Source organism: Strix uralensis, chromosome 1 (genome assembly GCF_047716275.1).
Source record: "Strix uralensis isolate ZFMK-TIS-50842 chromosome 1, bStrUra1, whole genome shotgun sequence".
NCBI classification, from domain to species: Eukaryota; Metazoa; Chordata; class Aves; order Strigiformes; family Strigidae; genus Strix; species Strix uralensis.
In genome coordinates, this window is record NC_133972.1 from 123,074,488 (window position 1) to 123,135,435 (window position 60,948).

Genomic DNA, 60,948 nt, shown 5'->3' on the forward strand with positions numbered 1-60,948 from the left:
GTATAGGATATAAAAGCCAAGCTATATTATCCCCGTATTTTACTGGTGACACCACAAATAAACAAAAGCAGAAGGTCACATCATGATGCCCCTAAGTGTCTTCAGTAACAAGACTTTGCACTACAGTCTGCATGGGTATGGACACCACGATGGTTAATTCTAGACTGCATTTCAAAGCTTGGGTCCCAGCCCATGCTTAAGCTCAAATTCATTTCATGTCCAAATAATTTGAATATTGACACCCAAAATGCAGGAGCTTCCAACAAGCAGATTTGGAGCCACACTATTCCTTAGCCCAGATTCAAGCATGTGCCAACCCATAGGCTGTGTTAACTTATGTTAAATTATGCTTTTATCACCATGCAGCAAAATTACATGGTCAATACCACGGAGACAAGTCAGCCTAGGAGCCTTCTAAAAAGGCTGGTGTCTGCAGCAAGACGCTATAGGATATGAAGGCTGCTGAACTGTACTTTAGAGCCAGAACTGCAAACACACAGATGAGAAAGGACATTTCATTTCAGGCAGCTTTCTGGCTTGTGCTCCACCAAGTAAGGGAGATGCAGCCTATCTGGCCCAGAATTTCCTGGTTCTTCTTAGAGCAAATGCAATCTCTGTCTTAAGTTACACATAGTAAAAAAGTAGTTCCATCAGAAAATGAACATGTAAACATTTCTGATTGTGGCACGGGGAGCAGATTTGTTAAACAAGTTCCATTTTTACCCAATGGCTAATTCCACCTCTGAAAGTTCCCATTCTCAGATCATACTTTTCATAAGATGGAAAAGATAGTCAGGATATCAGAAGGGCTTTCCAGCCTGCTTTTGTTCATTATATCTTTGCAGTTCTTGAAGATGCTGAGCAAAATGGCAACACTTGTTCTGAGAACGGAGAGTGCATCAACAACAGACAGACAGTGTGAACGCCTCTTCCTCCCAATCAGTACTCACAATCTGTGTTGTACCATCTTGCAGTTATATTGTTCAGACATTTTACTGTTACCAAGGGTTTGGGGTTGTTTTCATCTAATTATCTTCAAGGCTTTCTGTATAGAACAACTTCATATAGAGCAACTTCATGATCCACCCAGCTGGGAGAGGTGTACAAGTAAAATTGGCACCGCACTGTAGATTAGAAAAATGAAGGGAAAAGTTAGAGGTCAGACCTCATCTACCCATACTGTAGAGCTCTTATTCATGTAGGTAAGGCCACTGATGTAGACTGGGCTTTAAATGACTTGCTAAGAAGAAAATTAATATCAGAAAAGTAAACAGAATTACAAAGTTCTTGATTCTCCAGCTTTGTGGAGAGTCACAACCTCTGTCTTATGCCCTCCTCCAAATATAAAAGGCACCTTAACTTTCTCTGGCATGCAGAAATTCTCATCTGTATGAGACTCCAGTGACTTGCCTCACTGGTCTTTTAGGGCGTAAATAACTCTTCTTAAGAGAAGAAAAAGGTCAGATTCGTTAAAGTCTTCACAACTCTACTCATGACTACCAGGCTGTTGCAATGTAATGACTCCAGGAGATAGGTCTACAGTCCTAGTGTTAAGGAATGCAATTTGAGCCTTTGCCGGCACAGACATGTCACTGATGCTACTAAAACAAAACTTGAGCTAAAATTTGTTTCAAGTCTTTACTTGCTTGCAATGGAAAGTTTGCTGGCAGCTGTTGTCATCATTAGCCTTGTGGCGATGTTTTTTTCTGAAGTGTCTTGTGTCTTATTGAAGCTTAACGCTTGTTAAGTTGGGAGGGGACTTTGGGTGATCTGCCAACAGCAGACAATAAAGTGTTCTTTTCTCCTGTTGTAACAGAGTCGTAAGTTTTGGTTTATGCATAATGGCAGCTACACACAGTAAATTAAAACACACACAAAAAAGAGGAAAACATGAGGGCTTTTCTCTAAGTAGTCCATTTAGCCCATTACAGGCTCCCCTAGGGTTTTAAATGCAATTGTAAAAACACCCTAATTTTTCACCATTAACTATTTTATTTTCCTAGCAGGCTAAGAGTGGGCATTTTTATAGCAACATCCCTCTCCAGGGAACCTAGTTTTATAAGGTTTGAGCTGGATTCCTACCACCCCACTTTGCCGTGGGTCCCCAGCCCAGCAGGGAAAGTTGTGATCTGGAAAATACCCCTTCGTCCCTGGTTGGCTCTCTGGGAATGAGCTGAAATTCATCACCTATTTGTATACTGTCCTATGGTTTTGCCTACTCACTATGGATTTCTGGGATGGATGGTGGTCTAACTATTAAATATGGGTCAGATAAATCATCTTTATCCTGTAAACTGCCAGAGAGCAGTATCTCAAAGCATGCCAGGAAGCCCAGGAAAGAGCCACTGAAGCAAACTGTGCAGCCCAAAGCAGATTCAAGTACATTGGCCCCATGCTGTGAAGCCTGCACACGTAGCTTAGGGAGCTCTGTCAGGGCTGTAGGACCCACCACAGGACACCTGGTAATTTGTTGGCATAAACACCATAACCACTTAAATCCACAGGCTTCGGTACAGAGGCCCTGTAATATGTCCTGCAAGCAGATTGAGAGGTACTATACCACCCTACAGAGTCACACAGCAGCCTCAGATTGTTAGGTTTAAGTTTAGGTTCATTATCATACAACGGGTCCAGTGAAGGCTGATCAGATTAAGATAATTAAAAAGCAACCAGGCACCTTCAGCAAAAAAACCCAAAAGACTAGAACTCCAAGCAAGGAGTAGCATGTTTTGCCCTTTGATTGTGGTTTTCCTTGTTTGCTAAAGTTGCCAGAGCCCTTGAAGTTACATGGAGCAAGCACGGCTAGGGACTGGCATTGTTTTAGCAGCATGAGGAAATTAAACCATAAAAGAAATCTGTAACATTTGTTTGAATTAACATGCTGCTCTGTGGGTAGGTCCTGGGATGAAGATGTAGGTTAAATGGGGGACTCAGTTCCCTACAGTGACTCCAGCTCCTCAGGGCAACCTTGGGCCTGCCACTTCATCTCTCTCCATCTTTTCTTTTCCTCCATATAACAGCCATGATGATGATGATACACTGGTGCCTTACCCTTTTCTGCATCATCTCCTGGAATGGGAACTCCTCAGGCAATGAGTTGCTGGCAGCTGGGTGCACACACGCAGCCCAGCACCACAGGGCCACTGGCACGGCTTGTCATGGCTCTAACAGCAGGAGGAAGGCACATGGCACTTCTGTGTCACTGCACAAGGAAACACACAGCAAGGTTCACTGCCTCTGCCACAGCGCAGGTAGAAAGACAGCAGGCAATAACCACTTTCTGCACGCTTAACAGTTTAAAGGAGATAATTGCCATACATAACTTAAACCTTATGGGTAATTCAGGAAAGTGGAATTAATTAACTATCTTGGCACTCAGCCTTGATTCTACTGCTAGCATGTATTATAAAACATATAAACATCATGGAAGTGTTGTTCTATTTGTCATGCTGTGTAACACATCAGGGAAAGTACTACAGAATAGGAAGCCAACGTCTCATGTGTGCTCTGCCTTAAGCAGTCATCTCCTCCCACAGGTATCTGAGGCGACAGCATTCCGGCTATTAGCTGTCTTCCAGTTACAGGCGGACAAGAAGCACAGAAACAAAATTCCACTTGTTGTGTATCTGCCTTTCCTAAGTGACCAGCGTAAGTAGCTCACTCGATTTAACCTTGGAATCTCAGACCCAGCCAAAAGTCAGCTCAGCCTCCCTGAGGTTGCTCACCTGGTAGTCTTTTGCCAAGTTCTCTGCACTAGCATATTTTCCTAGCTTTCTTTCATGGTGCTTATATGTCTTTTGATCTTCCTGCATACCCTACTAATAAAAGATCTTCCTGCATACCCTACCCTAATAAAAAGAACTAAGAAAAGAAACAGAAAAGATAATTTAGCATTTGTAACAAGGTCACTGGAATTTCTTTGGAAGGCTTGTAGTCTGACCCTGCAGAGGCAAACTCTTCAGGCTACCAACAGAGTCCTTCCTCCTGTTCTGACTTAAACATTTACATAAGTATGGGTAGTTTTATCTCTTTTTTTCTCTTAACATCAGGATTTTTTTGAAAAGTATTTCACACATCAATTTGTATTTAGGTATTGAAATGGCTAGCCTCCTTGATGGAAGTGCAGGGGTCCCAGCTGAGCTGAGTGACCCCTCAAAATAAAGATAAGGTAATGGCTGCTCAAAATTAGGCAACTGCCATGTTCTCAGGGCCAAAACTTTACAAAAAGACCAGCCTAAATGGACATCCCAAGACACATATTATGTCCTTTTGCTTTTGAAGTGTCTCGAAAGCTCAGGTTGCTTTCCTCTAGTGCTAGAGCTCTGCACCCAGCAGTAGCATATGGATTTCAAACATCAGTCACTGCTGAAAGACAATGAACAAAGGGCCATGCAAAAGGGAGGAATGAACTCAGAGCCAAATTCTCTTGGGTCATATGCCAGGTGAGATGACACTAGTTCAGGCTGTTCACTTGTCCGGACGAGGCCCTACTGCCATCTGCCCACATATTTCTATCTTTCCGGTGTTGTTGTCACAGCAAGTCCTTCATTCTTTTGACAAAAAGCCACCTGAACTATTGTATGTGTATTGATTTGGTTGATTTGCTGCCTGTGTAACTCAGAGCATCATTAATCTGATACAGAGAGCACTGCTTGAAAGGCTTTGACTAAGTACAATATCAAGTGTCACCCTGAGCTTTAGAGTACAAAAAGTACAGATAGCACAAACAAAAGGGCCATATTCACCCTGGTTTAACTTTTCCAACCTTCCTAACAATTGCCATAAGGTGATTATTCTGGAGCTGAATCAGAGGAAAATCTGAACCAGAACAGAAACGGGAAAAAAGTTCCTTGGATAAAGATGTTTTCCTGATTTCTTAAGCATACTGCTTGATTGATACTGCTGAAAACGCTGATGATTGGAAACATTCATCCTACTGTTTTTCAGATGTTGGAATGATCTGGTTTCTCTAAGGATTGCAATATGCTTAGCAAAGGTGCTAATCACTTCCTACACAGAAACAAGATTAATTTCTCTTTAGAAAATTAATATGCAGGTTGCTTCTGACCAGTACTGGTGAACTGCTTCATAAGGAGTTGGATAAAAGTATAAATGCCCCTGAGAGTGAGTATATTTAGGTGCAGCAAGCATTTACTTTCACGAGAAGAAAACTTTCAAACTCAAATCCAATTGTCTGTGTTCTTGTCCCAATTCCTCTCCCCTTCCTGCACCCCGCTTCATACTTCAGCTGCTGTGATAGCTGCCATCCCTTCTGTTTCCATGCCCTCCTTCCTATTCACACACCCTGAATGCTACCACTGGTGTCAGCTGCTGCCTTCTCCAACCCTGGACTCAACAGCACTTGTCAACAGCTACGCACACGGTGCTCCTCTACAGGCTGCAGCTCATCAGCCAAGTGCTTTGGAGTGTGCTCTGTGATCCCCAGTGGGATTTTCAGCACTGTCTATGCTCCCTCTGTTCCTACAACACATACATATGCATCCAGAAGAAGAGGTGGCCTATTTCATTAGGCCCGATGAAAAAGAGAGAATGCCAAGCCTCCAAGCAGCAATGCAATAGGGCTGTCATCAGCCTGAAGCAAAACAAAAGGTAGTGCCCTGTCCAGCTTTCCTGCCCTTATCACTCCTGATATCCCTCACCCCCAAGGGCTCAGTATAACCCTTATGTCATGCTTGTGGCAGACAGAAACTCACACAGTTTTACTGAAGCTAAATATTATTTGAATTCTCAGTAATTCTGGTGTCCCTTAAAAGAAACTTTGCAAGGCAATTCAATGCACTAACTTTTGTCACCCAAATAAACTTCTTTTTATGTTAAAAAGGTATTTTGATCTAAATTACAAAGGCTGGGCTGGATCCTGCCTAGTTTTTAAGCCAACAAGGTGGTGGGGAGCCTGGACACGCTTGAGCTTTCACTTTCTTTCACAGCTCAGAAATGGGCCAAACATGGCCTAGAAACTTCCAAAAAGGAAGTAAAACCAAAGTGGCTGTTTTCAGTTTTTAAACCAATTCCAGTACAAGTTGAAATCAACCCCATTGTGCCATGAAATTTACCAAGACCAGAATGTCTTTTTTGGTGCTATTCCTCTGCCCTAGCATTGCAAAAATGCAAAAAAGAAAAAAAAATATTTTCTGAAGAGAATCCACCTGGTATTGCTGGTGACCCAGGTAGAATACCTATGACAAAAAAACCAACTTCTCTCTGTCACTGAATTATTATTTCTCGCTGACATTAAGAAAACAACCTGGAGATTAGCCATTGATAAATGGTTTATATTTCCTCAAAGGTAAGTTTCCCGTTTTACACTGCAATTCAGACAATCGAGCCTATGTCAGATTGTCAGTAACGCGTGACAATAATTTCCTGTAACAAACAGGCCATGTTCCAGTATGCACATTCCACTTGCATTAATCCTTGCATTGCTTTGTGTTTAAAATGTAAGAGGCAGACGTGATTGGAAAAACAACAAAGATATCATCCCAGCAGTAAGTATATAAGTGTGCAGAATTCTTAGAAACCAGCATTGCTGACACTGGGCTGTCCCAGGCTTCTCAGCATGTAGGGAGGACTGTATCTTGGCACCCTAAAAAAGAGGATAAAGTAACTCACATGTGTTGACACAACTCAAGAGGTGAGGGTTTAACCCCTGCTGCTGCAGTGAAGAAAGTGGAAGTAGTAGATTGCTCCTTCAAGGAGATATAACCCCTCCCTCTCCTCTGCTCTCACCCCAAAATAGCCACCATCCATCCATTTTGTTGGCCCTTTACTGAGGAGTAGCTAGGTATCTGGCTGCACAGGGGAGGCAGCAATTTTCTGCGTGGACAACAAGCACTCCTTGTCCCTTCCAGCACAGGCGTTTAGGCAGCAAGATCCTTGCTGGCTCAGTTTATAAAACAGGGGAACTCATTTTGTCCCTTAGTTCTGTGTGCCCTCATGGAAAAAATAGAGACAATTCTCTGAAGAATCCTAAACCACAAAATCTAAAGAGCAACAAATCAATGAAAGGAGAAAGCACAACACGACAAATTCTTCCCTCACACTGAGATCATTCATTTCAGTCTGGAAAATAATTTTATGCACTTCATTAGTGAAATATCTTGTACCTTAATGAGAAAGTCTGCTTAAATGGCAGCAGAGCCTAGATCAATACCTCAGATGTGGTTTAACACTTTATGCTTTTGTTTCGGTGCCTTTTAAAGCATAAGTCAAATATAAGTCCCTAATATTTGTTCTTAGAACTGATCATATTCCAGTATTTGCTTGAATATGAGCCAGGAGTGAACTACAGACATGAGTGTCAGAAAAAACATATGACTGGAGTTACATATACACTGTTTGTTTACTATTCCATATGTACTTCAAATTGCCTGGGGTGGGGGAAGGTGTTCTCTCAGATTTTCATTTAGCTCATTTACTGAATTCAAAAGAGGTTTGTTAGACAGTATTCTTTGCTGTCTTTTAGGTTCCGATTGGCTACCATTTTACAGAACATACTGTCTGGTCCTTGACTACGTATGAGTCAGCCCAGTTATAAGAAGGTAGGTGGAGAGTCTGTGTTTGTGCCCGGTAAGGACAGTGATGGTTACCCAGTTAGTTTTGGCTAGAAATAGATTGTCAAGGGTTTTGTTTTTAACTTATAAATGTGGTTTTATTAATTCTAGAGGGTGCATCAGGGTTATTTTTCTCAGTGTTGGGCCAAAGAAAGAATGGCTTCACCAGCATGTTCTGATTTTGCATTTCTAGATGCTTACATAAAAAGAAAACCATGTTGCTGATTTGCAAATAGAAACACTTAAGGCCTCCACACTGTACAAGCAGATCCATTTTTATTACCCTAGAATAAATTCCAATTATTTTGCTTTCAAAAAAGTATCTGTTAAAGTATGATTTATTTCCTAAAGAAGAAAATACTGGGAGAACTTGCACAAGGGATGATAGGAAAGTCCCTCTGAATTACATAGCACCCAATTCATTTACACACTTTATCTGTACAAGCACCAGTTTTAGAAGAGATGTGCCAGGTCAGGCTTGCTGACACTTCTGCCCACTTTGTGCTAACCACGGAAGAATACAAATGAATCTCACAAATGGGATATGAGCAGGTTTCAATAGATTAACTTAGGTCTCAGCTATACAAGGTAACCAATGCCAAGTGGACTAGGGAATGCCATCAGAGCGCACTAGTTAGTCCACTTTGGAATTAGGATACACTTACACTTATTACAAGTGTTAGTTCAGAATGGACTAAGGCAAAGTAGCTACAGCCCTGTAAATTCACGCCTTAGCTTACTTCTCTCTAGTCTTCCTATGTCAGACACACTTATGAAACGTGAGATTTTAAACTGCTTGCACTGAGCAAATCCAAAAAGTTGTCTGATCACTGAAGTTCACATTCAAACTAGACTTCCTGGCTTAGTTTAGCCTCTTAGGAATGGAAATCAACACAAGTGGCTGCAAATGAATTTGGTCTAGCTTAACTGAATCATTTAAAAAGCCCCTCTACACTGAAATCCTGTAGTATCTGTTTTTTCAGACAGAATGACTCAGAATCCTGATGAGTTATCAGCTGGATTCTGTCTTGCCTCTGTTGGAGGCTTGGATAAAGGCGACCTGAGCCGTCAGTCCTGACACAACTGCTTTCTGCCAGGATCTTATGGAAGTACCAGAAAAAACACGCTTTCCTTCAGGCAAATTCCCACATCCCTTGGAATTTTCAGAAGCTCATAAGTACTTATGGAAACAACAATACTTACATTGTGTCTGTATTGTACTTCTTTTTTTGATCACTAGAGCATTGAAAATACTGTGGTGTTATGCACAGCACAGTAATCACAGTGCAGAAAAAACTTGACCGGCATCATGTAATGAAGAATCACTTCAAAGTTTAAATTTTTCCTGTGCAGATGGAGAGTTTATGTTTTAGCTATACAGCTTTCCTGAGGGAGGAAAATAAATCTAACACAAAAGACATTGTTAAATCACAATTACCTTTTCAGTGTTAGGGTTTTTTTAGTTGATCCCATCTCTTTAGTGATAAACAAGTTGGGAATGAGGAAAATGCATTGTGTCATTTTGAGAATTAGTTCAGTAATGCACTTACATTGTAGCTGTAAGTTACATTATACAGTTTCCTCATGAAATTAAGGCCTGAACAGTATTCATATCATATTAAATAAGATTCTGGTTACTGTGCATGTGCTTGTTTCCCAAAAGTTTGATCCCTTTCATATATTGAAAAGGTCTAAGCATGTGTCCCCTCAGACATGCTACCACTGATGGCTTGGTTTTAAAATGACACATAGGTTTTGTTTAAAAAACAATCCTGTGGGACCATCGCTTTTGTCTGCCCTGCCAAGATTTGCCAGTACTTCAGCTACCCTAATACAGGGTTTGTGGGCTAAGCTATTATATTAATTTAATAATTTTGGTTTAAAAGTTGCTTTTGTTAAAGTATGGAATTTTTAACCAGATTATTTCACTGAAGCCCTTCACCAAGAAAACCCACAAACACTTTCATTGGCACAATTGGGAGGCAATGGCAAATTTGGCTACTGGGTAAATCAAGAAGGGGAGCGACAGCCTCTTTGCCATTCATGACAGTCAGGGCTCCAGCTGGGTGTCTCAGAGGAAGGTGGTCAGAAGCTCTGCAGAAAGCTGTGCTGGGGAAAGGCACTACCACACCTTCTACCACCTCCCACTGCTCTTTCCCTCCCTCTACCAGAAGCTACTTCATCCTGGGATTGCTCAGAAGGTAGTTAATCTATATTTTAAACAGGATAAAGAAGAAATATTGGATGAGGCATAAAAACAAGCTCCTCTGTTCATCCCATTTCAATAATGCTGCCACACTAATGTAAACTTTTTCCTTTTAAAGTCCTGGGAGAGATGACAGCAGGTTAAGCAATGAAGATACTACTCTGTTGTAGTTGCTGAATATACGAAACTGACCATGGATGACAGAATCTGAAGAAATGAGAGTGAGAGAGGAGATCAGATGAAACAAGTAGGCCCAATTCATATCCCTGTTAGTTACATTAATTGCAACAGAAATTAATTTAGTTCAGTGTGATTAAGCCAAGACATAAATAACTGCTCAGACACATAAGTGGGGACTGTTAGAGGTCACAAAATTGAATTTAATATAAGAAACAATGACAAATAAGACCAAAAAAAGGCCCTCAAAAGTCAGGGGTCCTTTTCTCTTCATACAAAGAGTAACTAAAAGGAATATGAGAAAAGAACCAATTTCTTTCAAATTATGGATATCCATAAGAAACACAGAACATTGTTAAGGAATCAGACATAAGAGCTATATGAACACCAGTTTCCCTGGGTTTTCTATAGGTTACTTGTTTGTTCTGAGAGTGACTGCTTTTGAAACAACAGCAGTTAACTTCAGATTCAGCATCCCTTCTCATAGCACCTTGTAATTTCAATACACGGTAGTTTGCAAAGCAGATAAAGAAGCTATTTTGGAGATAGACTGATGAAGCAAGACTGGTCTTATTCTATATATTCTAGATATACATTAGCAGCCCTTGAGAAATTACTGTCATTTAGCTTTAGCTGCCCCTAAGGATGCAAAAGAACTAAATATGATGAAGTGCATTTCATTAAAAATGTTCTTATGATTCCTATTTTCTGACATGCAACACAGTACTTCACCCCATTTCAAGACAAAAGGACATATCTGACACATGGTGCTACTTGGCAGGCAAGAGGCCTGATGGAAAAACCCTACAGTGCAGCTGGGGAGTCTGCCACTTAATGGGTTTATCTGAGCACGAGGCATTGTTAAGCAGTGTGCTTTCCTGCTTACTGCAACAGGAAGGTACTAGACTTTTCCCACAGAACCAAATTCACCAGAGGTAGATGGTCACTGGATTACAGCCAGCTACTGATCTGCTGGATGATGTGCTGAACTGATACAAGCATTCTTACAGTTCAAGTGACAGGCTGAAGGTCAAGGCTGGGGGCTTGATGGGTCTGTGTCTTGATTTGCTGGTTCTATCATGCAAGGCCTGGCAGGGATTCTCGGGTTACAATAAAACGTGGTCCTGTATTCTGTGTACTGAACTAGCACCAGAGGGGAAACGTCTGCTCAGGTTTATCTTTCCCCCTTGCTTCAAAAAGCAAGCAGCTCCTTTAGCAGCTCAAGCCAGAAACATATACTGGAACGGTAATTTTTTCAGAAGATTGTTTGATTATTATATCATACAAGAAAGGTAGTATAAGAGGATTAAAAATCTGGCTTCAGTAAAGTCATTAGCAAAGCTCCTTCTAACTTCAGAGGTTCAGAATTTTACCTGAAATACATTACTTGCAAAAGTCTGCTTTTCTTTTGAAAAGTTGGAACCTATATTTACTTCCATCTAGTATTTTCCCAATATTCTCCTGCTCTTGCTGTTTCTAAGTACAAGAAATATGAGAGGCCAACAAAGCTTTAGGTATTGGAAGAGAAAATGCTGCAACAAAAAACTGCTGAATGAAGTAACAGAATGTAAGAGTGGCTGGGTTTCTCTTGATGTTCTAATTCTGAAGCTGTTTAATAACAAAGTAGCATTTTAAGTTTCTAACAAAAGATAGCTTCTCGTTAACATCACGTTTCAAACCAAATATCTATTTGCTCACTAATACTCAAAGAACCAAAAAGCCACAAATGCATACCCTTTTTTTAAAAAATAGACCTAGTGAGTAATCTTGGAAAATTTCAGTGAGTCTTTCTTCAGTAACAGCTTGGTTTAAACTATTGCTACATTTAGCAATATGAAACACAAAGAGAAACTTAGTATGCTAAGAACATTTCAGTAAGTCTCCTGCAATAGAAAACTGTAGTCCTTCATAAAACTATCTGCTGCATTAGTAAAACAGCACATAAATGGGTAGTAGATAATTTACTTGGATTTTCCAAGGTCTTTGACAAAGGACTGCAGAATAGGCTGTACGTACAAGCTAAATCACCATGAGATGGGAAAGTAGTTCTCATGTTTAAAAAAACTGAAAACATGGAAGACAAAATGGAGAAATAAAACATCTAATTTCAGCATGGGAAAACATAACTGTGAGGTCCCTGGTATCTCATGCTTCCATGTCTCCACATAGGAAGCCTGTTGCTTAATACAGTATCATCTGAAAAAGAAGACAAATAACAGAAAAATATTTACTATTCAGACCCCCAATTACAGCAATGTCACTTCTGGTTCCTGCTTTATACCTCTCTTTATAGCAAACACTCACTCTTCCGTAAAGATTAATCTCCACAAAAAAGTCAAAGTATTGCTAAATGTCTGTAAGAGGATAAGCGCAATGCTTCATAATAATAATTCAAATCTGGTCAAATACAGACAATAGACAAGAACATCCAATGCAAGGGATGTTGATACTTTAGTCTGTGGCAGTCTTTTCTGAAATAAGTAATAACCATTCACTATATAAAAGAGTGCTGGAAAGGACTATTTGTAGGGAGGACTTCTTTGAATTAGGCAAAAATGGAGGTTCCAACCATTTGTGCAATCTCATTCCAGTATAATGGTCTGAGGTGCTTCAGCTACGTTCTGTTTGCATTTCCTTTCTTTCCCTCCTCCTTTCCGAGAGCGGAAGGGAATGTTGGAATTTCCTAGGCATTAATTCTTCTCTTACATTTCCTCACAACATTCATGCAGCATTACAGCCCATAGTGAGACCTCTCTACACTTAAAAGTTTACAAAACTGATTTCCCTTCTTGAATTACTGAACTGGATCAACTGTTAAAGACAGTCTTGAGAACTGTGGAGAAAGAGAGAGACTGACACCAAGAAGAATAATTTTTCAAGGCTTTTTCCTCCCAGAGAAAAATAGCCAAGTTTTAATATCAAGCTTACTCTTGTAGTGATAGTTCTCTTGCAATTTTTTTTTTTTTTTTGATATCTTGCCAATGCCCAGCCCTGCTGTCTCACCTGGGGTATATGAGAAATTGTCGTCATCAGCAAATTAGTTGCAACAAATTCTAAACCTGTTCTTGCTCAGAAAAGCATCAAAAAATGCTTTATGTTGCATCCTTTGGCTCACTTGGAGGAATTTTTCTCTAGCTAGCCTCTAGGTCAGAAATTAACTGCTGCTACCTCCCTTCCCTATCCAGGGTAGGACTTGACCTATTTTTCAATATGCCCTTTATGAATTAACAGTCTCCCTGTCCTTACACTGCTACACAACCAGACAAGAGGAGAGATATATTATCTAATTCTGATAGGGGGGTGGGGGCATGTGTGCTATCTGAATTTGTTTGTGAAAGTACTGAGCAGCTTTTGATAGCTACGGGGAGGTATGTTGTAAACTCTCTGTAATGAATACTTGTAGACATGAATGTTTGTGCATACCTTCACTATAAGAACAAGTTGAAGCCTGCATCATTTAAATTGTCTTAGTTTTCAGAATTGCACCTCTCTGAGCGTCTTCTCCTGAAGAAGATTTTATGTGATCATTGTGTAAATTGGAAGAGTTCACAGATAAACATTATGAGACTTTTGACCAAAGCTGGAGATGACAAACATCTTATAATTTATTCTCAATTGGAAAAGCATTTAATAGTAAGTTTGATTTGAAAGAGCATTCATCTGTAAGACCCCTTTATTGCAAATTATATTTGAAGTAAGAGAGGATTCAGAACTTCAGGTAATTATACTGCCTTCTTTAGGAGGAAGCAATCTCTCTCTCAGAGAATTCCAAGCAAGTCTGATACTACAGTATTTATTTTTGTGGTACATGTATTTTTAGAACTGTCATGAGTTACAAGGCTGAGAACAACAGTCAAGTGATGTTTATCCAATAATGTATTGATACATACAATGACTTTTTCATTCTATACCTTTGCTTTTTTACTTATGAAAAATTTAATTTCTGTAACCTGTGGAAGTGAATATAAAAGCCTAATTTAAGGTCTCAACCCTGTCAGCAACCCTATATGAGAAGCCCCTACTGATGAGAAGTCCCTACTGAATCTGTAAGGTGTGTACACAGTGGTTTTGGTTTGGGGGAGCAAGAGGCTGGGGAGGAGAAAAGGTGTTCAAACTCTTCTTTAAGCTACCAAGTCAGAGGAAGACACAGCAAAGACCCGTTTTATCTGGGTCTATACTCTTCAGACTCCAGTAAACAGTTAGATGGCAAGTCTTTTAAAGGCCCACCATCACATTCTCTATAAGGCTCCAGGTTTAATCTGGAGAAAAGGTATCAAGAAAGCCGGCATTTATTCTAACCATTTAGAAAATGGTCAAAATGTTCTTTCCTCAGCCCTGGTGTTGCCATGGTGAGCTCAGGATGCAGGATGTAAAATTTCAGACAGTATTTTTTATGAGATCAGCTGACAGCTGGAAGGAGTAGACCAGCTTTGAAGAACACCAGCCCTCATTAAGTGCATGATGCAAGCAGAACTTTTTCCACGCTGTATAGTCTAACAGCTATTTTGGGTGATAATTTACCTGTGTTAATCAGTTATGTAGTTTATCTAATTATGCGACACTCATAAAAACAAATTGTAAGCAGACATAGTACATTCACATTGGACGGGGATTTACAGTTCAAGATGTAGTGCTTGTGGAAAGGGCCTTGGAATCTTTAAAAACTTCAATTTTATGTGGCACCAAGACTGTGGCATATCCAGAACCCAATGTCTCCATCACATTTGGCACTGATGCCCAATTATTCAGTATAGCCTACTGAATCACCAAAACCACTTCCTGCAGCGGACTTTTTGTAAATCTCTTATCCAAGTACTGACCAAGCCCAGCCCTGCTTAACTGTATGAAATCATAGCCTAAGGTGGTGTGACTGCAAGCACAAACAGCATACATCTGTCATTTCAGCTCAGTTTAGTAATCCAGTCGCCTTCTTCAGAAATAAGCCTTCCTTTCAAGGCTGTCATAAGATGTAGTCTTATAGGAAGGGTTACTTTCCTGTAGTAAAATAATCTGAGTGTATTCAAATACCAGCATTTCTTCTTTTACATATTCTGGTCAATGATGAAAAAACTGCCCATGTTGCACAACACTGGTTGAATTTGATGGTAACTTCCTGCTCTGACCTCTAGTTACTAGTTGTCTAGTAACTATTCTTAAAACGGGTAAGAAAAGATCTGAAAAATGACAAATTATATGAATGTGGGATCATTTTATGAAAAAACACATGCTTCTACAGTTACTCAGAGCCTCTGAACAACATTCAATAGAGCAAATTTTTTCAAGCCTGAGTGTTTAAATTTAGGTGCGTAAATAAAAAATAAAGGAACCTGCCTAAGCATCGGTTTAGCAGACTGATTGTATGTACCCATGATCACATTTCCAGAAGTGTTAAACTTCTACAGCTCCTACTGATTTTAGTCAACATCTCTGACAATCACAGCAGGAGATCTGAAAATTATGGTCTATATTTGTATCTGAAAACAAAAAGTAATAAGTTTACACAGATGCAGGTTTCTGTCGGGGCATATCTTGATCTCTGCCTACAGCTTGAATAACTATGCTATATGCAGGACTGCAAGTATTCTTGCCCCCCAGCCATGAACAAGAAGCAGCACAGTCACTGCTGCAGCCCATGTGCTATTGGAACAGGGCAGCTGCTGATCCTTCGGAGAAACAGGGTGTTGCCTCACAAGTAGTTCTTCACGGTTATGGAAGCATGTTCCATACACTCCATTTTGTCTGACCTGTTTCACCTTGAAATATCCTGTGCAGTAGTTCAGGGTGAGCTTGCACTGACCTAGGGCTCCACCAAAGTCACAAGGCAGATATTCCATGTGCAAGCTCCTTGTGTCCTGTCTCCCACATGTAACAAAGCTATGCTGAATCCTATACATATGGTAGGTATACTTAAACACCTAGAGCAGGACTGGAAATAAATCTGAATTAGAGCATAATTTGGGTTTTTTTTAGTGGGTCACACTAAATATTTTATGTTATTTGATTATAATGTCTGTACGGTTAGTGTTACAGAAAAAAGGTATTTTCTTTCCTGTTTCTCTTTGTACTTATGCTGGGCAAGACCTCTAGCCCAGTGCATCTGCATATAAAATGAAAGAAAATTTATAACAATAAGATCTTGCTACACTTAACAAGGATGTATCACTCCCCCACCCCTCAGTAAATTATTTTGCTGGAGGCTACATCATTCTCTCTGAGTAGTATGTTGGGAGTTGACAGAGGCGTGAATAATTCACCGTGTATGAAGCCTCCCTGAGCTGAGCTGAGCTGCAGCATGTTGGGCCGGCCTTTGATGCAGACTGGTTGGGCAGGTTCCTGGGCGCCCCGAGAACCGGTCTGACGGGCCTGTTATGCCAACAAATTCTGGTATGATTCCATGCTCTCCAGAATGCAGAAACCTGCCCAGCCAGTTAAATGAAAGGCATATTAGGTTATCCATTGCACATTGTATATATCTTAGGTGCAGCAGATCTCCTCTCGGCATTCTCTAGTGTGGTCCACAGTGGCTTCCTCCTCTTACTTACACTTGAGGTTTATAGCCGGAGGGGAAGTCAATAGTAAATATTTATCACCCCGATCAAGAACAGAACTTTTCACAATTCAAACAGAAGGGTGAGTTTTGAAAGTCTTTCTTTAAAATTAATTTAAGATAACCTTAAGCAAAAATTTCTCTTATGCTTGAAGTGGTATAATGGCTATCTCCTTAACGTGTCTGAGTACTGCCAGTCTCTGTGGCGCTTGTTGACAGGATTTTTGTGAGTGCAGCTTTTTGACCCTTCTGTGTGCAGCTCAACATCATCTGCTCTGCCTGAAAGAGTATTTACTAGAGAGACAGTTCAATGAACTAAGCACGGGAGTGAGAGACAGAAACTCCACTGCCAATGATTTAGTATTTTGAGCAGGTCACTTAAGCATTGCCTATTGGTCTGCTCCTTTATACAGTGTTTTTATAATGCCTGTCTCATAACAGCACCATCGTGACAAGGCATAGTGCCATTACAGTAAGATGTGTGGTTACTAATTCTTGCCAGACTAACTTTTTAAATTGTTCAGTTTTATGGAGTGAGTTAATTAAACCTAGATTTACATATTCAGAATTGGCTTCATGGTAAGGTAGGAAACGTACTTGTCATTCTTACTGCTTTCTCTCTATATACTTATTAGAAATTTACCTGTTCAGAATGAGTAACGGTGGTGGCAATGGTAAGAAAAAGCAGTCCGAATCATAAAGAGTAGGCAGACCTGAAAGTTGTACCTGTGTCTGCAATTGAATCCATTCACAGGTTGTGTGTCAAAGAAGAAAAATTAAACAGTGTGAAAACAAAAGCTGTGGAATCTGGTAACTGATTAACTACTGGAGCACAGAAGTACTTGCTGAGCTGAATAGAAAGGAATGAAGACAGGTTTTGTCATGCCTGTTAGGACAAAATAACTCTTTAACTTAAGTAAATGTGAATCTTCTCACCATCTGTGTAACTACATTTTTGAAAACCCTCACATAGCTACTTCCATCTCCCTGCAAATATTAATTTTGCCTATCTTGAAGTGAAACAATTACCATTCTCTTTCATGATGTAAAAAAAATAAATCAGAGTCCCCAGTGGACAGAAACTATGAGATACAAAAATATCTATACAGGATTATGTAAGACTTTATGGTAGTCACACAACAGGAAGCTTCAATTAAGGACGTGTTTACTGCCAGCTATTTCCAGCTTGATGCAAAAATGAACATTATTATCCTTCTGTAGAGTGCCAATAAAAAGGCCTCCTGAGCAGCTCAAAAACTCAAGGAGTAGCAGATTGAAATGACCTTCTCATTAGCAACATTGTATCTGTGTGTAAAAATTTTTCTTCAAACTGTGGGAAAATGGAAAAGAACATAGGGAAAGTTTTGCACTCTCATGGAGACTAATAATATTTATCAAGAAAAAACGTTTCATCTTTATCATCTCTCTTGATTTTGCTATCAAATATGGAAGGAAAACTTGCTAAGGAATAAACCATTTTCAAAAAAAAAGATTATAGCTGGCTGAACTGCATGGTTTGCACAGGGACTCTCTGTAGAGCCTATAAAATGCCTCAAGAGAGCTTTGATTTCTAAAGCTACCAGATTTTAACACAGCACATTTTAAAAATTCAAACCAAATAAATCAGTTTTTCAAAATACTGCTTGCCATCCTTTCTACAGTTCATGTTCTGTTTTATTTGGCTTTTCCTCAGCTGCTTTTTTTTAGGGGTCAGGAAGGGCAAGGGCCATTTTTTGAGGATTTTTTCCTCCAAGGTAAGTAAAATATTATTTCCCATATATTGTTTCTCTTTTGCTTGTTTTCCTGTCTTGAATTCTTGTTGTTCACTACAGTAAAATGTAGGTGGCGTGATTTTGAACACAGATCTCTAAACTTTTACTTCAGCCTTCCAAGGCTGAGATAAATATGCATAACTACTCAAACTATTCATGTTAACCTGAGAAACATCAGCAGGAGCAAAACATTTCCGCATGCAGCTAACACAAATAGGTGCTGCTGCTTAGAGTTTGAGGACCAGGAACACTCCACTGGGGTCCTGCAACAGCATCCCTCAGGTTGCTTTTTTTTCCCTCCATCAAGGCTCTCTAAAAGACCTGAGTTTCAGTTGAATAAACCCCGGCTGTTTCTGAGTACAGATGAGGAGCCGTGAAAGCACTTCAAAGAAGAGGGTTTCTTAAAGTGAACAATGTTACTGGCATCAGGGAATTTGATCTTGGCTCGATTTCAAAAGTGGCTACGCAAGCAGTTTGAGAAGATCAAATTCAACTAGTGGGGGTGATGGAGTGGCTCCTCCCTATTTTTCCAGAGAAAGTAACTACCTGTGCCAGACAGCAGTGGCGTGCCCTGCGCGCCCTCCCATCTGTAAGAAATCATACCATTCAGAGGACTGCCAGTTCCTACACTCCCAAGTTCAGATCCCGTTTAGGTAGCAGTTGAACTGTGCCACATGCTCTTATTTGCTGCATCTGAAGTTGGGCTCCTTTGATGTCCTTATTGGCAAGCGCAACATAAAGTTCATTAAATGAACATGACTAGAGAGTTAAGCAACATATTTATCCCTCGATGCGGATCTGCAAGTTGAGGAGGTTGTGAGCACACTGGCCATGTATGTATATGTGCAATCTACTAAATCTCATGTGAATAAACAAGGACTTCTCTATTTTTTTATATATATGTATATATGTATATTTATACATACAGGAAAAGAGTGATACACTTACCATTGTGTTTAAAGCAATTAAAATATTTAAATTGGAGTTCCCCAGTATAATTCAAAGCTGGTTTTAATCTTTAGATCTAAATTTAAGATAATAGAAGCGAAAAATGTAAGCTTTCTGCTAATCTCTTTTAACCCTATTCTGTATGCATATGCAGTGAGCTAGGTCACCTTCTACTACCTGAATGGTTAGAAACACTGATGCAGCCTCTGTGTTACCCTCCAGAAAGGGGGCTTGGGGGAGAGGAAAGGTGTGAATTAAAGGTTCTTTTTAATTTTATCTGTGCTGCAACATTGCAGTACTCTTATAATAGAAATTGCTGGTAAATAGTCCAGTCATCGAGACAGAAGGCATTACCACTAAAGCGTAACTGAAAATCAACAGCTTCACATACTATTAGTAAGATTAAACATTTCGGACCAGCCAGGTCTAAAATGGGCTAGGATTAAATTAGACTCCCTTTTTGCAGAGTTGTTCATAGATGCGCATTCTGTCACCTAGTTTAATGTGCCATATTAAGGGTTATTTTGAAATCTGGACATGAGCCATGACACCATAGAAAGTTTTGTATCCGTTCAAGTGCAACAATGGTGAAGCATTTTTCCCACAGTTTTATTGTCTAGGTGTGTGTGTTTACTCTTAGGAGATGAATGAGATGCAGTTCCAGTTAGACAGCTTAAGACATCCAATGTAAGTGAATGTGGAATATCAGACTCTTCAGTAGTTTTCTAGCATGTTTAATGAGCCAGGGATCTGTTCAGTAACTGGTGGCCAAGTATGCGATTATGGAATACATAAAATCAAATCAATCTGCAGGGGAGATAAAGGTAGAGTTCAACTGTTGGTCTTAATCCGTTATCACTTATTGTTGAGTAGATAAGAATAACATTGTAGAAGTCAATGGATTTATATTTCTGTAAGGTTCAACATGAGAGAATATGAGAATAAACTGCTCACACAGTTTATTGGGAAATAAAATGGACGACATAATTATTTTCCAGAGTGCTTCCTATAAATGGAAAGAAAGGTCCAGTTTATGGTAAAATACCCAAACAATCAGCAAGAGGGCTATTTTATTGCTACTTATCAGCTCTATGTATATATTCAAGACATGTTTATCTTAACTGAGAAAATTATTACTTTCCTACGTCACAAACTTTTAGATTATAGAAGTTTCAAAAGTAGAATAAACAGCTGACAACAATCGTTATTTAAGAAGACTGGAGTGTCTATCACAATCTATTATGACCGTTTCTTCTATAAGATGTAGCTAATTTTATTCTACCATATGTGTACTGATACGATAATGGAACAAACTTACGATGTAAGTAATCTTCTGGTAGTTACCGAACATTGGATTTATTTTAGTTGAATGAAACAATAGTGAAGAATGAGCAGAAAAGTTAACTACAAGATTTTTCAAAATACTTCAGGATTCAAGGGACATATTTGATGGGAGACCAAGAGTATTTTCAACAAAGATGAACATCAGATTTAAAGCCTGCTTAATCACGGGTCATCTTGGACTGACAGTATTTCAAAATACTTCAGAAATGTTGAAATAGTATTTCAGATCCAGTTTTATTTATGCTGTAGCTTCACATTTATGATACACTCTGGAGATCTGAGTAATGTAACAAGAGTAAGATGGAAGAGTTACTAAGTTCCTGAACACCTAACTTTTTTCATAACGCTATTAATAATCTAGAATGTATGTGTTTGGAGCACTGACCCTTGCAAACTGATCACCATTGTGTCTTCTAATCATGCCACTAAGCTGTCTCTGCAAGTGTTCCTATACATACCAAAACAGTCCACTGCAATCTTGTGAAGGCAGAATAGTAATAGTGAAAAGCTGTGGCTTGTTTCTATTTCATTACTAAGAACTACAAACGAAAAATAAAGCAGTTTATCTCATGGCAGACAGCAGGGTTGGTCCCAATGAATGAATTGATCTGCAATTTGAGCAAAAAAATTCTGTCGGTAAAAATCTCAAACGTGACAGAGTTCAGCTGCTTTATCCCATACTAATTATATGAGCCTACTGGCTTTCATACTCACATAAAATATTAAAATATGGTCTAGGCTGTTCTGCTGTATGCTAAAATGACAAAAACATGGAATCTGTTAAGATCAAGGGGGGGAAAGCATTGCAAATACATCTTGTGTGTAAACCCCAGCAGTCAGCAGACTACAAATCCTGTGGAAAAGGTAGGTATGGCAGCATAGCCTGAATACTTAGCAAGGCCCCTTCTGCCACAGTAGTACATCCTGAAGATACTCTTTACATCTAAACCAGCAGGAATTTCTTTCAGGTAGGCTCCCCCTGTATGGGCAGCATTTGTTTTAACACCGGCTCTCACACATCCCCTTGCTTTTCCATAGTGTTTTGTGCCGGCTGCCAGGCTTAACCGTGGCACCTACCAAAGCATGGCTGGTCCCCTTGGCTTTTTTTTGGCCACACTCCGTGAAAATCCCGAAGGCCGGGCCAGACACAGGCTGAGGAGGAGAGGGCTGGGACAACGCCTGCGGACGCGATGGATACTTAAAATGGCGGGGCCTGTGGCACCTGAACGCCGGGTGCGGGCTGTAGCTCCCGCCCCAGGCTAGTTGCCCCACCGGCCGGGTGCGAGCCAAGCCCTCACCGCCCCGCTCTCGCGAGAGCAGCACGGAAGCCTCGCGAGAACCGCTCGGACCCCGCCTCCGGCCGCAGGAGAAGGCGCCCGCAGGCGGGTTTCCCTTTTCCCGCCGTTTCGCGCGGAGTCGTCGGGAGCCAACGAGGTAACGGCGCGCGCTCTCCTCGCTGCCGCCGCCTGGTAACGGCCGCGAGCCGAGCCGAGCCGCTCCGCTCCCGCCCCGGGGACGGGCTCCGCCACAGCCCCGCGGTGCCTCCCCGCCCGGCCCCCGGTCCCGTTGGGTTGCACGTTGCAGACACTGGCCCTCCTTCCGCTGGGAGCCCCCGGGGCGGGGGCGGAGTGGGGCCCGCTTCCCCGTTCTCTCCGTTTCGGAGGCTCCGGCCGGCCTTGCTGCCGCTCGGGAGAAGGGGCTTGTGGGACATGCCAGACCCCCTCCTTTGCCGTCCAGAGCCCTGGGCGTGACACAAGCCTGGCGGGAAACTGGGGCGGCTGAGGAGCCGGAGCTTGCTCCCGCCTGGCAAGCTCCCAAGCGCTGGTCATGGCAGGATTTCTCAGAGCACCCCGGCGTCTCTTACGAGTGAGTTTGCTGTATAGTGTTTGTGCAAAGGGAAAGGGGTAAAAAAAAAAAAAGTCACACTGGGAGGTACCGGAGAGTTGAATTTGTAGGAGCAGCTGGTGGTCAGGCTTTTTGGTGGGGGTCAGGGGTTCAGGAAGCTTTGTGCTCTCCGGAATCACAGTGGGCAATGTGTTCCTGTCAGCCAAGTATAAATACAGATAAGCAGCTTCAGCGCGTTATCGGTGCTAACTGCCAGGGCTGATGAAGGGATGTGCAGGGGTGTAGTCGTTTATGAAGCTGCGCAAAGCCTTACGATGCTGGAGGGAGTTGGTGGTTGAAAGAAGAGGGAGATAGAAATGTTTAGGTTGTTCTGTGAAAGGGTTAGTCGGGAGGATAGGAGCAAAGCCCCGTCTGAGGGCCTTTGGGAGAGGGGCTGGTCCTTGCCCCCTCAGGCAGCTTCCAGTTCTTGCCCTGCCTGCAAGTGTCTGGACATCCAGCTCGGGTGTTTTTTCCTCTAAGGACTGGAAAGTCCTTTTTTACAACTAGAGAGTAAGTGAAGAAGCTGACATTACTGAATGCCTTTTACACCTGTGCAACTGCCCAGACCTGTCAAAGGCTCTACTTGAACTCTTGTTGGGGGCCCTCTATTTGAAGACAGGTTGAACACCTGTAGAAAGCAATGTATCATTTTGGGATCCTGAAGCAGGTGAAACTTGGGAAAACGTGTTGCTCTTCCCCCCCCCCCCCCCCTTTGCTTTCGGTTGATGTACTAACCGTTTGCAGAAACTCTGAGCAAGTTTTGTGCATTTTTTTCTTACACTCATCTTTGGCGGAAAAAAAAGAACCAAAACAAAACCACTAGGGACAGCCTTTACTAAATTTAGAGTTAGATGCCCTTTTCTTGAAAATTATTTATCTGACATACATCTAAGACAATGAGAGCAAGTTTGTTGATTTCACTGCCCCAGTGCTTGACAGAGAAAAAGATGGTTTCTGAGATATCTGTTGTTGAAGGTAGAAAAATAAGAGTTTAAAAGACGTTCCTGATGTCACTAGGCAATCTGTTCCACAGAGAAGCATTGTAAGATGGCTTAATGTGACTGCACACAAAGTGGAGCATTTCAGCTGCAAAGATGCAAGCAGATTACTGTTCAACTTCTGCTGAAGAATTATAGGCATTGCTAACTTGAAAAGGTAACTTTATTTTTTTTTAACAACTTCTCTTAATATAAGAACATTTGCTAACTTGAAACCAGGTAACTGAAACGGCCACTGAATTTTCAGTGGGCAGAGCATGTTAAAGCAAATGTGGAGCTACCTAATGATTACTGAGTGTTCTGTCAGCTCCATTACATTTAAGTATCCTTATACTATAGAAAACATACAGTTCAAGTGTTCCTGTGTTGTCGAGAATAATGCTTTGTTCCATTTATTCCATTATTTTTATTCCATTTTAAAGACAGCCAGACTGAAAGAAAAGTGACTTGCTTAAGACTCTGCACAGAGATATGATAAAGGAGACTAGAACCAAGGCCTCCAGGCCCTACACTAGGTCACTGACCACTGGACTGAACATTTTATCATGGTTAATCTAGGGGACCAGCTAAACTGGTATCTGCATTCAGATATTCTAAGTGGCTTGAAGGCTCTCAAGATAGGAAATGCAGCTTGTTGACTAATTGTAGACCTTGTATTATCCAAACTACAACTATAACTTGTGCCTCAAAAAATTGAGAGCAAATTGCTCCTTTTATTTGTCTATATAGACATTGTGATTTGCTTGCTCAGGCTGCTACTTTAGGAACAGTACAAAATATGTTAGATTTTTTTTTTCTTATTGTAATTTATATTACAGAGTAATAGAGATAGCTATGTCCACCTGGTAATGACACAGTTGCTATTCAAAAGTGTTTGTTTAAAATTGACCCCATAAAAATGGGGAAAACTTAGAATGTCCAGTTTCACACACAGGGAACTGAAGGACAGAGATTATGTGAGTATTTCAACATTGGACACCTGGTGCCAATAGAATTGGATCTTACCTTGGCTCAGACCCAGATCTGAGTACCATGCTTCCCATGTAGTTTACCTGAGGGCATCATCTGTGCTAAGAAACCCCTCAAAACAAATAAGAATTATGGGTAAGATTGTTCTCAGTTGTGTAGGCAGTCTGGCTTTTAAGACAGAGCTGTCTGATAGTTCTCCTCAAATACTAATGTTCTAGAGATTTATAAACTTTGAGATTAGTCTCCTATTTCCTTCTCATCAGGGAGTGGGAATCATTCAATGTAGAATCACAAAGACTTCAAGGGAATGTGAGGTTTTCTTTGCAGAAGGGTGTCATTTGAATCCATGTTTATGTAAAGGATGTGTATACACAAATACATCTCTGATAAAACTTTTGACAAATGCTTTTGCTGACATCTGGATTTTGGAAGCATGGGTTACTTTTGGGAAACAGGAATTCTGTTTAACTGTAGCCTTACATAGGAAAAGAATAAAGACTCCTAAGCATCTTAATCTAATTTTAAGTTGATAGCTGTTTAAGGGGAAGGAAAAAATTCTGCTAGTTTATAATTACTTATAGAAAAATACTTAGCATCTTCCACATTTTTAGGGTGACTGTCAGTATGTAAGTACAACTCGGCAAGGATAGGTAGTAAGCTTTGTATTTCATCCATGGCTGCAAGTTATACTCTGATAAACACAAACGTAAGTGTTGTCGATCTGTCATTACAGGCATACACCTGTCTTCAGAAACAGCTTCATAACTATGTAATTTAAAACTCAAAGTGTGAGAGTGAGCCAGTTCTGCAAATAAGTCAAAGAAGCTGGGAGCAGCAAAAAGCAAGATGAATGCATCTGGAGGAAGCTGTGGGAGCCCTAGTTCTGCAGAACCTACAGGAGATTTCTTCAAGGAATTGTGGTCCAAACTGAAAGAATGTCATGATAAAGAAGTACAAGGTAAATTGTTAAAGTCTGGGTTCACAGAAGTCTGTCTGCCACCACAGGAAAACTTTGAACCAAAGTGCCACTTCATCTGCATGGAACCAAACAGATTTTTAATGTCTTGTGTTATGTGGAAAGCTGGACTGGGTGATTACAAATGATCCCTACAGGTTGACCACGTAAGCTTGGCTTAACAGGATTAGATTTAAACTATCAACAAGTATAAATGATTTGCTAGGTTACTGAAGAAAAAGTGACACAATGTTACATGGGATCTGTGTTTGCTTAAGAAATATTTAAATGTTACTTTACCTTTAATGGATTGTGATTCCAAATCAAGTTATTCAATGAAATTTTTTTCTTTTACCATTTGGTTTAGTGACTTCAGATACATTAAAATGGTCTGCATTGTTTTTTCCCCCTAACTTCTGCAAAATACCACTGCAGATTAATACTACTGAAGTGAAATGTATTTCTTCAGTTTTTAGTGTTCTAAATTTTCTCAACAAAATCTATGAGTTGCTTATTCTTACATTATATTTTGTGACCTGTGATATCAATTTTACTATGGGTTGACTGTTAATGTCTGTTCATTCTTCAGTAGTGCATGAAAGCAATAACACTCAAAACTGAATTATTGCACCATATATTTATATTCTTATTATAATATTGGTTTACAAGTAGCATTCATAAAATGTTTTACTAAAAATACTTCATAAGAAGTTAACATTTTTTTCTGCTAATCTTAAGTCACACCATCCATTCTTTTGGATGGAATTAGAACATCGTTTGTATGGATCTTCCAACAAGCATATCCTTATGCATGAAATGGTATTTATATTAGGCTGGAATAAAAGCAGGTGAGTTTTTGTGAATTAAGAGCTTTAGTCATGCGAGTGGATCTTTGTAGTCAGACTATTCCAGTGGCCTTGGTTGTTTCCACCATCCTCAAAACAGTTCCAGGTCTGTATATTTAGGTCCAGTTGTATCATTACTTGTTAATGTCAAAAACTCTGGGGGATTGTTTTGTAATGTATAGATGTTTCGTGCCTCCCACTGAAAGTCTCAACTCAACAATTTGCAACACTAGGCCTTGACACTTCATGTTAGTAATTAAAAACAACCAAACAAAACCCCATCTATTAGTTTGGCAACTGAAAAAAATGATGTACCAGATAGTAGTATTTTGTTACATTAAAAAAAGTATGCATAACCATGTGAAATATAAGTTTGTGTCCCAAAACACAAAAATATCTTGGTTTTTTTAATGACTTTTTTATTTTTTTCTTCTCTTTTTTTTTTTCTTTTTTAAGTTCTTGCTAGTTCTTTTCAGAGTGGGTGTGATGTCAACTGCAGATAAATATGGAAGTACTGACAGAATGGGATCTGGCAATCTGTGGCATGTCTGAACAACAAAAACTGAACAAACAAAAAACTCTGATGTAGAGGGTAATGTTAAGTGACCCTTTCTCTAGTTTCTTGGGATGTGCAGCACGTGATTTTAAAGTTTTGATTTTCTTTATCCAAGTGAAGATACTCTTTAGAATGCATGCTGGGTGTGGCCAGATAATTTTGCCACTAGGCAGTCTTTTTCATGCCTAGCCCTTTGTCAGTATGTCCCGCACTGTGTTAGGTAAAATTAGGTCTTCCATGATAACATCAAAGACATGCCTGAAGGATAGTTAATTTTTTCAAAAGGTGGGGATCCTCTTATAGAAAATGGTACTGGAAGATATTTTAGAAACATCAAACACAGGCTTGCCTGGACTTTGCTTGTTTCTGAAGTCTATAAATAAGAATTAAAATTGACTCATGAGTTTCCAATCTAAATGTCAGCAAAAAATTATTTTAAAGATGGTGGAAGGTGGATTAAGGGAAAGTTAGTAGTTGGAGAAAAAGCTTTTTGCATGTACAATGCAAAATGTACTGAACACAGTAATGGTGGATTTCTTATTTATTACAAATCCATGAGAAGTAGGATTTGTGACACATGAGCTTGACATAGTCAGGTGTGTTATACAAGTTATAATAGTTACATATCTGTAGACTATAGTCTAGATAATAGTTCAAACTCATGTTTGCAATGGATTTTATTAGATTTTTATATTACTGTATTGTAAAGGGTGTATTTTTCCACCATGTTAGCAAACAAACTCAGCTTCTTATTCTTTTAAACTGATCACTTGCAAAAAATTCCAAATTTTGGCCCTCTTCAGACAAAATAGCTATCATTGTCTCTCAAATTCATTATGTGACAATGGGTAGAACTCCTAGAACCCAGTTTCCAAAGATGTTGGGCATGGTCAATGTCAGCTGACTTTTCATGGAGTTCAGAAGTGCTCACCAACTCGGAATAATGGTCATTAAAACTATATTTACTTTTATTTCCTAGCTGTAGAATGTGGGGGGTACTTGCATAGTGCTCAGAAATTAGAAAGGAATTTAATAATTCTGTTTATGAAGTGACTAATTTCTGCAGGTGTTAATACTTACATCTAGCTCAAAATAATTACATGGATACTTGCTGCATGCATGTGGGTCTTATCAACATGATTCCTGAGGATGAATTCAAGTCTAAAGCTCTGTACTAAAAAGAAACATATTTCAACCTAGAAATGTGAGGAGAGTTTTGTGTACAAGAAATAGCCTAGTGGGGTTTTTTGGGGCTTTTTTTTTTTTTAATTATTCCTTACCTCTGAAAAGCAGAAAATATTTAATAGGTAAAAAACTGTAGTCAGAGATGCAGAGAAAATTGAGGACAACAATATCACTGATAGATTACTATAGGAAAGGAAATGGCTGGAAGCTCCTCAAAAGTAAATAATTATAGAAAACAGGGCTAGAAGGGATCTTAGGAGGTCATCTAGTCCATCTCTATACCCTTAAGGTAGGATTATGTCTGTGTCATTGCTGACAGAAGCTTCTCCAACCCATTCCAAGAAGACCTCAGTGATAAAGATTCTGCAGCCTTCCCAGGCACTGTCAGTTTTAAGAAAGTGTATTTAATGCATTTGAAAATTAATCAGAACAGAAATTGTCATAGCCATTAATTGAATTATTACAGGTACGTAGTCTAATCAAGTTGCAAGTTTCATAAAATAATATTGTGCATTTAATTAATCTGCCTAATGATAGTTTAAAGAAAGTCTCCATCACTTTAATGGGGACAACATGTCATTTGCTAAAGCACTTAGGAGCTTTAGGTAATGTAGATTTATATAAACTGCAGCTTGTCTATTCCATGGAAATAGTGTGTGAAAGATGAAATTGAATCAGGAATGTACATAATGTAGTTCCACATCAGTTTATATACTAACTAGAGTGTTAAATAAGGAAATCCTGAAAAAGGAAAGCTCTTTAAATGAGTATGTTTAAAACCTCCGAACGCTCTGGAAAAGCAAAGGGAAGAGATTACACCTGGTGCAGTAATTCAATGCTCTTGGATAAATGTAACAAACTGGTTTCCTGCCTTCTCATTGCAGTCATTTGAATTAAGAAAAAATGCAACCTTTAAGTAACTGGTTTGGTTCCTCCTGAATTCAGGTGAGAGGGGAGATAGTGTTACCTGTAGCACAGTACTGGGCCTTTTGAGCACTGCCTCTTCAATTTGTGGCTCAGGTTGCCAATGTTACAATCCTAAATACTTGCTGAACAGACTACCTGTTCATACAGGAGATGCATTGTTGTGCAGCTTCATTCCTTCCGATGGGCGTGGAGTAGCATTAAAGCACGCTTTATAGGGGTTCTAATTGCAGATGCCTAATTGACTTGATGAATAGCAACTACTTAAAAAAATAAACCCTCTTTCTATGCTGATCTGCATGATAGAACATAACATCTCACAGGTGTTGAACACTTTAGAGATAAAAGAAATCTTGCTTTATTTCCTAAAAACTTTTTTTCAAGTAGTCTCTGTGCATTTTTATCTCATTGTCTCACTGGCATCTTGTAGCAGTCTGTGGCATGGGTTCCCTGAGGCTCTGGCTGGCCTGACTGTTGCATTATAAGTGGCCTGAAGAGTGAAGCTTCTCAAGCAAGTAATTTTCCCCTTTGAGCTGTTCCTAGTTGAGTGTGGTAGGGGAGAGAAAAAAAGAAGGCTATTAGCTGCCTTAACCTACATTTTCTTTAGGAAGATACAGTGTTTGGTGTGTCATTTTGGTTTAGATTCAAAATTGTCAGAAGTTTTCTTAAAAATGTTCTAGATTCATTAAATTTATTCTAAATGACAAATGCTTTTGCAAGAAAGCTCACAAGACACCTTATGTTCAACCTGAAGTTGCTCACAACTTTTCATAGTTTGAAGGAAATGTGATGCTAGGAAAAAATTGTTACATTATTTTCTGATGTCATACGAAAATTTCTATTGGATTTGTATTTCAGAAAATGTTATACTGTTGGAGTCTGATTATTTCTGACCATTTATTTAGAATAGGAATGGCCAGCTTGTGTCTGGGTGGCAGCACATAAATCTCCATAGCACTGCATCCCCCGTGTTAAGCTGTGCCATACTTAAAGCACCCTTATCTTCCTGCCCCCGTGCACATCCAGGTGCACCCAAAACCTTGTAAGCAAATTGGCTGGTCTGTGGGGCTGTCAGCTGGCCACTCCGCTGAGACCATCAGTTGTATTTACAAAAGTTTGTACTTCTGCACAGAACGTACATTTAGGAGTGTGTGGGCCTTAGTGGGAGAAGGGCCACAGATGAAATATTCCTTAGTTCACCTTAAGATGTTCCAAAGAAGCTTTGGCTGAGAAGGTCTGGTAGCATAGCAGAGTATGTTGTCCTTCTGTGCTTTAAAGCCTCGAATCATGTATTTTTAATGTTTCCTTTATGTGTATACATTGTAATACATTTTTCAGTTCAATGGCTGGATGCTACATTTCAACTGCGGTATTACACATTTATGTGTACACAGAACATATTTTATGTTACTTGTGTAGGCACAGTCACTGAAAATGTATTGACAGTGCTTGGTATTCATGTGTGGGTTTTTTACAAAGGTATTTTTATACCTGTTTAAGTGGGAATCTGTGTGTTTAAGAAGTCCCTATTTCCTAGAAATCATAATAGCTGTATCTGTTTCCAGGATCCTGTAGAACACACTCAAGAAGTCCCAAACGAACTATTTTCTCTCCAAATCAATGACATTTTTTCTTTTGCCAATGTCATTGGCAAGAGGAGAGTTTGTTTCACTCATTTTTTTTTTGAATCAGAATTCTATAACATGTATTTTCTTCTTTCCACTTTTCAGGCTTACAGCTGAAAATATCTAAGTTGAAAAAGGAAAGATGCTTGTAAGTACTCATCCTAATGATATAATTTATTAAAGAAGAATCTGATACCATTAACGAGCTGTAATTCTTGTAGGATCAATTGAGATTTCATGGATTCTTCCTTCAGACGTGTACAAAATTCTGCTCACTTTAATTCAGCTGAAGTCATCTAAAGATACATGTAGCTCTACAGGTTATGTAACCTGAATACTAGGTTTGCCTTCCTTGAACAAATGACTTGCAAGGTTTTCTTATCTACAGTATTTCTAGGATGCCTATCAAGATGTTGACATTTCTAATACAAAAGATAATTAGGGAGACATTTTAAAATTGAGGTCAAACCTGTAAAAGAAAAGTGACAAGACAGCAAGACAATTTTTTAAAAAAAATTTTTCTGCTACATGTTTGCCTTTAATATTGGGTGTTGTGCCTTAACTCAGCTTTCAGTTATTCAGTAAAGATTCCGGTAATAACCTTGCCAATTTTCACTCAATGCTTATATTTTAAGACGTATATAACTTCTTTTGCAGTCATTATTTGCTACTAATTTTTAGTTCTTTTCATTAGAAGCAATTTGGGGAAAAAATCTGACTTACAAGACTTACATGTACAGTAGAATCACAATAAGTATTTACAGCATTAAATCAGCTTTTATTTTCCTTCTGCTGACTAAAGCCATGTTTAATTAAATGATAAGAGATATGCTAATGTGATTCTTTATTTAAATTTTTACTTCAGATTTAATTACATTAATATTATGTTAATATTACATATGACCTGTATTATGAGTTGTTCTTTATGAAGTGCAGTGTAGGAGGAATAAAAATAAATTACTTGATCTTTTTCCACTTTGGAAAACAATATAATAGATATGTTAAAGAAATTAAACTTCTTAAAATTAGCAAAAATACTCCGTATTTACATTGCCATCTGAGCTTAAAGATATACCATCTTAATTTTAAAGTGTAGCCACAGTGTGCTCAAGCGTAGTTTGTTCTTTTTCAGAATTAATATTTCTATCATCATCTAGTCAGTTTTCTTCCTCATTAATTCCCCTTAGGTTTTTTAGTTGTCTCTTTTTTTTTTAGTTACATTTTTCAAATTGTATAAGCAGGGAATAACTCTCCCCTAGTCTAGAAAAATTAGGTCATCATGTGCTGTTTTGTACAACAGTAACTCAAGCAACTCTCAAGCATTTTTGACAGTTATTGTCTGAAATCCCTCATGCGCTTATATTTCTGGTTGGGAGGGAAATAAAGGTGTTCTTTCTACAGGAGTAAGTTCCCTCTTATGGAATCCATCTATCTTTTTGCTGTAACATGAAGTATGTAAATGCATCTTATAATGATACTGGCTTTTTTAGTATAATTTGGTTAGACTACAGTACATACTTAACTTGCCATCTACTTTTATTGTAACTGTTCTTCTGTAATTATAACTGTCTCTCACTTCCAGGAAAATTGTTGTTGCTTTTCACTAGGCTTTTGGAAGAAATTGCCTTCAAGTTGTGTAATGCCTGTGCTGCTCTCTTCCCTAGATATCTTTTCAGATTTTGTTTATCCTTTGTAGTGCTCAAACTTCCTCTGAGCTCTTGTTTTGCTTAGTTCAGTTAAATATTGCCTATCCTGCGGGCATTTGATAATCCAAAGTAGCTTTTTGAGCCTGCACAGTGTTATGTTTTCTCATATTTCAGCTGCATTCATACGGATCTCATCTGTGAAGGCTATGGATAATTGCCTCCAGTTTTGACTTTTGTCTGCATGGTGTCACTCAGATGCTTGCAGAGCAGGTGCAAGTGTTTTTCTTTGCACTTTCTGAGGACTAAAGTCTGCAGAGAAGCTGCTAGAAGATGGCAGTGGCAGCTGAAGGAGCAGTTCAGGACAATCACAGAAGTAATGATTAATTAATCACTTCCACAGCAGCATCTGCCTTATTCTGGTACCATCAGGATTCCCTGCATTTACCAAGCAATTTGCCAAACCTACAGCAGGGTTTAAAATCCCAAGAGTACCTGTGTGGCTAACTCCCTGTTCTGCTGCATGTGCACCTGCTCCTCAGGGTCAAGATTTGTCAGCTTTTATACAGCTTCTTGTTTTATCTCCAACACTAGTAGAATACAGTGTATACTATTTGCAGCTGCTGTTTAATTGTGCATAAAAGTTCACAAATAATTTTTTTTAAAAGTGGCAATAGAGTCCAGTTGCTTATTTGATGTATTAATGAGTTTCTAGTCAATTGGAAATCTGAATTCATATGAACTTTATCAAGATTTTGAGTTTAGGTTGTATCATGAAGTGTTGTCAGATCTTTTACTAAAATCCAAACATCATATGTGTTTACATTTTAAAGATATGCTTTCTGAACATTAAGACTGATATTGCAGTATCACAAGGAATATATTTATGTTAGTAGATGAAATTATATTAGGTTATTAGATGGCTTCAAGTTAGAAAATATTTGGTGCTATGTTTTCTGCTTAGAGGCTACACTTACTTTCCTGGAAAAAAATCAGTTTAGCTTCTTGTTATTCCTTATGTATAATTCACCAATTAAGTAGTTATTTCATTTTTAATCCAAAAGGATCAAATGATCTCTTGCTGTTATTGTTAACTTAACCTGGTATATCGTGAGTTGCTTCCACATTCTGAAATCTTAAACTGATCAGTTAATTTTCTAGATGATGGATATTAGCAGTGATGTGACTGAGCACATATGGAATGGTTTAATTATTGTTTGTTGGAATCTTTCTACAATTACCACATTGTAGATACAGCACTCTTACATAGGAGGTCTTGTTCTCCTTGGTGCATCTGAATACCTGAGGTTTAGTATTTCAGACTTGGTAATCAGCTGACAATGAACGCCTTATTTTGTATCCCACTTCAGCACTGGAGCTAATGACTTGTAAATGCTAGGTCAGAGACTGTTCATTATGCAGAGTGCCTTCATAGCCAAAAATGTCTGTCATGTTTATCAGGTGTACTGAAATGCTAAAAAAACCCCAACAACCTAGTTCCTTCTGTCATTTTATAGTCTTATGTGACATTTTACAGAGTTTAGGTGGAAGGCATGGAGTATTAGTGTATGCTAATGTTTTGGGTTTTTTTTTTTACAAATAACTTAATGCCATATAATGACTTAAACGTAGTTTGAGAAAATATTTTAAAATTTGATATCTTAGGCTTTCTGTAAGTTGCATAAACTGTAAAAAAAAAAAAAAATTTTTTATGCCATAAATATCAGAAAAATACAGGCTGCTTTTGTCAGACTTCAGAGTTTTTCCATGGCCTGGCTGTACTTGGTTAATGAACTGAGGTAACAGAACTTTAACACTTTGTCCTCCCCAAGTGAAAGTACATGTGTTAAATGGTCCCTCATGCTGTTTGCATGTAACTGTTTTATATGTTGTATATGCAGCTGAAAAGGACAATACTGGTCTGGATGGTAGTAGAGAAAAATAAAATATCTGTACTTGAATTTTAGAATTAATAAAATATGTCTGTGATTGTACATTGTGGAAGCTTCAGGCTGTCCCATTCACTTTATGACCTGTGATTGTTAATTTCTTTTATTAATTGAATACCAACAACATGAAAATCTGTTTGACTAATGTATCTTAAAGGGATAGTGCCAATTTAAAAGTATGTCTGCCTAAAAGAATTGTATCAACAAGTTAGCAAATGTGTATGATTAGCAGCTTTTTGTGAGCCAATTTCATGGCTTCCTCACTGAAAACAAACACCCGCTTTCATGGGATATACAAAGGATGCCATGGTAAAAAGAAGAGCTGGGAATGAATTCTCAGAAGTTAGTCATTGTCATGTTATATAGATTCAGCTGCTTAGCTTTCAGTGAAAGTTAATTTCCTTGTAGAAAAAAATTGTGTGCTTGTTGCTTATACCTTGTCTGCATCTTGAAGAGGTGTTGTGATCTGATAATAAAAGTGAAGGGGAATTAAAATAGGGAGGTTAATGTTATTGCTTTTCCTTACCTCTTTTGAGGAGGAAATGTTATTTGTTAATTAAATAGTCCTGGCTTTTAGAGAAGGTATTTTCTCCAAGATAATCTATTTCTGAGTTTTTTGGGAAGAGAGTTCTTTTCTCTGTATAGAACATGGATTTCCATAATATGAATAGACTCAGAATTGCCTCTTGACAAACTAAACCTCTAATGGATCTAAAGGTTTGTCAGAGCTTTACAAACCTAATGTGGTTTGCCACACTGCAAGATGCCATCACTGCTAAGACAAGACCAAAATGACTTAATTGTGAAAGCCCCCAATTAGCTTTCCAACAGCTCTGCAATACAGTATAATAGAAGTGCTTGAGCTTATGTTCCCTGTAATTGTTGTTTGAATACTGTTAGCTTTTATGCCTTGACTGTCATCAACTGTAATTTTTGTCAGGAGCAAAAATCAAGTTTATCAACAGAAGCTCAGCTGTACTATGAATTAGAAACTAGCTGCTCCTTTCCTAACTCAGACATTTCTAAATTACCATTCATCAGAAACACTTGCTTCATTTATCTTCAACTTAATATTTGTGCTGATGATAATCACATTTCCCAAGAATATAAAAGAAACATGCAGAAAGAATTCTCTAGTGAAAAACAAAAAACTGTAACTTAAAGCTAGGACTAATTTTTCCTCTGTTTGATTTTAGGGATGCAGAGAGGCTTGAAGAGTTTTATACCAAGAACCAACAGCTCAGAGAACAGCAAAAAGCACTTCATGACACTATCAAGGTTTTAGAAGACAGGTGAAGTAGTATCTTTTAGCTTTTGGGTTTGTTATGTTTTGCTTTTACAGAGTAGCTCTGGATATTTTGCAAGTTGGGTTGTGGGGTTTTTTTTTTGTAAACCAGACCTTTTCTAATACAATCCAAATAGTGTGTTTTAAAGAAAAGTGTAGAATTTAGATTTTTTTGCTGACAATTTTTTGTTATTTTGTTATTTTCAACATGCTTAGCTTGCTTCATTCAGTTAAGGTAAATAGAAGTTAAATAGATCAGCTTGGGAGGCAGACAGCCATTTTAAAGTACATTCTTTTCCATCCATTTCTGTAGAGGTAAATTTTAGTATTGATTGAGATGTAATAAAAATACAAAACCCAACGGTAAATACTATATTATATACTTTGAAACTCATGAAATAACTCACTAGGAAATCTTTCAGATTTGAGGGGGTCTTTTTTACCAGTTTTCTGTTTTATCTAAATTTAATCACAGGTTCTGTCTTTTGCCTTCTTTTGGACTTAGGCATTCTGATCACCTTTTGACCTGATCTGCCCTTTCCCTCATTTGTTCCTGTTTAATCTGGTATAGCAAAACAAAACCAATAGACATGAAATTACAGTGCATTTTTTGTCTTTAAAAATGACCCCTGTTTTGGAAAGCTATGTTAAATTTGCTGCTAATGGGCTCTCAGCAGCTTTCTGGGAACAGGAGATCATTACATAGTAAATAATTTTCCCATGTTCCTGTGTTACCTCAAATCTTAAAGTTATGACACTCAAATTTTGCTTTCAACTCTGTTTCTCTGTGAAAGGCACTAGGAATAAATTTGTAACTGTGCAGGTAATAAACTTTCACACCACATAGATGGAAACACATTTGCAGAGTGGATGAAATTTTTCTAATCCCTTAGCAGATGAAGTGCTCAGATTGCGGAAAACAAAGAGAGTATTTAAAGTAGTTTAATACATGAAGATGATAATACTGTGTTTATTACACAGTCAGATAAGCTAGTATGAGAGGCATTTCAGTATTTTACTCTGTCCATAATTCCACGATGTTAAAATACCCATAAACCAAGATGGCTTTTACTTACAATATTCAACTGTGGAATTGGAAACTTAGGTGGTTTGTTTGTTTTTAATACTTCATGTGCTAGCAGCAGCAGTGCAGAACTCTTAGCTATTTAGCAGGCAGAAGAGGGCCTGGGTTTCGCTTTGGTAATACGATTGACTTTTTGTTATGTACCAGAAATAAATACACTTCAGTTATCGCCTGTAAAATGAACACACACTTCACTGCATGAATGAATGTGCCAAGTAAGTTGGAGTGATCATAACAAGTCCTTTTCTGGTAGCGGATATCCGTTAAACAGCTCATCTAAACCATTAGAGACAGCGGAGGCAATGCCTCACATGGACTTCTGAATCCACTTCTAATTAATGGTGTCTGAAGATAAAGGATTTCACATTTGCTTGGCATTTGTTACAGAGTGAACTTACTGTTTGTCCTTCTTATTTGATTACTTTGCTTAATGACAATGATAAATCCTTCTTAGATGAAGTAGTAGTTATATTTACTGAAATTTGCTTATTTGTATTTGCTTGAATGAACGTTACTTATAATGAATGGTAATTTATATCTGACTGTTCTTAGTAGGACACCTCACAAAGGCTTTCAGTGGCAAGGTGTAGCATGCTCCACTTTATTTAATAAAAGTAGTGCATGTTGCTTTAGAAGTCTCCCATACGTACAGTCATTTATGCAAACACTAGTACATGTAGTATTAGGTCATTCAGAAATCTCAAAATATTGCTATGTCAACATAAAAAAACCACAGTGCTTAGTGGTGTTCTGCATAGTTGTCAGAAATGTTCTGTTTTCCATTGTTCAAAAGGCCAGTTAAGTGTGGATATCTGCTTCATGTATGGCAATATTTTCTTAACAGAGGGACTTTTTTCTTTTAATTTTATTGTAGATTAAGAGCAGGATTATGTGATCGTTGTGCTGTAACCGAAGAACATATGAGAAAGAAGCAGCAAGAGTTTGAAAATATCCGGCAGCAGAATCTTAAACTTATCACTGAGCTTAGTGAGTTTTATCCATGAGTATGAAGACAAAACATACTATTTTGTAAATTAGTTCTTCATGAATTCCTGAAACTTGATATAATTTATATATTATGGTGTGTTTAGTAAGCCCAAGATGTTCAGTCAGGGGATGCTTAACTACAGTCTGAAAATATGTAACGTACCAATTACTAAGTCATTTGATCCACCTTCTTAGATTGGAGTGCTGATACTGAAAGTGAACTGACGTGGAAAATCTTACAATGTAAGGTAGCTACTTTAGATAAAACGTGTCTGCTTCTGTTTATTCCTACAGCTAAGGCATAGAATGACTAATTGCCAGCTTTCCTAAGGAAACCCTGACTTTAAAAGTAATCGGTGATCACAAAGTAGCAAGTTCAAACAGAAGTTCCCTGGGTTCAGCTTGTGTCCTGTAGTTGGTCTTGGAGTTTAACTGCAGTAATCTCATAACCTTCACATAACCCTCTGAAGCCACAGAAGAATTGCATTACATCAGGCAGCTCATAGCCAGCTCATTTTGAATTCAGGAAGTAGTACTATGCGACAAGAAAAAATAAACTTTGTTCTAGGTGACATGAAGGCAGGACACAACAAATCTCTTCATAAAGTGCTAAATAATACAGGACAAGATTTTAAAATGTTAGTGGTATCTTTACCATTAATTATTTTGTATCATTTAGTTGTCTTGCTTGATCAAGAACCAGCAGACATTCAGTAAGATTTAAAATACGGGAAATGCCAAACACAAAAGTAGCTTTTCAGTGTTTAATTATTAAATTATAAAAATATTAGATTCTGTGCTAATATAAAATACATCAATTTTTCAAGGACCTTTAATGTTGGCTATTTATATAAAAATACTCTGAATCCTTGAATTTAATGATTAACAACAAATAGGGTACAACCAATCTCTAAATAAAGCTCTGAGCCTTAAAAATTGAGGTGAGCCCTATTAGGTACAAATCTTGGCCACTGTCTGACAGAACAGTAGTCTTCCAGGGGTTTGGGTTGAGATCTATGTGACATTTATGTGTTTCCTGCAACCAGCAAAAAAAGTCAGTCAAGAATAATCCAGAGGTAAAATATATAGCAAAAAAATAAGAACAAGAAAGTAAAAATTGAAGTGAACAGAGAAGTTGGGAGTTATGACTACATCAGTTTGAGACAGTGTGAAAAAAAGGCTAAAGGTGATGCAATAAGCTTTGTGAATTACAGGCAGAATGAATTGGAAGTTAAGAAAAATAAAATTAAAAATTTCTGACTAGTCTCTTACATTCCAAAATATTTGCCTGATTTTTTTTAAGAAATAGGGGTTTTTTTCCATTCTCTCCAATTAGCTGGTTGCTTTGGTGGCTAAGACCACGTTCTAATTACTTTATATTTCATAGGCTGTCTTCAACTGAAGGAAGCAATTTTGTCCATGGAGATGAGTGTGCAATTTATTCATCTTTACAACACAGTCTCACTTGTATGTGTGTGGACAAAAGTAATTAATGATTGTGTAGAACTGATATTAAAATCCAGTAATTGTGACACCTTTGCCTTTTCTAACACATCATTTTACAACTTTTTTTAATGACTAGCTTGAAAATTTGTTTTGGTAAGCCATAGAGAGCGTGTAGGGTATTGCTTTTAGAATTGGTTCTGTTTCCTTAAAGGACCTGACAAAATTAGGTATGATATGATTTTAACATGTGTGCATTGATATTTTTTTTCCTATAAATTGCAGTGAATGAAAAAACCAATTTACAGGATGAAAATAAAAAGATAACTGAACAGTTCCAGCAATTACAGAAGGAGTTGGAGTAAGTTTTGAGGTTTTTTTGGGTATTTCCCACCCCCTTTCCCCCCCATTCCTCAGTAGTAATGCCTGGGAATATAAATATGAGCTTTTAAGTCTTTAAAACTTCAGTTTCCTCTTTTAATAGATTGTGAAAAGATAGTCTACCTCCACTATAACTTAAATATAAAATTAGCATCTTTGTGCTGTGCAGATTTTTTTTCCTTTTTTAACTGTGTGCATTTCTCTTTTTAAACAGAGAGAGAGATAAATTTATCGTAGAAATTCTGTTTGACTTCATGATTGTTCAAGATTATTCTGGTCACAGTGCATAGCAAAACCTTATGTCTCAATTCTTTTATTCCTCTGTTGACTCTTTACCAATTCTGTCCTCATAGATTCTAAGACTTTAGAAAAGTACTTTCTTAGCTAGTCAAAAAGTCCCAGGATCTTACAATAAACTTCTAAAATAAAACTTATGATAATTTTACAATTTTAAAAAGAAAAAAAAAGTAGTAAATTTTGAAAGAAAACCATGAAAATAAAGAGCTACAAATTGTAATCTGATATGATATCAACAATGTGCCATATAATGTTGTGGTTAATATGCAAATATGGTGCACTGTGCAAGGCAGAGGTAGTATTCCTTTCTTGTGTAGCTATGGTCTGACATCATCTGAAACTTATCTCAGTTTTGCCTATCTGTGAACAAGTTGTGCACATGCATGGGGGGAATGGGACAGGATGTGTGGACTTGGTACATAAGGCCTCTTCTGCATATAATTTTTTTTTGTCTTTGTCAGAAAGTAACTTTGGTAGAAGAGCAAAACACCTTTGGGGCTCAAGTTCAAAATGACTGGAGTCCTATTCCTTTGTATTTCTTGGTTTGTCTCCTATTGTTTGCACCTTAATCATCCTTTCTTTTTATGTATGCCTTTCATCTCCTTAGAGTAGCGTATTTTGTGACCCTAGAAGTACTCCTTTTAATACCAAGTCATAACAGATTTCTGTTTCCCAGTGTACAACTGCTTCTCAATAATGGTTCTCCTATGCAGCTTGACAGCAGTTAGGAGGTGACATGAAAAAAATTAACACCAGACAGATCCATCCAAACTTATTAGTTTGATCCTCAGGTTTGCAATTTAGCTTCCGGTAAAAATCTCCAGCCACTGTAGAAAAGTTGAGAATGACTAATGTAACACCAAGTTATTTGCTCTTCATGTTAGGTGGTCGTTTAAATGAGTGCAGAGTTGAGTGAATGAACAGTAATTAACAAGGATGGTCCTGCTGTTTGTAATATAGCCACTGCATCTGGTTGTTTCGGTTTAACTATAGTCATGTTACTTTATTTAGAATTAACAACTTAGATCAATAAAACATCATTACATAGGTGCAAGGTAACATTGTTTCTGGTCTATAACATGAAATTAGATTTTTGCAATATTCTGTATTTTGTTTCTAAGGTTTAATATTGTAGGAAAAAAACCCTAAGAATCCTCTATAAAAGGGAAATCAATGAAATTTGAGAAGAATTGCATTATCTGATCCTTTATCAGATGAGGATTTCATTATCCAAGGATGGAAACAACAAGGAGATCTTTTCTGGTCTCAGAGAAATGTTTCCATGATTCAGAAATTATTTATTGCATATTTATGATCTGTAGTATGTATGACAGCTTCTTCATTTGATAGTTTTTTGTGGTGGTATGTAGGAACTACCTCTTGGTTTGCACATAAGTAAGATACAGAAAAATACATTTATAGTCAGCTAATTTGTCATATAAAGCCACATGTGCCAGTAAATTTGAAGAGAACTCTTAACAGCTAACTTAAATTTGCAAAGTAACTGGATGAATATATTGGTTTACTGTTTGTTTTGTTTGTTTCTTAAGATATTGTTGATAGATGATACAGCTTTCCAGTTATGGTGCTTTCTTTGTAAATGTACTAGAAAAGAGGAATTACAAAATCACACAATAAGATTTGTCAAGAGCATCAGTGCATCAGTGTTTGTCATCAAGCGTTCAAAGTTCCTCATAGTAAAAAAGCCTAACTACAAAAATGCTTTTTGTCTCAAGCCAGGCAGTTTTCTACAGTTTTCCATTAACTTATTTTATATGTGGCTTATTTCAGTGCAAGCAGAAATATATCCATATTTCCTCTTCTTCTCTTAGATCAAAACTTTACATCCTTCTCTTAATAGTTAGGAAATGATCTTTTCACTCACGTTTTCTTTTGAGAGTCATAAGGAAAAGTGCTACTGCAGAAAGATGACCAGCAGGTCGAGTTAGATTTCCTTGTGTTTTTCTTTTACTGCTTCTTCCATTTCTCACTACTACCACCATACAACAGGTAGCAATGCCCTTATTAAGTACTAAACAAACTATTTAAGTTAAAAGAACTGAAATTAATGCTTTTTTGTTACTGTTTCCTTGCTATGTCTAGATAGAGTTTTTGGAGAGAGAAGACACAGTTATTTGTTACACTAATTTTTATATACTGACTCTGCAACATGCTCTTAGTGCTGACGGTGTGAGAGAGAATAAACTTCATAATTCTTGTTGTGTTTTGCATTACTTGTTTTACATGGTTTACATAGCTTTTTACACTCCTCTCTGAAGACCTTTGTGAGGTGAATAAGAGGTTACTTTCAATACTCTGAAGAGTAATTGCTTTGAATATAGTGCTGTTCATTACTGTTTGAAATTGTCCAAAACCTTTTGTTTTGTATTTAAGAGAGTATTCTTGGGGTATGCAGGGACTTCCATACAGGGAGAGAGACACTAGTCCATCCATTTCAGCATTCTTTCATTCAAATAGCACATGCTTTAGAGGACAAGCTAGAAGAAACTCTGCAGTCCCTAGTTTCTTCCAGGGAAAAAATATTCCATAATGCAGTAGTTAAATGTTGACTTCAGATGTGAAAAAGCTAGTGTTGTATGCCATTCTTAGGCTTGGCAGAGCAATTATGAATTTGTTGTTTAGAGGTATCTAAAAACTGGGATCTAGTATTGCTTTTTTACACTGTGATGTTATTGAGATGGCTGTATCTTCTAAGTTGTTGCTTTCTTGAACCATATGATTGTCCTGGTTGCTGAAATGAAAGCTCTTCATCTTGCTGACTTGGGGTTTTATTTTACCGCCTAATTTGGTCTCCAGGGAGCGAAAGCAGCAAGCAGTGGAATTAGAAGAAGGAGTCATTCCAGATTCTCCAGTTCTGACTTCTTCATTTTCTGTGGTTAATCGTATGAGAAGAAAAAAAGAGAATAGGCATATCCGATACACAGAACATACACGCTCAGATTTGGAACTTGCGGAAAGCAACAGTGGTAAGAGTATTGGGGCTTTTAATATATATTTTCAAAGGCTAAAGAAAAAGATGATGTATAAATTTGGCAAAGGGTGAAAACTAAAAAGAAGTCTTGTGGTTTTTTTGGTTTGGCTTTTTTCCATTTATGCTATAAATGGAAAAGTCAGGGGAAAAACGTCTTTAGCAGTAACTGTAATATCAGCAATATGCTCAAAGCTTATCTCAGCCTGCTACTTTTCTTCATCCACGTACACATGCAAATATAATAGTTTTCCAACCCATATCTCTTCTGTAACTGTAAACTAATTAAAAACAATTTTAGGGTTTGACTTGTGCATACAGCTTTGTCACCACCTAGTGGAGGGTGAAATAAATGTTTTGCCACATTCAGCAATTATTCTGCAATTAAAGTAATATTACTGAAACTGATAGATACCTAATTCTAGCACCTACATGATCTTTCTTTTTCTCATCCTGATACAATTGTCTGCATTTGTTTTGTGTCTAAATCCAGAAGTATTATGCACATTTAACTTCCGAACTTTGCTCTGTAATGTCACAGAAGTAGCTCTAATGTATTTTAACTATAAGAAATATTTTTGTGAAATAAGGGACTTTGTGCTTGTATTTTAATGATACACAGGAAATAGGGTAAACAATCCAGGTGCTCTTAATGTGTTAATTTATCTCATGGAATAAAAAAAAGTATTTTTAATATGTGAATACATCTAGATGAGTCTTGACTAAAAGCCTCTTTGCAAGAATTAAAGTAGCACAGCTGTGGGGTCAAGAAGGTGGGTTGGTTATTCACGCCTTTTATTTTGCATATGTAATTTTAGTGCTGTGAATAGTTTCTCCTTTCTAAACATACCTACTTCTCTCCATTTTCTGAATAAAAAAAAGAGCTACTGAATTAAACCAAAGTTAAATATATGAGAAATGATGTAAATATCTATCGCAGTTAATAGCTGTGAAAAGCTGTTGGTGTCCAGTAAAGGACTACATGGCACAAAGTTGGTCATGATGCAAATCTCAGTTTTTTTCACTTTTTCATTATCTTAGCTGATGCAGAAGATTACTCCTTTGGATGGTTTACTCTTTAATAGTTTTGTTGCCATATTAACAGGTCAAATATAGTCTGAATACATACTTTTTTGTGTGGTCAGCATAGAAAGTGATATAATTATGTGTCAGTATTGTTTTATGGCTGACTGGCTGGGTTCGTATTTGTGAGAGAAGGGATTAATATGAAATATTTGTTACTAAATTGTCATAGTGATGCCTCAGATAAAAATCAGATGTGCTTAGATTACTGGATCTACTGACATGTCTAAACTCATGTTCAAGTGTGTCTTAAGATCAAGATCATGGTCTGTATCTATACAAAATTATCACAACAGGATACCTAATTTCACCATGTAAAAATGTTTCTACATCTCCTAGAGTTTGGAAAAATTCCGCTGTATTCCACACAAGTAAACAGTCACCATGAAGAAGAGATACTAGTGGCAGACACCTGTGATCCACAACTGTCCCCTGTACCAAGTAAGTGTATTAATAGACTTAGTTCTAATTCCATTCAAAATGAAGCAAAAATATTGTAAAACTTGAGGGTTCATCTCTAAACAAAGGAGGCAAAGAAAGGATATTATGTTTAATAACAGAATTGCTGCTGAAATGCCTATCTTGCAATGCCTGTCTGTATGCCACTGGATGCCTGATCTAGTGACACAGCATCAGGGCCTAGAGTCAAGAAAGAGAAGGAAGCTCAGGGCAGCTCCTACTGCAGGTATCCTGCAGTTTAGGCAACTTATCCAATTGTCTTACGTCTGATTTTCCAACTGTACAGGAGATAAAAATATTCTGAGAATTGTTCTTACTGTCTGACATGAATATGTAACATTTAGAAGTGCTTCTGTTAATTATTCCCTTTTTTGTAATTGTGAATTGGTTCAAGTCTTTAAGTCCTTCATAAACAGTTCTTTGACAAAAACTTTCTGTCTCTAATTTTTTTCTGTGAAGTATTTAACTATAAATGACTGCAAGAATCAGCATTTTGGAATCGTTCATGCAAGTCAGAGTTGTGGTAGTTGTAGTTCTTGTACTTTCCCATCATGTTACCTTGTCCCAGTTTAATAAACTGAGTAATGTTAAACCCCTGAAAGAAGGGAAACTCATCTATTTGTTTTCCTAATAAAAACACAGGAAGAATAACTATAAGTGTCACCTAGGAAATATGCAGCACAAAGCATTTCACTATAAATATACATTATCACTGTTCTACATGCTTTTCTCATACTATTCATGCCATGGACTGAGAGTTTGAAAAGCAACTTTTACATTTACTTGTCTTTATATTTTAATTTGGAAGCTGTATTCAAATTGGAAACACTTTTTTGTAATGATAAAGCAGTTTGCTCTCATCAGAAATTCTTCTTTTGCCCCCCTTCTCCACTTACCACTTCCAGATAGGATTTTTATCTGACACAGGTCAAATTATTTCCATAATTACCAATTTTAATTGGTGATCTTTTTAGTTCTGTGTTTGTACCATCTGTGTGAGTGCAGTAAGATACTATAATGTATATGTAACTTATTGTGAGCTTCTTTCTACTCATAAAGATAAACCAAGGATGGGAGGCTATCCTGTTCCAAAGCCATCTTTTAACTTGGCTGCAGTCGTGGCAGAAACACTTGGACTTGCTGTTCAAGAGGAAACTGTAAGTAGTATTCCCAAATTTGTTACATAATCAGCTTTTTGTGTCAGTTGCTTCTGGAAACAGTATTTTCCTCTTTTGCATTGAAATTCTGCAAAAGTATTCTGAGATCCAGTAAGCTCCCTTTGGTTTGCTTTTGCTGACTCATAGAATTGATCTAACAAGAAGAGCTATAACTGTGCTGACCTGTCTGGGGGTTGGGGAGGAGGGTAGGGGCACGGTTCCTGCTGTATACAACTGTCAAGTTTGACTAAGACAGCGGAATAGATCCTTGGATCTGCCAAACTCCTTTTGAGCAGGAATCAAGTCTAGGACACTAAAAAATATTATTTGGTGATGAGACTGGTGATTCGGGTGAGATTATTTGATGTTTTGCTTGGAAACTACAGTGAAAATGGTAGTATACAGACTATTTTTTGTGGGCATGCATTTTGAATGATGAAAATTCTTAATTTCCATAAGATTTCTTTAAAGTTGCTGGTCAATTTCATCTCTCTTTTAATTTTTGTTATTTTTTAGCGTTTTGAATGCTTCAATTTGGATGGGTCTTCAGAGTATTAATGTGCAAATGTACATATTTCTAATTTTTAGTTCTAATAGCTTCTCACACTTTCTTTCTTTGTTTTCCTTCACCATTTGCAAGGAGTCCCAGAGTGTACTGAGTCCTCCCCGTACTAATACTGTTATGAGCCAGGCCCCAGAGAGCATGCAGTCTGAAGACTCAAGAAAACATCTAGCTTCTGAATCAAGAAATGATGACAACAATTTAGGGTGTGTTTCCACTTGGTTATAAAAATATTATTTTAAGCAGGCTTATATGAAGTTCTGGTTTTAGTAGGATTTAAAACCTTACAGCAGTTTGCTTTGAAAGTGTGGGCATGGAAATAGATATTTTCATATTATGCAGGATTCTTTCAAGTAAATAACATTAGAAGCAAAGGAACTGATAGAGTGCAAAACTGGATTTTTACTTAATTTTCAAATTTCTTATTTGGGCTTTCTATGTACACTGTCCCTCCCTCACTGACTTAATGTTATTGCAAGGTATCTACTGAGGCCCATAAACCTGGGGGTAAGGGGCCTGGAGCTGGGGTAGGAAAATGAGCGTAAAACTTTTCTGCTGACTAGATGTCATACTGGTTGACTGTTGCCCTTCCCACGCTCTTCAGGATGTTGTGGTCTAAACTGAGACTTTTTTTAGCCCCTATTTGTCATCTTAAATGTATGTTTATTGATGACAAGTGAAAAACAGAGTACCTGAAAGAAGCTTGCACATTTTTCCCCTCACTTGCTTTCCTTTGTTTAACTTTGAGAATCTGTTACTGTGGTTATAAGATCTATACAAGAACCTAGATAGACTGCTATCACTTTCTTCCATTTCACTGTGTTGAAACGTAGGGAGTCCTTCGGTAGAAGAGATTCCTAGGTAAGCTTAATTCTCTCCTTGGCTCTCAATTGAATGTAGAACAGAATTTCACACCATACTAAAATGAAGAACGAGGTCTGTGTTTTGCCTTTTACATCTCTAAGTGCAACAGTACTTACTCCTAGACCAAAAATTTTCCTTTTTCTTTTTTTCCTTCTGTTTTCAGTTAATACTAGCAACTCTGACAGCTTTAAAGCAGACCACTGATATGAAACTTACAGTTCTTGTATATCCCTTTCTCTCCTCCCAGCCCCCTGTGTACACTAGAAAAATATCTCATCTCATTGTATTCAGTCTTTCAGATCCATCTCAGAACACTCCACCACATGTCGACTGGGATTCTCAGGTAGCTTCTCCTGTTTTTGGAGCTTCTAGCAGTATGAAGAACAACTCAAGTACAAGTCATGCCCCTTGTATTTTAGATTCAGGATTGAAGCCTAATCTCAAAACCAACCTCTTCAACAATCCTTCCAGTTCCAGATCTCATAAAAGTAGATCAAAATCTGAAGATGTTGCTTTTGTGGCACCCCTGAATCTTGGAACGGAAATCAACTCTGTTATCAGCCAGACCTCTATCAATAGGCAAATGGTTGTGAAAAAGAATACTAATGAGGCTGTAACCTGTGTTGGAAACGCTTGTGCAGCTAAAAATGAGGTGATCAAGAGTGACTTCCTTCTCGTACACCAGAAGCAGCTAGAAGGCAGGTGTGCTAAGAGAAAGAAAGCTGACGATGAGCATGCAATTAGCTGTGAGAAAACATCCTTCAACAAAGAGAACTCTCTGCCCTTTCGGTCCGACGTTCAGCATATTAACGGGGAGCATACAGTTGATAAGCCCTTGGATCTGTCAGATCGCTTCTCTGGAGTTCGTTGTCAAGAGAAAAAACAAGGAAGTGAGGAGACCTGTAAAAATAGACTGAAACAGGTGACTCTGCGTGACATTTTTTCACAGCTAGGGAAGCCCATTCCTGAAGGTTCATCATCCATTCAGAATGCCAACAATGAGAGCTGTTTGTTTGGCAGAGATTTACAAGAGGAATCCTATGTACAAGAGGCAATGCTGGGAAAAACATTCCCAGATAAGAAAAACCAGATCCAAATGAAAGAAGAAGTTCCTCCCTTCAAAATTGCACCGCTGCCAAGTTCTGCAGAGACAGAGCAACTTTTTAATGATGTGAAGGTATTCTTTTCTGACTTTTTTTTCTTCTCCTTTGAAATACTGTATTTGAGTTTTGGGAAATAGTAAAATTGCAATATGTTGTTAGGTTGCCAGTGGCCATGTACCAAATAGAAAGAAAACAAGGACAGGACATGGAGAGTCTGAACCAGCATCTGTACTTCAACCAAACCCTTGTAGACTATCAAAAAATAAAGCACTGCAAAATGAGCAAGGTAACTTGATGAAAATGTTCCATTTATTGCCCCCCTGCCCCCGCTAGCCTGTGCTAAGGTTGAATATAATTTTTCATATCTTCTTTTCTCCCACTTTAATCACTTTCTCTGTTCTGCTTCTAACTCAGTCTCATTCTATTCAGGACTTCTCAAGATCACCCCACACATTCTGAATCTGTATCTTCCTGGCATTCTTTTGCCACTATATAATAAATATATCATTGGCATTCAGCTGTAAACTCAACAGACTGGGAATCTCATTCTTTCTCATTTATTTAGCATTGTTTACTGTAGTGTGAGAATAACAGATACTACAATAAAGTCTCAGGAAGTTTGAGTTTTAAACTATCAACTGCTTGAAAACTGTACTTAAGTGTAAGAAGAAGCCATTTTGTTAATATTTTTTGTTATTCCTGATGAGCTATTAGAAACTTGTACCTTTAATATGAATGAACAGATGCTGCCAAATACTATTCCTAGAAGTTGTGCAGCTCCTTAGCTGAGCTGTTATGTTGCATACTTTATTTAGAAATACTCGCATTATGAATTTTTTAAAAATCTGTCAGTAGTTCGTGTGGCCACGTAGCTCAGAATCTAAACCTCTACGTCACAGATATATCAAGAGCCATCTCTGGAACAGACATGTTTGTACTCTTTTGTATTCTAAGACCTGGCTTTTGTATTCTTATTGATACATTGTCTTCTATCCAGTATTAATACTACTCTGTACTGTGTAAGATTTTACCTGCAAGAGTATTTTATATATTTCATAGCTCATACAAACACAAAGGAGTGGTGTGCTCCCTGAATATGACAAAAAACTTAAAAGATCTATTTCTAACTCTTCAGACAAAATATGATTTACACCAAATGAGCATGTTTATTGTTTGAGAAAAATCAGTCCCTAAACCCAAAGATGAATTGATAAAAGCGAAGCTGACTTATAATTTACACACTATAAGATGCTGTTGGCGGAATTTGATTCTGATTATTTGTCTCTTTTTCTCGTATTCTCTGCATCCAGACCTGAAAGATAAAGCTTCTTTAGAAAACCTCCAGTGGAGCATAGACCCAGGAGCTGACCTTTCACAGTACAAAATGGACATTACTGTGATTGATACAAAGGTAAACTTGTATAACATGTTCTGCATGTTCTGTGATATTGAAAAAAGCCTATAAAAGAAGTATCATGAACTTTATTCTGAGCAGACCAAAACCACTTTCTAACAAACATCTAAATTCAGCTCATTTGATATTTGTTTGCACTCCTGAAATGTTTGTTTATGCATAGTATGCTACAGTTATCCTAAAACACTTCCACTGTCTAGTTGCATTTCATAAACTCAGCCAGGTGGCTACTCAGTATGAAACTGTTGTGTTTTGAGGTGCATTTGGGTTTCTTTTAAGATAAAAAAAATGTTCGAAATCTCATAATTTTTCCTGTGAAAATGATCATTGTGATATCTCTTCATGTTAAGTAATAGAAAATGTGCAGATAATGACTATTATCTTTGAGTTGGGTGCAGGTTGGTTATTAGGATCTCTGAGAATTTTCCTGAAGTCTATTTGTTTTGTCTCACTTAAAGCTATCTTAAAATCTATTAATTTGACTAGTTTTTAATTTCTGTATGTTTCATTGTTGCTTTTTATCTTTCTAGAATTTAACATGAAAACTCTTGCCCATCAAGTAATATAATCCACCAGATAAATACTTCACATGTGAATTTCAGAACATGTTATTCTCTTACCTAGATTTTATATATTTATCAGGCAGACGTTACTGCAGGAAAAAAAAAAAAAATCACAGAAAGTGTCCAAAAAGATTCCAGTAACTGTTGTGAAAGTGTTTGTTACACAGCAATGATGCTGACTACACCAGTTGCTTCTGAGTGCAATTATCATGTTTGCTTTTTTTATTTAGGGTGGTTCTCAGTCAAGAGTCGGAGGGGAAGTTGTTGATATGGATTATACATATGTTAGTGAAAGTTTGCTATTAAAAATGAAAAATCAAGAGCAAAACCAGGAAAGCAGTCCAAGTAAGACTTTTTTTTTTCTTTGGTTTGCTTTTTTTGGAGGAGGAGGAAGAAAGAGTGAAGTGTTTGTTTTGTTTTGTTTTCCCCTGTATGAATAGATAGTAGAAAGTGGTTTGCAGTAAAAAAAAATTGATCTATATTTGTAGGTTACAAAGATCAGCCTCTTCCTAGTAGAATCAGTGGTGGTGGTTGAGGTTTTTTTAACTTAAGAAAATTAAGGATTTGTGCTGAGATAGAGCCAGTAGTTATGTTTTTACAGTGCTTGAAGAGTTAAATACTTAACCATATAGTAGGTCTGATCTCACCTGCAACAATCACTCTTACAACAAACAGCTTTGGAACTTTGCTATATAATCATATCAGACTTTCTATGGGAAGACTAATTTCATTTTTAATGACATATAAATAGAACTAGTATATTTAAAATAAATCCAAATGTGTTTGTATTACATTTAATGTATGGTATGTGGTGAATCATGGCTGCAGGGCAGTGACTTTTTAATGGTGTGTTTTGTTTTTTTCAAGTTGTTGCAACTTGATCACACACATTTCCGTAGTTTATCTCCTACCCACAGAAAGTATTTCCTTCTGCTTGGATAACTCCATTAATTACAAGAACAAAAATTTCATGTATTCAGTATTAAGGTTAAAGGTACATCAAAGTGATTTAGCAATTAATCAAATTTTAGAATTGGGATCAAGGTGTCTTTATGAAAAATAAATGAGCATTGGCCACCTTTGAAAGACTGACAGAGAAGTTGCAGAAAGAGTAAGTGTACAGCTGATATTGAGATAGTCAGTACTGGAGCAAGAAATAAATGTTAGTTCTTTTGATACATGTTCAGTCAAAATGAACTTTCTTGACTTAAAGTGTTGAGAGACTGATTTGGATGTTCATTATGCTTTTTATAATAGGAGGAGAAAAAAAAATTAATGATACCTTAACAGAGATGTTTGATCGGACAACCCATGAAGAATATGAATCCTGCCTACCAGAAGATAGTCCTTCTGCATGTGATGAAAAAGAAACTCTTCACGATGAAGAGCAGGATAAGGGAATAACAGCAGCAAGCAAGAAACTAAAGAGTGGGATATAATTTGTCTTTATTAGCCTGGTTAAACTACAAGAGTTGATTTGAAATCAGGCTCTGTTCTCTAGGAACAAATATGCCAAATAAACATCAGTTCATTTTTCATAAATTCATGGGAAAATGTATTCATTGCAAGGACGTAACATAAACCAATATGAAAATTATTTTGGTAGTTCATTTGTATAGCCATCACACAAATATGGGATGTGTAATAAAAGTTGGCGTAGGGACTGTACAGCAAAGTGTGACTCTAACAGGAAACACCAGTTTTTAGCTGCAGATTACTTACTTCCTTTCTTCTCCCTGTCCTAGGTTTGTTCTGTTGAAGATTTTGCAGTATTTTGTACTTTAAGCATCTTTTCCTTTGCTATTCAGCTTATCTTTTGTACTTGTCTTGCTGTTTTCCTTCTACTGCAGTAATGCTTTTTGATCACTGGTTCAATCAATTCTATATTATTTTTAGTATCTGTTTGAATCGGTTGTCTCAGACTGAATATACATGGCACTTTTGTATTTCTTAATAGCTGACTAATAATTTTACAGACGTTTTTTCAGAGAGTCTGTTAACCTTATATGACATGTAATTTTTTGTTTTGCATGTATATTTACAGAACATGAGGATAAACAAGATAAAGCCAAGCAGAAAGCTTTTGTGGAGCCATATTTCAAAAGTGATGAAAGGTAATTTAGTTTGTTCTGTATAAGCATTTTAAGACTCTTTATATCCTCCCTGTAGGCAACTTGCTCTTCCATAGAATAAAGGTGTTTGTGCATAACGTACTAGCAGCTGAAGATGCCCGGGGGGGGAAATAAACATATTGAGATGCCTGTCTGTCACATTTGCTGAAAATAAGGGATTGCCTCATCTGCTTTTTATAATTTTATCAAATGCAATATTTTGTAATCCATGTTGTTTCTTATAGGCATGTGGTCATGCATGAATGTACAACTAAAAACATTTCCTTCTCTGGCATTTTTGCCCCTTTAGGCAATAAATAAGTAATGTTTAACAACTGTACCTCTTAGTGCTTCCCCTATTGCCTTTCTGTATAATCATCATTGGTAGTCTGAATCTTCATTTCATAATGACACCAATCCTTTCAGTTAAAGAGTTGTTAGCTTATTTTTTACCTCAGCATATGTTTTCTTTGTAGATGAAAACTTGTTTAGTTTTTAGTGAGCAGATAAGTTGAAAAGAATCTGTTCTGTTCTTGAACCCTGACATACATTCCTCTTGCAGAAATTGGTGCAAGCACAACTGTGTCCTTGGACAAAACAAATATTCTGCAGAAGATCCATATTTGAGTAATTTTGATCTAATAATGACTTTCACACTATGAAAAGCCATAATAGTGAGACTCCCATCTCTGGTTATGTAAAAGATCATATTACATTTTAAAAATCCCGGAACTATTTTAGTTATAAAATTGTCCTATTCAGCTATGAAATGCAGGTATAATTGGGTTTTGCAGGCATTTTCTGATATTTTTTCTTTTCTTGATACTCTCCTTCATTGTGTTCTAAAAACTGGAAATTTCTAGACATGTAGAAGAAATATGTACTATTGTGTGAAAACATTTTTGTTTTTTAGAAAGAATACTGTGTTAGATTTTCCTCATATTGAGGTTATTCGAAAAAAAGAAGAAAGAAGAAAATTGCCTGGCCATACTTGTAAGGAATGTGAGATAGTAAGTAATGCTTTAAAATATGGTTAGTTTTTTATTCTCCTAGCTCTGCTAGTATCTAAGTGCTAAAGTGCTGTTGAAATCATGAATCTGGTTGCATCACCATTAGTACCTACAGTAGCAGAGAAGTGTTTACCAAAGCTGTTTTACCAAGTTTTGGGTTGGTTGGTTTAACTGTAGTAACTGCATATAACTTAGAAAGTCTCTTTTTAGTGTGTCTGTATGATAGAAACTTCTTACATCATGGTTCCAGTAAGATTTTTGTTAATAAAAAAATACATTAGCTAGTGAAAGAATGATTACAAGTTTCTAAACTTCAGCTCAAAAGCTCTACTGAAATTTACAGGTACTGGAATAAGTAAGTTCTATGTCCTGTTGTACCTATATGTAGATATATCTTGATTTGGGGCTTTTCTGTTTGTTTTTTGGGGTGTCTGCGTTTTCAGATAATTACACCAGCATAGGTGCCTATGTGTATATATGTGCAAATGCCTGTAAAAATATTTACATCAGGTTTAAAAGTATGAAATTTTAGGTTTCATGTTACACATTTTTTCCTCACTTTCAAATTACTAAACTGCTTTCAGATACTTGGTATAGAGATAAAATATTGAAGTAATTACATGTGTAATAAGGACATATTTCATTTGATCATTAATAGATTTTCAGGCTGGAGTTAATTAGGCAATGATCTCTTACATTATGACTCGCTAGAAGTGTGGATTAATGACTGAGTAATGATGGATTCTCTGGAATCTTTTCACTTAATTTCCACACCTATATAGAACAAACATTTTTTCATAGATTCTCCTGCTATTCACTTTATAGTCAAGTCACATTTACTTAGCTGAAGAAATTTATTAAAGTATATTTTTAACAAAAACACATTCCTGAAAAAATAGCTTTGGTAAAACTCATTAAATACAAATAATTAAGTTTTACAGTCAACTATAAATACCATTTTCAAAACTATGTTTGATTTAAAGAGTTTGAAGGAAAACAAGATTTTGGAAAAAAAAAAAAAAAAAAAAAAAACCCCAAACCTTCAGTCTATTTCCTGGTCCAAGAGCCATGTGTTAAGTGTTTTAATTTCCTGTCTCTAAGCTACAGATCTCCTCTCAGCAAATCCAGTTCTTGCTACTTTCTGGCAAGTTAGAGTAGTAACTGTGGTGTTTGGAAACATTTACAGCTCCAACTTTACAACATTAGGTTTCTACATTAAACTTCAGAAAAGTTTGGGTTTATTGTTGGTTTTGGTTTTTTTTAAGTCAAGATGGATGTCTTGGAATGTGTGGAATGCTTGGCTGTGTCATTGCACAATAATAAAACTAGCTTTGAATGAAAAGCCTATGGAAGAAGGGAGTGTTAGCCAAAGCATAAATGATGCTTTAAAAAGAAGTCTGGGCTTACTTATTAGTCATATGGGTTTGAAAAGTCTCCAAAGTCTAAGGAAATATTTAGGGAGTGGGTAGAAATCAGTAAATTGTTTCTGGCCGTGTGCTGCAAGCAGTATGATGGGGAGAGTTACCTGTCATTCTGAGATGATGTGAGAGATTTAACTTCTGCACATGCTATAGCAGACTGATATCAAAGTCCTTTTTAAGTTCTTACCTTAAAACTTTGTGGAAGCATCTCATTCACTTTACAGTGTAGAACATTTGATAAGGGGTCTTGTTTTGCTTTGTTATGACTTTGCGATGCGATCAGAGAAAGATTGTATGCAGGAGTTACTGGTAGCTTGGAACAGTAACATTTGTTAGTGTGGTTCTTAAGTCTAGCTGCACTTTAGATGAGAATCAGTCAGATGCTTTTATATACATTAAGGTTACAGAAATTGCTCTGTAACTTTGTGCTAAACTGAGAGGTTTGTTCTCTTTGAGTGCAATTTGTAGAGTTCTGTAAACAGTTCTTTTAAGTGAAGACACTGCAGGATGAGATTTTGCATATCTTTTCACACATGGAAAAGCCTAGCTGGAATGTTTTGTGTGGGTTGAAAGTGCTGTGGATAGTGAGATCAATCTAGAAAACAGCTGAGAATTCTTTTTGCTGTTTAGCAGACATATGTAACTTTCTCATTCTTTGTTAACCCCAATACATTTCTAAATAAGCCAAAATAAAAAAGTTATTTGAATACATACTTAGCTTGATTATTGATTGGTCTTTTTATTTTCTGTTCCTATGAAATGACTGTATCTTTCATTGTTTGATCCATAAATATTCCTCACCAATCAGAAACGTTTTAATTCCCAAAAAAATGCAGCACACTGCAAACTTTTAATAGGCCGATTTCTAAAATTCCAGGCTATTTAAAGGACAAACATAAGGTGCCCTGCTAATTATCCCTAATTAAGACTCAGCTATTAATCTATTTGGTTTACACAGATACTGTAGAAATCTTATAATCAGTTTTGTTGACTTAACACTGTGTCGTTTCTTAGCTTTTAACAGTGAAAATTGATGTGTGCTAGATGATAATTACCTGTTCCTCTTCTGTCCTTAGTCTCTAGATCTTTAACTGGATCTCTGAAGCCCAGTTGCCTAAGTGACCCTACTCTACCTGACTCAGTCCCCAAGCTACTGATATCCACTTAAGTTCTGGTCTTGGCATAGGCTTTTTCCTGTTTAAGGGAACATTGTATAAGACAGTGGCAAACATTTTCAAACTTACGTGTCTCCAAATACAGCAACTGAGAAGAGGGGTTCTGCTATTAAGAGTGTGGAAATATCCTGGGCTTATACACAATACATTTTGAAGAACCTTTTACTAGGGGCTCATAACCATTCCGGAATATTACCTATGGAACTGACAGTTTATTCTATCCTGCATACCAGGACTTTGTAGTAAACAGACCAGTCATTTGACATTTTGAGTACAACCTGAATCTCTGCTCTTGACCAGGAGACCCCCATGTTACTAGATCAGATTCCTGTACTGATAAGGGCTTCGAGAGCAGAATATGTTCTGATGTCACACTTTGTAGAATGGGAAGAAATTTGAATTGATTTTGGTGAAGAATAAAATGTACCTCAGTTTCAGGCAGAATTGCAGTTCCCATAGACTACAGTATCACAAAATGAAATAAGTCTACTTGTCCTAGCTCATGCAGTTTTTTGTCTCTTGACATTTTTCAGACCTGTGATTACTCTTTTCTGTACAATCACCAATATTTATATCATGATTTTTTTGAGGAGGATTTTTATACCTATTTTATACTTTGTCTGCCATCTAGTAGGAAAAAAGGAATTTATTAGTGTCCTTCACGATTCCAAGCTGATTTTCTGAAATCCTACCAGTAGATGGAGACAGGAAGTAATCTCTGTTGGCAGAGGTACTCTATTCCTTTCCTGATTTCCCCAGTTTAGATCACTTTCCAGCTGACTGAATGAGGTTTTAAACTTTAGTTTGTCTTTTTGAACTGTAACACTATCATTTCAGTAGAATTGTTTTACCGCTTTTATGAGGGTCAGGTTTCTTGTGCAATCCAGACTGTGACCGCTGGCTTGACACTTGAATCAAACAGTGCATTCCCTTTGAAAATATTTTGGCACCCTATGATACCTAAGTGCCAGATTGCTGTTTTTAAGAGATGCTAACTAGAATCACAAACTAAACCAGTAGAAAACTGCATTAAAAACCCCTGTCTTTCTATGATGCTACTCATGGGAACACCCAGCAATAAGTTTGGAGAGTGTATATACTTTTCTTGTTGCAGCCTCCACTATAGCTGACTGGGGTTAAAGAGTAACTAGCCAATTTGCTATATACTCTAGAGAATGCCTAGCTGGCAGATACTTAAACTAGCTCTTTATTTACTCCTAATTTGAGGGTAATAAAGTAAGAAGCATTTTGACTTAAGTTTACTGTTACTACTGTAAATTTAGAAATGGGAAATAATTCTTCACGGATTTTGTAGCACATTTTTTCACTTTTCAATTTTATTTGTAAATGCAAGCTGAAACAGTTTATTAGAAAATTCCCATCTATTTCAACACCTGTGCTACTTAGCTTGTAAAAATCAGTCAGTAAAACTGTTGACATAAGTAACTGTACGCGTGCCTAAACCTTATACCCATGGTATGTTAAAAGATATAAAACTAACAAATTTGTCACTGTAAGGTTATATTTAATATGTCATTCAGTAAGCTTTTATGATAATGGCCAGGTGTTTGTCATTTGGATAACAAATCTCTACTTTCGGCTACCACCATTATTTTTAGATAACTGTGTTAATAAACAGTGGCTGACAGTGTCATTGTATAAAGCAGTTGCTCTATATGTATGAGTTTGTTAACTCGGATTTTTTTTTTCCTCACATTCAGTATTATGCAGACATTCCAGAAGAAGAGAGAGAAAAGAAACTAGCTTCCTGTTCAAGACACAGATTTCGCTACATTCCTCCAAATACTCCTGAAAATTTCTGGGAGGTTGGATTTCCTTCCACCCAAACTTGTGTGGAAAGAGGTTTGTGCAAAATAGTCTTGCAAACCAATTTTTAAAGCTGATTTTTTTTTTATGAAATGGTTCCCAGAAATTCTCTAGTTCATAAAGCAGCCTTTCTCACCCAGTCTCATTGAGGTCTGTTTACTTATCAGCAGCTTTTATTTTGAATAAATATTGTCTTTTTTTAGCAGTTCCTGTACTACTAGGAAGAAGGGAATGTAAGGAAACTTTCACAGAGCCTAGCTACAGAAGGCAGAAATAATTTGGATTTTCATAGAACTTAATTAAAATCCTGCATGTTTTTGAACCAAAGCAAGAATCGGGTCAACATTTTCAGAGGCAAAGACTGAGATATTGTACTTACTGAGGAGAGACAGGCAACGCTGTTGACGTACTTTGTATCTTTAGAGCTCCATAATACCACATGATAATAGAAATGTTGAAGATAGAGTGGGATTAAATAGTTTTTGATTCATACACACCCTGCTTGTTAGTGACACTCAAAAGCTGGTGAGTTGGGGTTTTTTTTACTCCTCTTCACACAAAAGATTGTTCTTTCCTAAGTAATTCTTCTAAATCCTAGAGCTTGGTGTAAAAATGAGGTTTTATTAATGATGTTAAAGCATGGTGAGTTTGTAGTGTACAATATGCACATTTCTTCAGAAGTGGTGAAACTCTGAGGTAAGGACCCCTATGTGAACTGTCTTGAGTTACTTAAATGTTTATGTATGCATATGTTAATAGCTGTGAAACAGTAATCTTCGCTTATTTTTATCTGTTCCTGTAGCAGTTTCAGGTCAGGCATAGGAAAATGTAGCCAGAGATGTGTATGTGTTCTTGTGTGATACTGTTGCAGTGTTGTCCTTAATCTTTCAGAAGAGGGAGCCTTGATTTTTAGGGACTTAGGTAACTTTTGTAGTGCATATCATATTGCTTGGTGAAGATATACCGAGTCAAGTTCATTTAAATTTGAAACTGTATTTCCAAGAAATAGGTATATTTCAAGGGCGGTGTTCAGAACTTTAAGCCTCCCCCTGCGTTGTGGGGGACAAATGTCAGATTTGGTCTTGAAGCCCTAGACAAGTTTCCGCTTCTTAAATATCCACTGCAAAGGGTTAAGCTAGTCACAGAGTTTGCAAGCTGTTAAAGCTTCCTTGGTCTTGGTTAGACTTCAGGAAAATGGTGGTTCTTCTTCCATTAATTTGTCTCTGGTGTCACATAAGGAAAAGTGAATCCCTCAGCCCAGCTAGCCAGCACCTCAGAACAGTGCTGAATTGCTGCTTCCTTTGTGAGTGATCTCTTTCCTCTCCTGTGTATCCAGTTAGACAGTGCTTGGCTGAGGCTAATCCATTCCTCCTTCACCTTAAGTAGTGAGAGAGTTCTCACCACTGTAGAACCACCTTTGGTTCTTGTTCGTTATCTTTCAAGATGAACAAATCTTAATCCTTCCTCTTCCAACCTGGTTGCCTCTTGCCTGTTCCAGGCAATGAGAGAGCTGGTCTGAACTTATAACTTCAGGTGATCAAGAGATCCTGTTAGGGAGATTGTCTGTTACTACCCTTTTGGAGTCTGCTTGCAACCTCATTAAAATTAGCTTCTTGGCTATCTCCTGTTCTGCTAGAGTAAGCTGTTCAGATGTTAATGGTCCTCAACAGCGTATCAGAGGCAGACTTCAGATCACCCTTTCTTGGTAAGAAGTCATATTATGCATGAGAGTGCAGCAAGAACACCAAAACACCAGTGAGAGTTCCCATGATGAGCATTTTCAGCTGTCACTCCAAAGTAGTGGGGTACAAAGGATGTGCTTTCTACTTCTTCTTGGTATCTTGAACCAATTGTGGGGTATCTGTGATTTTTTTTTTTTTTTTTAATAAGTAAGTTGCATGGACAGTATTTTCCAACTATGAAGTAGGAATCTACTACTCTCACTTCAGCAGATATAAGTGCTGATAAACAGTAAGGGTTTGACAAAAGCCAGGTGCTGTAACTGATTTTATTAAACTGTCTGCCTACTATCAGTGTTGCCTAAATTGACCCTGTTATAGAAATTTTCTGTACACTTTTCTTAGGAGAGAGCTTTCAAGGTGTGTTTGATCTATAGGTTCATGTTTTGGCTTTTTCCACATGGACAAGTCTTTAATAAATAAGAAAGCTCTCAAAACAGAGAGATGTACTATATAGACCCGCAAAGCACGTGTGCCTGAAGTTTCCTCTGTATGACTAGGAAATACATTTTAAAAAGTGTTTTTTTATTAGTCAGCTGAATTTGCAGTACTTACATACTTTATAACTCTTATGTAAAATCTTCTGTAGAAAAGACAATGAGAAATGCAGTATTGTTTTGAATAGATGAACAATTCATAGTTTCCATTCTCCTCTTCAGTATTACTATGCAGTCATCTACTAGAAAGAATCTGAGTGTTTTCATTAATGATATTACATCCCAGGATCTAATATTTTTCAAGTGAGAACCAGTTGCCACAAAAGGAAAATAGATTCACAAGTTATTTTTTTGAGGGTAAACAAAAAATGAAACTATAAAGTTATGTGCATTTCTATATTGTATTTCTTACATCAGATTTGTTCTTATTCTTTTAAGGATATATTAGAGAGGATCTTGCTCCCTGTCAACGTCCAAAAAGACGGCAGCCTTATGCTGTAATGTTTTCACCGAAAGGCAAAGAGCAGAAGACATAAAGGATGGGGAAGTAAGGCATGCCAACTTGAAGAGTATCTTTTCTGTCCTTAGATATTTATAGTTAATATAAACTTGAAATAAAGAACTTTTTTCTACAATGATAGATAAATTGTTTCATTAAATATGTAAATTTTATAAAATTCATTTGAAAGTCTGATGTACCAAGAAACAAAACTATTTAATGTATGTTTGTTTCATATTGTGTTAATACATTTTGTATTAATTTTTGCACCTGCCAGACAATGAGTCTCCCTTTCTTCTTTGAAGTCAACAGCTAAAATTCCAGCAAATTGTGTCTAAACTTCGTGTCAGTAACTGAAGTCACTGAAATCAGTTTTCACAAGGTCTAAATGCCTGTCAATGAGAACAGAAATGCAGATTTATAGGGTGCTTTTAATTTGCACTGGATTTTTTTTATATAGCTTTTCTTTTTTGTCAATAATGGTTATATCTACTTGTAATAAAGCTGTATTAAATATGAAATGTATCTACTGTTAATAGTTTGGAGGTATGAAAACTGTGTAGTCTAAGTGTCTTAAATTTTGGTGTTAAATATGTAGCACCACATTTTCCTCAGTGTTTAAATTGGAATATCCAATATTTATTTATTCTTTCTTAATTTGGATCTGGTTGTATATCTGTCTCACTTGTTGATAGAAATAAGCATTGTTATTTCTAAATTTGGATGACAGCTATGCATGGAGTTCTCCTAGGTGATGACTGTTGCTGTCCACTAGATTATGAAGGATTCTCCAGAGATATTTTAAATTCATTTTTTGCAGCAGGGGATATAGTGTCATACTTGCATTTAGAGAGTAAGAGTGTACAGTATCACAGAGGCAGGGTACTGCTTTTACATAAGTAGGTGGGCCAAAGATCACTACAAGATACTTTGGAATACAGTAGCATTCTAGAATGGAAT

General features: G+C 37.3%; 1 protein-coding gene across 9 annotated transcripts; it reads left to right on the top strand.

The window, feature by feature from the left end:
- Nucleotides 1-16,474: 16,474 nt before the first annotated feature.
- Nucleotides 16,475-60,509, top strand: RBBP8 (RB binding protein 8, endonuclease). Of its 9 annotated transcripts, XM_074879418.1 has the most exons (21): nt 16,488-16,584; nt 18,195-18,255; nt 23,467-23,604; nt 25,150-25,374; nt 30,612-30,654; nt 35,295-35,390; nt 37,342-37,454; nt 39,183-39,258; nt 42,393-42,562; nt 43,987-44,088; nt 45,166-45,263; nt 45,904-46,031; nt 46,981-47,866; nt 47,952-48,078; nt 49,103-49,203; nt 50,000-50,114; nt 51,027-51,197; nt 51,814-51,883; nt 52,794-52,890; nt 57,208-57,349; nt 59,928-60,509. In XM_074879418.1, the coding sequence occupies exons 4-21, from the start codon at nt 25,263-25,265 to the stop codon at nt 60,023-60,025; spliced, it is 2,745 nt and encodes a 914-aa protein (XP_074735519.1). In that variant the 5' UTR covers nt 16,488-16,584; nt 18,195-18,255; nt 23,467-23,604; nt 25,150-25,262; the 3' UTR covers nt 60,026-60,509. The 9 variants fall into 9 exon arrangements, with proteins under 9 accessions (XP_074735568.1, XP_074735519.1, XP_074735549.1 ...); XM_074879448.1 differs by lacking the exons at nt 16,488-16,584; nt 18,195-18,255 and adding an exon at nt 21,898-21,999 and having other exon boundaries at nt 23,483-23,604; XM_074879428.1 differs by lacking the exons at nt 16,488-16,584; nt 18,195-18,255 and adding an exon at nt 21,938-21,999.
- The last annotated feature ends 439 nt before the right edge of the window (nt 60,510-60,948 follow it).

What these genes read in the sequence shown, in the direction of transcription:
- RBBP8 (XM_074879467.1), top strand. Translation starts at nt 25,263, where the DNA reads ATGAATGCATCTGGAGGAAGCTGTGGGAGCCCTAGTTCTGCAGAACCT. An exon ending in TTGAAAAAGGAAAGATGCTT is followed by an intron (nt 30,655 to 35,294) that starts GTAAGTACTCAT and finishes GTTTGATTTTAG; the next exon opens with GGATGCAGAGAGGCTTGAAG. An exon ending in AAACCAGGAAAGCAGTCCAA is followed by an intron (nt 50,115 to 51,026) that starts GTAAGACTTTTT and finishes TTTTTATAATAG; the next exon opens with GAGGAGAAAAAAAAATTAAT.